The sequence below is a fragment of the Mustela erminea genome, chromosome 7, assembly GCF_009829155.1.
Source record: "Mustela erminea isolate mMusErm1 chromosome 7, mMusErm1.Pri, whole genome shotgun sequence".
In the NCBI taxonomy this organism is placed as follows: domain Eukaryota; kingdom Metazoa; phylum Chordata; class Mammalia; order Carnivora; family Mustelidae; genus Mustela; species Mustela erminea.
The window spans coordinates 49,805,447-49,877,535 of record NC_045620.1 but is presented as its reverse complement, the minus strand read 5'-3'; the positions used below and the strand labels follow the sequence as shown (position 1 = coordinate 49,877,535).

Sequence of the window (72,089 nt, the reverse complement as noted above, 5' to 3'; positions counted from 1 at the left end):
GTGGCTCAGTTGGTTAAGTGTCTGCCTTCAGCTCAGGTCATGATCCCAGAGTCCCGGGATAAAGTAGAGCATAGGCTCCTTGCTCAGCAGGAGCCTGCTTCTCCTTCTGCCTGCTGATTCCCCTGTTTGCACTCTCTTCTCCTCTCTCTCTCTCTCAAATAAATAAAATTGTTAAAAAAAATAAAATAAAATATATTAAAAAAGGAAAGAACAGAGACTAAATGATGTTCAAGTATGGAAGGAGTTCTTAAATAAAACACAGAAAAGCACAAATGGCACAATGAAAAATTAACGAACCCACTATATTAAAACAGGCTGTTGTTGTTTTTTACAATAAATGAACACAAATAGTGAAAAAAAACAAGCCCCAGACTGAGAAAATATTTGCAACATATATAACTAACAAAAGAATTAGTATCAAGAACATATAAAGAAGAAATAAAAATCAATAACCCAACAGAAAAATGGGCAATTCACAAAACAGGAAACCCAGTGGCCATTTAATATATGAAAATATTTTTAATCTTACTACTACTAAGAAAAACAAGATTAAAGCAATGAGATATAACTTCACATTTATCAAATTGACTAAATTTTTTAAAGATTTTATTTATTTATTTTAGAGAGAGAGAGAGAGAATGAAAGTGAGGGAGGGAGAAAAAAACCTCAAGCGGACTCCACACTGAATGGACAGCGCAGTGCAGGCTCTATCTTACAACCCTGAGATCATGACCTGAGCTGAAATCAAGAGTCAGATGCTCAACCAATTGAGCCACCCAGGCACCCTTAAATTAACTAATCTTTAAAGTCTGAAAATACCTATTGTTGACCGGATGTGATACAACAGGAATTCCCACTTAATGTTGATGGAACTGTAACAACCACTTTGGAACACAATTTAGTACTGTCTAGTAAAGTCAAAGATGTACCTTGTCCAACACCTAGCATTTCTGCCTCTGTGTATGTATCTTAGAGAAACTCTCTAACATGCATACATCCAAGTGAGACATAAAAAACGTTAATTTCAGCATTCTTTTAAAGACAAAATAAGAGGAGCTCAGTTATATTTACGTTTTAATAGGATATATTTTGATATATTCATAAAATGTGACACTGTGCAGCAGCTAAAAACCAGACTAAATCTACCTACTTGTAGAAACATGGATAAATCTCAAAAATACAATGTTGGCAAAAAAAGAAAGGTACAAAGCCCTAGAGCAGCATGATACATATAAAGTCCAAAAAATATGCAAAATATGACATATTCATTATAGACACAATTTATGGTAATATATGCTTTAATGAATGGTGAAACATTCAGTTTGTATTTGTATAAAAAGTATAAAAACATGCACATAATAAAAGCAATGAAACAAAATAGTGGTTTTCTATGAAAAAAGGACAGACAAAAATGAAATCAGAGTTTTGTTAAATTTTTTCTTAAAAAAATCTAAAATGAATATGGCGTTAGAGGGTGGTGGAAAGAAAAAGAGAAAAGACGAAGGAGACAGAAGGGACAGAAAGCAGGAAGGAAAGTAAGAGGAGAAAACAGAGAGAAAGAGGAAGGCAGGAATAGAGGAGGGAAGAAAAAAGAATTCTCTAAAGAGTTTGAAACTCAAGACCAAATAACTGAGATTCTGTCTTTCAAGGTCAAGTCTATAAATTAAAATCCAGATTAAAGGAGAAATTTCCAGACTTTCTGAAACACTTACATAATGAAGAAATGGGGGTAAGGTTTGATATAATAAAACTCATGAATTAGTTTTAATTAGAGGAAGGTCAATTTGAATTAAACAAATTCAGAAATTTTGAGTATATAAAGGCACACCATTCTAAAACATTCTGTGCTTACAGTTATGCAAATTGACCATAAGGAACACTTTACCTTTATGTATGCGGCAGATACAGATCTTGAAATATGAAGCAGTTTGGTCCCTCTCCTTTCTTAATTGTACCCAAGGGCAATTTTCCTTCCTTCCGTCCAGAAACAAAAATTCGAAGGAGTCTATGAGCTAAATTCAGGATTTTTAAAAATCTGCATGTGTGTACTTCTTGTGTGTGTGTGTGTGTGTGTGTGTGTGTGTGTGTGTTTATACTTCTTTTTAATATGCTGATCTGTAAAACATCTTTTTTTTTTTAAGATTTTATTTGTTTATTTGACAGAGATCACAAGTAGGCAGAAAGGCAGGTAAAGAGAAAGAGGGAAGCAGGCTCCCTCCTGAGCAGAGAGCCTAACTCGGAACTCGATCCCAGGACCCTGAGATCATGACCTGAGCTGAAGGTAGAGGCTTAACCCACTGAGCAACCCAGGAGCCCTAAAATATTTTATTTTTTACCAAAATGATCTCATAACCTACATATCCCCTTGAAAGCTAATTTTTCCAGTTCATATTCATCATCTTTATTTCAGAAACTGCTCCTCTCACCTAATACTAGAATTCAGATTCTCCTCAAGGACCTAAATATACCTTTTAAGATTGTTTTGCACAAATCACAGCCAATCCAAGCCTATACATTGCACCTATTTTATTCTTTATGTCTCTTTTCATTTAGGACAGATCCTTTATTGTAACAATCCTGAACTGTTATTTTATAGGATATACCACATTCTAAATTTGTCCAGCTTCTTCATGATGAATTTTTTTATTAATGTTTTATTTTTTATAAACATACAATATATTTTTATCCCCAGGGGTATAGGTCTGTGAATCGCCAGGTTTACACACTTCACAAGCACTCACTATAGCACATACCCTCCCCAATGTCCATTTTAACTTGTTCCTTTACTTCATAAACTAAGAGCTACATCTAATGGCTCTATGGATTCAAGTTAAGCATATCTGGCTAGATAATGTATAAGTAATGTTACCAACGTCATTTTGCAACACCCAAGGAAACACAGAACCAGTGGTTGGCCCACCATCAATGATACTAAGCTTCACCACTGAATTAGAGGGGTGACAGTTTGATTTCTCTATTTAGTAGTTAATGTTTTTCCCTTTGCAACTTGAAACTAATTTGTGTAGTGTTGCTTTGGCATTGTACAAGAGTTTCATTCACCATCAAACATTCACTTGATGGTTTTGACATCACTGGATAAGCCTGAATTCACAATTTCATTATATCACTGGTCTATAAAGCAAGGAATAAAACAAGCACAAAAAGCAAAAATCCCTGCTTTCATGGACATTACTATCTGGTAGGAGAGAGAGAGACAATAAACATAAAAAATTAGAAAAATACTGTATGAAGCATGTCATGTGGTGCAAAGCACTATGGAAATAAGGCTGGAAAGGGATGGGGAAATGAGGATGTGAGAGAGGACTGTGGGGTTGTTATATTCAATAGGATGGTCAGGGAAGTCATCACAAGGTATCTGTGACTCTTGTTCAGGGACAGTGGACACCTAGGAGAAAGAATCACTCCAGGCCAGTGCGAAGGCCCCAGGCTGGGAGTTTGCTGGTATGTTTAAGGGACAGCTAGGAGACCAAGGTGGTTGAAGGAGAGATAGAAAGACAAAAAAAAAAAAAAAAAGAAGTGGCCAATGGGTACACAAGAGAGTGTGCAGATCATGGAAGCCTTGTGGGCCAATGAAAGCGCTTTGGCTTTTACTCCAACATAGGCTGGAAGCAGAGGAACAACTTGACTATCTTATACATTATGGGAATTTCATGGGCTCCTGTGTTCAAAATAAGCTATGGATAGACTTCTGGTCCCAGGATTAGCATGTAAACAAGTTATCACTCCTATCCTTAACATAAGAAAGAAGTGAAGCAAACTGAAAATCAATCATTTTCCTGGACTTGTCAGAGAACTGAGGTTACAAGGCAAAGGGCCACCCTGAAATGTGGAGACACAGGAGAATACAGAGATCACAGCTAAGGTCTACTTGCCTGGAGCAGAAGCTCTAAAGCCATAAGCTGGTAAGAACACCTGAATGGTAATTTTGACAAATTGACAGAAACAGAATGTAGACTAGTATGGCTGTGAATAACTCTGGTGACTTATGGAGACTCTTAGACTTTCTTGACTTTACCCTCCAAGATCCTCCAGATTCTCACAAGAAAGAACCAAGAAAGATCCCCTCATGGCTCTGGGGATTTGAAATACTCCCCAAAGATTCTCCATAACAAAGACCCACTCTCCAGTGAAAAAAACTTCACCAGAGCCTTGCCTCACCAAGGTCAGAAATTCATAACTGCACAGAAGACAGTATGGGAGAGGCAGGAGAGGAAATTAGGAAGTTCCTGTAATATCTGTGGGAGGCAAAGATGCAGAGTTGGCTTCTTCCCATGAAGAGTCTAGAAAAGACTGAGCCTGGAGGAAAGGGAGAAAGAAAGTCAAATAGTGAGTTTATTAAAAGGAGAACAGTTTGTAGTCACAGACAGGGAAAGGAGAAGGTAAACCATTTCTCTCAAATTACAGAATGAAAGGGTCCCTCTCCGAGCCAGCCATACTGTCCACCATTCTACAGCCAATTTATTAGTCACCTATAGGCAAGCTAGGTAGAATAGGAAGAGAACCTGTGGAGAATTTATCCTTGTGCCAACCTTTCACCACAGTTTTTGCAAGCATCCCTTGTCCAGTGGGCTGTATGATTCTGGAAACAGGCACTATCAGCACTCTTCAAGATAGCTACATGGTCTCAAGATCACAGGATCACCTGGAAATCACCCTTCTCTTTCCTTCAAGTCCCCATTAGACCATGACAAATCTCTTGGCATATTTTTTTTCCATGGCTACACCTCATGTAGTTGTGGTCAATGTTTCAGACCACAAATATGCCAATCAGGTTCATCCAAACAGTAATGGGTACTACCAGGCCCTGAGGTCTACTGATCTTTATCTACTGATCTTTACCCTGTAGTTCCTCAAGCATTTCCACGGAAGTACCTTAAAATACTGTAAAATTTATGTTTTAACCTTTTAACCTTAGGTGGTCTTCTTGGTTTTTGTTTTTGTCTTTGTTTTTGTATTCCAGCAGATCCAGCATCAGCGCTTGTTTCTTCTCAAAATATTCAACACTATTTGTCAGAGCACAGCCTAAATGACAGCACTCACATCACAGTATGTAGAATATTCTCTTTTATGAAAAGATCCTCCCAGACTAGGTATCTCTGGTTTCACTGCCATTTCTGTGGGAGCAGCTGGAGATTGATGTGGTGCCAAGCTCAAGGTCGTCTCCAAATCACAGCAGGTAAGACACATGAGGACTCCCACTTTTAGTAACTCCTGTGATGGCCTATTTCTATGTCTGCATTCTGAATTTCACAGATAACATGACTGAGATTTGGGAGGTCACTATGAATGGATGGGCGGACAGATGGATGGATATCAGAAAGCAGTGTTAAACACAGTTCTCAGGATGCTTCCTTCCAGGCAAAAGACAGCCTATTTTCCACTTCTTATATTTTTAGTAGTGAAATTTTGGAGGTATATGGGGCTAAGAGAAACATAAGGAAGATGAACTCATAAGAGATTGTTGACCCTCTTATCTGATGGTCTCTGTGACCTAACATACTCAGTTTAGAAAGAATCCAGGGTAAGCTGATGATCTGCCCTGATGCTGAATTTTCTCATCAGTAAATATCTAGACAAGTTATGATATCATTTCTCTAGCTTTAGAAGTAGATATCTGGCCACCCAGCTGATTCTAATATCTTACTAAATAAAAGAGAGAAATCAACTTCAACAGTTAAAAAAATAGAGAACAATTACTGAGCTTACCACATGTTGTGTATAAAATACTGAAAATGATACAGGTAGGGGATTATTTTTTTATAATCAAAGACTCCTTATACTTGATATCATAATCTACTGAACTTTATGTTTTGACTGTGACATCTTATTTCTAAAATAGATTAGGTAAATAATATGCAAAGCTAGAAAGAAAAAGGAAATCGATAAACCCCAAGGTCCTATGGGAAGGAATCAGAACTTTCTCCACAAATGCGATGAGTTAACATCTATACATGCGTAGAAAACAACTATCCAAACATTACAAAGCCAAAAGTCACTTGTCCCATGCTGCGTGTGGCCAAAAGCCATACTATTTTATTTTAACACAATAAAGACTATACCAAACATCCCTGGAGTCTGGACTAGAGTACATAAGAACTGAACTATTTTGACAAAATACAAGCTGAGCAGTCATATTCTTTTCTGCAATTTTTCACATCACTCACCCCAATATAATGCAAAGTGCCTTTAGAATAATACAGATATCTCAGCTCCAAGTTGTATGGAAAGGATGTCCTAGTCGCATGACCTAGAACAAAAAGTCTCCTGAACAATGCGGTCTGCAACTTCCTCAACTGAAAAATTGAATCCTAGTGCATTTCTTGCAATGTTATTGTGAAAGTTATAAATAATATGGGCAAAATGTCTGATTTTGAATACCTACTGCTATTCTTAGGCTGTGATCTTTCATTCGGTAAATCTGACCAACCATACTTACATCTTTTTGGCTACATGTAACTCCATGTCCCTCCCACCCCCCACAACATACAAAATGAAAATTTCAGTAGTAATTTTCAGATTGCATTTACACATAGAAAGCTGGCTACTTCATATATACTTAATTGCAATCCAAGAGAAGTGTGCTCTTCATGATGGGGCAGAAACAGAGATGGGACCTTCTGATCCTCTTTCCAAAAATGGCTCCCTGCTCAGCTATAAGGAGCATGGTTCACCAAGGCCCCCAGCTGTTAGTCCTTCAGGATCTGCATCAGCTTTCCAGTGAAGGTCACACCATTTGTGGGGTGGCCTCGGGCCAATGAGTGAGCCAGACAGTGGTAGCCAAAAACATGTTCCCGTCACAGCAGCCTCCAGTCAATGCCTGAACAAAAGCATAAATACAAGGGTTTGGCCACCCAACATGGCATCCCTCCAATGGGCAAGCTGTGCTCCTGAGCTCCCACTACGCAGGCAGATGCTTGGCCAGGTGGGCATGCCAGACTGACAGTTCCCCCTGCCTGGTCCTGCTCCCTCCCATTCCCATTCACAGGCTTACTCCCCAGTAAATATCTTGCACTTTTAACTGCCTTGCCATCTGCTTCCAAAGAAACCAAACTGTGACACATAGCAAATGCATAAGAGACCCATGTTACTAGATAATAGTAACAACCACCACCGCAACATATCCCAATAGAAGAATCAGTGACAATAGAGAAGTTCTTTGTTACTTTCTCTAAAACCAAACACCCCAGATAGGGGTCTACTCTGCACCTTTTTGTCCCCCAGCTTTACAGAGATATAATGGACATGTAACATGTGGAAGTTTAAGGTGCACAACCTACTGATTTGACATACTGACATAGGGCAAAATCTCCATCCTGTGATATAATTACCACTTCTCTTTTGTGGTGAGAACATTCAGGATCTACTCTTAGCAACTTTGAAGGATATAACACAGTATTGCTGACTGTAATCACTATGCGGCGCACTCCATCTTCAGATCTTATTCATGGTATAGCTGGAAGTTTGTATGCTTTGACTGACATCTCCCCAATTTCCCCTTCCCCAGACCCTGGCAACCAAAACTCTATTATAAATTAACAGTCCATACCTTCAGTCTTACCTCTGAGTGTTAAGCCAATGCTAGCATATGTGCATATTTTTCTCTCTTTGGTCCAGTATGAATTTGCTTGCTGCAACCTAGGCTGTCTTCTCCATGTATTTACTGTGAAGATGAAGAAAAAAGCACCTACAGTGTGATTTCAAAACATGTAAGCTGTGCTTTCACTATTGATCAAGATTCTCAACCTCTTTAGACGTCCCTCTGAAGTCTTGCTTTCCAAGCTATTCATCATTTTTATTGCTTTTCTCTGGATGTTATCCAAACTTTCCACCCTGCCACTGTCTTCTGATGAAGAGTTTCAAACTCAATACAGGTCTCTAGTAAGCAGCTGGCTGTATCACAGGGAGATAGAGAAGTTCAACAGCCAGACCATCAAGGAAAGGGATTACTATGAAAACCAGCCACACAAACTTTCTAGCTATGCTTATTTTTATTATTTGGTAACCACACAATTGAAATATTTTATTCATTTCTATCCCATCTCAGTCTACAGAGCATTTTGGATGGTCTTACTTAAAGTGCACCAAGGGTCAGCAATATACAAGGAATGGCCCCAGCAGAAACACAAAACTTCATGTTTGCAATCAGTTCTATAATAAACTTTTAAGATTCTAATCATTTGAGAGAGAAAGAGAGAGAGAGCATGAGCAAGGGGAGGGGAAAGCAGAGGGAGAGGGAGAAGCAGAAGCAGACTCCTCACTGAGCAGGGAGCCCGATGCAGAACTCGATCCCAGGACCTTGAGATCATGACCTGAGCCAAAGGCAGATACTTAACCAACTGAACCCCCCAGGCACCACCCATAATAAACATTTTTAAAATTTACAAGAACGGTGCTTATACCTACACACATACCTAAAAGTGATGGTGAAGAACACAATGAAGGGCAACATTCTGCTAGGTTCCTCCTAATCCTTTAAAACAGGAGCTACCAGCTCTGCTTGTAGTCTGTGTTTTCTGTAAACTGGCTTTTTTGGCCTGCAGAATCTGACATGACCTGCTTTCCCAGCATATTCTCCAAAAATCCTTTTATCCACTCTAAGTTCCAGTTAGACTGAACTATACGCCATTTCTCTCCAAACATTGCTGCTTTCCTTAGTCCTCTGCTCTATGTTCATTTCCTATGAGCTCAAGTGTATCCCCTCCCTATTCAAAATAGGTTAAGCCATCCAAAGCCCAGTTTGAAAATCTCCTTTGCCTGGAAGCTCTTTCTGATGCCATGGTCACACCTTCTCCCTTCTCTGAATTCCCAGAGCACTCTGTTGCACCATCCCTTTCTACACTATACTATCTGACATGTGTACATGTCCTACATCAAGTTTCTGTGGCCAGGAAAAGTGTCTTGTTTCTCTTTGTGCTTGTGACAGCTTTGCGCCAAATATCCACCCACAAAATCACTGAATTGGCCACAAATATATGCGAGGCACGGAAGTAGGTACTGGAAACCTAATCCAATAAAATTCCCTGAGTACCTATCCTTAAGGAAGGAACTTCATCTAAACAGAAGAACTACCAAACATGCAATGACCAAATTTCCACAGCAGGCAGAGGGCTCCTGTGCTGGTGTAGAAAACATGGGAAGGGCTCCTAACCTAGACTTCAGAATAAGGGAACTCTGATGAAGACTAATATGCAAGCATTCAGCCAAGATAAGAGGCTGGGTGGTGGTGATGGCCATAGGTAGAGAAATAGGTCATGAAAACACCAGGAGATAGACAGCTTCGAAGTATTGTGAAAGAGGTATGAGGATAGGTGAGGTAGCATCTAAACTCAGAGGTGAGGATGACAAGAAAGCAGAAGCCAGGTCATGGCAGCTCTTTTACATGTGAAGAGTCCAGACTTAGCCTAAGAACAATGGCAAGCCCCTGCAAGGTAACCATAATCTGTATTTTCAAACAATCCCTCTGGCTTTAGCGCACAGACTAGGTTTCAAGAGAGCAGAACAGGGAACTGAGAGGCCAATTAGTCTGCTTGCAGTAATTCAAGCAACTCTCAGTAAGTGCTATGATAAGAGGCTTATACCCATATCTTTAAATAACCATCATTTGCCAAATTCCAATTCCAATGTGTATGTACCAGCTCTCACCCTCTCTGTGAAGAAAATTTAAGTGAAACTGGCAGAAAATATGAAACTCTCCATATGATCAAGGGGCCTCTGACTGTCCTGTGCCAGCTTACCTTGTCCAACATCTGGATTTTTAATACACCTCTTAATACTTAAGCATTTTCACCATATTTATCATGGAGAAATTCACTGAGTTTCCAAGCACTGCTGTAATTCACAGTTCATATGCTCAATCAATCAATATTGCAAGCATTTTTACTGTTGTAACACAAACAATTACAATACTTAGTTGATAAGCAGTGAGGACAGACAGTGAATATGAACAAGAAAACGCACTTCTGAGGAATGACGCCACATTTTCATTACATTTCTTTGACCATGCACAAAATCAGCAGGCTCGTGTGCTTGCCTTTGTTTAAAGCTGAGTTGGAGATGAGAAACAGTCTAAATCCCACTATACTGGGAGTGTATCTTTTTGGTCAGGATATAGCATGGAACTCCCTGTGCAATATAAATCTGTGTCTGAATGGCAGAAAAGGGGATATGGGGAAATATACCATGTGGTATTTCCTTCATGGTCATAATATATATCTCCTCTACCATCACTACCAGGTCATTGAGAGGTTAAGTGCTCTCTTCACTGTAGATAACTCAAGGTTATAGTAAGGAACTGGGGGTTAACTTAATGGCTGCCATGACAACTAACTAATACCAAAAAAAAAAAAAAAACCATAAAAAAAGCATTTTGGAACCGGTAATCCTTTTTGATAAATGTCCTCTGTTATCTGATTGACTCAAACTTAAATGATTTAACTCATTCAGTTTGTCCTGAACTATGTGCCAAGAAACTGCATTACTCATGTCAATGTCCTTCTTAACGAAGCTATTATCATTTAGTTCTGTTCAGCCTTAATAGATGACGTGAGTATTTGCCTGTACTTCTTTTAAAAACATCTAGACCACATTATTATGGCACTGTTCTATGAAAAATATTTAGGCATGATTTGCCTTCCTATATGTCTACATTCTGTAGATCATCTTGACGACATGAGTTACCATGACCAGGGCCTCCAGTTAGGCATGTCTCCCTCTAAGGCTCTGAACTCTCATGAAGAGGTAATAGTTTACCCTCTTTTCATAGGTTTTGTTCAGCTTAGTGACAGAGGAAAAAGCTATACATAGTTATAGACAAGATTAAATTGTAAACCCTAGCTACATGTCAGGGAAAATAACCTTGAATTCTTTGTTCCTCAGGAGAAGACTGAAGGCTTTGCCGTCCATCTACTCCTTTAGCTATTCAAAATCTTTACTGGATTAATCCTGATAAACAAATTATGTAATTGAATGGTGACATATTGCTTTCCTAGTTAAAGTGCTTTTTTTCTGATGTGCTTTAGCAATCTCTCATCAGCATATGCTGAGGGAACAAAGGAACTATACGAAAGTGAGCCCTATAAAACTCGGGACCACATTTCCTTTAAGGATGCCATCAAATACATTGTTTCTAATGTTACACAGTGACCTCTTTAAGGAGACCCATAGGATATATTTCTCATAGGTCTTAGTGCTGGAAAGAGCTGTGTTTCCCCCAGGCAGTTAAGTTCATTTTCCTTGTATTGGCATAGTGAATCAGGGACCTGGTAACATTCTGGCCTATGAATTCCCAGAGCACTCTGGGAAGTTCACAGATTCACATTAAATTGCTCTGTGCATTTTTTTTTCTTATTACAAAAGGAAAACATAAATATTGAAGTTGAAAACTCTGATTTAAAAAAAGAACGTAAAAATTATTTGTACTCTCACTGCTCCACGATGATCATTATTAATGATTTGTGACATTTCTTCAAGTTTCACTTCCATGCAAACATCCTTTATTCTTTTTTTAACAAAAATGGAATCATTCCACATACAATTTTGTAACTTCTCTTTTCACTTAGCATATTATGAAGAACATTTACATATCATTAAATGTTCTTATTCAACATTTGCAATGGTCATATTGAGGATAAACATTCCATAGTAGTATCAGAACCTATGCAACCACTCCTTTGTAATTGAGTATTTATGCTCTTTCCGTGTTAATGTTATAAATACGCTCTGAAGGAATTCTTCATAACAGTATCTTTACAATAATCTTTTATTATTTGCTTATGGATGAATTTCTAAAAGTAAACATGATTGGGTAAAAATTATGCAATATTATAAGATTATTACTAGGAATTAAGAACTTGCTCTTCAGAAAGACTGCCAGTTTTTGATCCGACCAAGTGTCTTATTAAATGACCTCCTGTCAGCTACAGATACTTGTCTGTATTGTCTGACATGCGTGCACATACCACGTACACCACACATTTGCAGAAACAAATTATCTGTGTCTATTGCTGGGCTCATCTGAACGGATACCGTGGCTTCCGGGATTCTCGCCCACCTCCTACCACTCCCTCTGTGCTCCCCGCTTCTCCGACAGTCACCAGGTTAGCTCCTGGAGCGCTCCTGCCTCAAGCCAGGTAGTTCTGAGGCCCGCAGGCATTTCCCACCGCCCACCCCGCCCCCGCCCCCATCAGGCCACCTTGGCTGCCCACAGGCGACTCAGGAGCGGCCACCTGGCTACAAGCGGTTCCGCCGCGAAACACCCGGTGGGCACACAGCGCCCTTCTCTCCCCACTCCCATTCCCCTACCCATCTTCGTCCCCCACCCCACACCGAAGGGACAAAACGTTCATCGATCAGAGACCCCTCTGAAGAGGTAAAGTTAAACCAGGGTCACAGAGTGCGCTGGTGGTGCGCTGTTGGGTGCTTGAGACATGCCACGCAGCAGCCGCCCCCCGCCCCAACCCCGTGCTGCTGGAAACCTGCCCCAAGCACCGCACGGTCCCATGACACTCTTACCCGAAGTGTGCCAGACTCCACTCTATTCTTTGTGTGTCAGTTTCAAAATTGGCCGTCTAATTCTCAAACACTGTGGGGACATAATTCTGAACAAACAAAATGGACAGAGAAAGGAAAGAGGGCAAGGAGGTTATCTAAAATCCACGTCACCGCATAACACCCTCTGAAAATCGCTTCCTCACTCCCCAATTAAAACAAAACAAAACAAAACAAAACAAAACTAACTAACAAACAAAAAAAAAAAACCCTCACACACGCCAGACACGCCCTGGATTTCTGAAACCCTAGACTCAGTTTTTAACTTTTATACTCCAGTTTATACATTTTTTTAAATTTTTAAATTAGTGTTTTTATTTTCATTGGGTAAATACCCAGTAGCAGAATCACTGGATCATATGGTAACTCTATTTTTAATATCTTGATGAACTTCCATACTTCTTTCTACAGTGGCTGTACCAATTAACATTTTCCACAAGTGTTTAATGGTTCCTTTTGATCCACATATTTACACATTTTTCTACTATGGATTGTACTTTTGTTGACCTAAAGAATTTTTGCCTAACCCAAGATCACAAAAATCTATGTTTTCTTCTAGAAATTCTATAGCTAAAATGTATCACATTTAGGTCCTTGATTCGTTTTGAGGTTAATTTCAGATTTGTCCACTGGACTGGTGCTCCTGAGGATTTACGGTAGATACTGCAGTGCCGGAAAGGTCCGTGTTCCTGCTTCCCTGGCAACTTTCCGCACACCTTGCACACCAGCACACACCAAAGGCTGTTTCTCCGTGTTTCTGTCCCTTTCCTGGTGTGGTATACTGCCTTTGCTTATTAGTTGGCTTGAGGTATGATTCAGAGAGAGCTTTTTAAAAATTAAAACCAAGGTGGAATCCATTTTATAATGTTAAACTTAGATTAGAATGATCTTTTTGAACTAGTGACCTTAAAAAGATATATAAAAAACTTGTTACTTTGTCAAGAGAAATTATCAAGCATTGCAGTTCTCACAATTGAAAATGAGATAAGTAAGGAAGATTTCAAAAATGTTGTTGAATTTGTTCCATTAAAGCCAGGAAAGTAAAATTATAATGCATTCTGTGTTACAAACAAAATATTTAAGCACACGGTGAGTTTTAATACTTTTTGATGGCTCGATATTGAGATTTTTTTTTCAATATTTTTTCAACACTTAAATGTTCTAGAAAAAAAAGTTAACTATTCCGAATCCAGAAAAACATATCTAGAGTGGTACACATTTTTTTTCTACCTTAGGCTCCAATAACCAGTACCTGCTGAACACTGGCACTTATTTAAAACTTTAATAATGTTCATCATGGATTTATTTTGCATTAATTTTGGCTTTTAGAAGCTATTGTATTAAAATGTTACTTATTTTTAATTACTGAGTTTTTTGTGCCTCCTTAAATCTTGTGCAGCCCCCTCACTCTTCTTTTCCTAGACCCAGCCCTCCTCAAAATATATTCAAAGAATATTTATAGAATACAATAAAAGCCCACAGAAGTTTGAAGTTCATGGAATCAGTCCAACTAATTGATTGTAGTTTGTAGAATCTAGTCCAACTAGATTTCATTTGCTCATTTATTCATTTTCTCTTCACATGAATCAATACATACAGTGGCAGCCAGTAGGGTTGAAGAGGCACCTGAAAGAGGTAGGGGTGGATATAACCATAGTGTGGGTGGGGCATTTACAAGTCCAAGCAGGGGTGATACATAAAGAGAAACTTTTTGAAGTTAAAATGAAAAAGGAGGGGCGCCTGGGTGGCTCAGTGGGTTAAGCCTCTGCTTTCGGCTCAGGTCATGATCCCAGGGTCCTGGGATCGAGCCCCACATCGGGCTCTCTGCTCAGCAGGGAGCCTGCTTCCTCCTCTCTCTCTGCCTCTCTGCCTACTTGTGATCTCTGTCTGTCAAGTAAATAAATAAAATCTTTAAAAAAAAAAAAAGAAAGAAAAAGGAAAGGAAAAAGGAAAAGGAAAAGGATTTCATAGTGGTTGTTAGAGTAGCAGTATCTTGGTGAACTTAGGGCCTTAAGAAATATCTAAAGTGGCCATGCAAAGTTCTCAGGTATTGATCAGTGATTTTCATGTTGAAACACTATGCTATGTGCTCTACTACACAAATTTTCTTTTTAGTGTTGTTCTTATTTAAAAAGAGTGCCTCAGTGGGCACCTGGGTAGCTCAGTCAGTTAAGTGCCCAACTCTTGATCTAAGCTCAGGTCTTCTTCTCAGGATTGTGAAATGAGGCCCTGAGTTGGGCTCTGTGCTCAGAATGGGGCCTCCTAAAAATCAAAGAGAAGCAAAAAAAGAACTAAAAAAAAATTAAAGTGTGTCTTAGAAAATAGCTGCTGTCATATCTTGTGGGGAAAATGTACTTTTCATGTACCAGACACTATTCACTTGTATACATGAATTCATTTAAACTTCCTTAACAATCCACTAGGGTAGGCACTGTTAGTATCTCATTTTACAGATGAGAAGGCTCTGGCATGGTGATTTTAAGGAACTGGCTCAGGTTATACGGTAAGTCCAGAACCTAGATTTGGACCCTAGCAGTCTGACTTCTGACTCTGGCTTGTAACTGCCAAGCTGTGCTACTTTACACATACAGGAGTATCTGAATGCAACAAGATGGGATAGATCAAATATGTGTGTATTCATTTTCCATTGATGCTCTAACAAATTATCAGGTTAATTTTAAAGAGAAAAGTCACAGACTATGGGTAGATATGGATCAGACATTCTGTATGTCTGTTTGTTAAGTCTATCCTTTCTGGGAGTATTCTCTCTCTGTGTGTGTAGAAATGAGTGGATATAGGCAACTGTGGGTAAGCCAAATGTTCAAAGTAAAAGTGTGGACCTATTCTAAGAAGAGGAAGGGCTGATAAGCCCCAGTGGTCATGCACGATGATGACCAGGAGAAGGTGTTTCCAAGAACATGTTGCAATGATGATGGATTTGCAAGATGTCCAGGAAGAGAGCTGTGTGTGCAGACACACACTCTCTTGAGGAGTGGAGAGTCTGTTGACCTGCCAACCACCTGAGGTCCTCATGGGCACACTGGAGCCAATATTAAACTGAGGCACACCAGACTCTGCCCAGGAATGGATGAACATGGAGACAAGAGACAAGGACACAGATTAAGGAGAGGTATGGGACAAAATAGCCCCATGAGCACAGGCACTTGAACTCTAGCCATGAGAGAGCTTTAGCCCAGTGAGTGCTGGCTCTAGACCAAAAGTTAATTGATACGCTTTGGTGAGAGGAGAAGGAGAGGGAGGAGGGCACTTGAACTTCTCTTACTCAATCAAAAGCCACTCGTTCTTTAGTGTTATCAGGTAGTCTTAACAATGGTGAGTTTCCACTAAGCCCCAGTATTCTAAATGGCACAGCAGTTACAAAATTGTATGCATTTGACTAACATGCATGCATGTATCTACCTCAGGATGACCTATAAGAATTTGCTGAAACTGGCTCTGTTTTTTGGTGAAACATCTCTTTGAAATACAGTGGTGGGGGAAAACATGGTTTGATGTCCAAATTTTAATTATTGCCTCAAACTTGTCAGCAGGAGATCTAAGTAGTTTGTTTGTTTGTTTGTTTGTTTGTTTTTCCTCAGAAAAATTTGGAAGGGAGGGTCCTCTTGCCTAACTTCCAGTCCACTTTTCTTTTTAAAGATTGCTTCCTTCTTTCAGGTTAAGATCCCATTGAGAGCCTACATCTGATATTTAGGTGGGTTTTGCCAAGCCATCTCCATACTGAGACCTGATCACATTTACGGAATGATAGGTAATATGTTTCCATCCTCATGAGAGAGACTGTACTCATTGAAGTGGGCTGTAGCACAGAGTTTTTGCAGTTTACTGGTGTACTTCTGAGTAACCTTTGATTCCATCTCCTTGATGGTGACCAAAGATGCTGCTAGAGGACTGAAACTTTAAATGTGATTGTCAGCACAGGGAAAGAAACATGTTTTGAGTATTTGCAGAATGTTTATGTCAAAATGTTTTGGGAGCAGTAGTTTCATTTTTAACTTCAGAGATCAGATCATTTATTTTATGCATGAGGAGATATTTACACCTAAGCTTCTGTGGGCATTTATGTTACTTTAATAGCAATCATTTTGACTCTTTTAAGAGTTTTAAAGAGGTTCATACTTAAAGTACTTTTATCTTAAAGATATCTGTCTTTCCCATGACATTGTTTTGTTTCTGAAGGTCAGTTTTATTTTTCAAAAATTATATCTTTTTCATAAGTACATATTTTCATTTGTTATTTTGTTTTTTTAGAATGTATTATTTCTTTCAGGAGTACAAGGTCTGTGATTCATCAGTCTTAAATAATTCACAGCACTCACCATGGCACATACCCTTTCCAATGTCCATCACTCAGTCACCCCATCCCTCCCATTGCCCTCCCTCCCAGCAACCCTCAGTTTGTTTCCTAAGATTAAGAGTCCCTTATGGTTTGTCTCCCTCTCTGGTTTAAAATTGTTTCCTTTTTCCCTCCCTTCCCCTATGATCCTCTGTCTTGTTTCTTAAATTGCTCATATAAGTGAGATGATGATTTTCTTTTTCTGATTGACATATTTCATGTAGCATAACACCCTCAAGTTCCAAATACATTGCTGCAATGTTTTTTTGGGGGGGGGCAGTTGATAGCTGCACAGTATTCAATTAGCATATATACCACATCGTTATCCATTCATCTGTTGATGCTCATCTAGGCTCCATTGATACTTTGACTACTGTGGACATTTCTGTTATGATCATTCGGTTCACATGCCCCTTGGGATCACTACATTTGTATATTTGAGGTAAAAACCAGTAGTACATTGCTGGTTCACTATTTTCAACTGTTTGAGGAAATTCCACATTATTCTTCAGAGTGCTGTACCAGTTTACATTCCAGGCAACAGAGCCAGATGGTTCCCCTGGCTCCTCAATTTCACCAACATCTCTCAATTCCTAACTTCCACCCTCCCCTCTGCTCTCCTCCCAGTTTCTCTCCAGCCACACTAGATGCCTTTTTCATCCCCTATGGCCAAACCAGCTTCTGGTACTGAGGCTCTGCAGCAGAGGTCCCTTCTTCCTGACACAATGCACCCAGATTGTGGAGGAATAGCTCTTTTTTTTTTTTTTTTTTCATTCTGTCTTCAGCGAGGCCTTTCAGGCCTTCCTATCCAATGACTTTGCAGCCTTCCTTTGGAGCACATTTTGTTTGTCACATGAAACACTTGCTCTTTTATTTTGCATGGCATTGTTTCCTGCGTTGATCCATCTCTAGACTGTGGACTCTTAAAGGGGAGGAGCCATAGGTATCTCCAGTGCCATGCATGGGACCACCAAGTTAACTGGCCACAGGGGAGTGCTTTAGGGTAGAGTTAGTGAATGAATAATTGAGATGGTCTTGGAGCCCACCTTCCCTATTAAGCACCTGGACTGTGGGGACAAGTGCTACTCCAAGTTTCAAGCTGTTTCTGAACAGGGGGACAATCACAATGGTCTCAGCCTGACTCTTCCTGCTCCAGTTCCTCCAGCAGTACTGCCTAGGTACTGAGGACGGGGTGTGCCCTGCATCCTGTTCTCCAGCTGTCCTGAGACAGCCCAGGCCCAGCAGAAAGTCCAGGAAAGATATGCTGTTTTCCTTTGTTTGTTTTGTTTTGTTTTGTTTTGTTTTGGCAAGGGGATCCTCAAGTCACTGGCTTTCCAGAGTCACAGGAGCAAAGGAGTACAATCTCCAGGCTCCAAGGGCAGAGGAACAGACATCAGAAACCTCCCTTTCCTCCTTTTCTGTGCACTCTCTCAGTGTGCTCTTTACAGCATCCTCACCTCAGCCAGAAGAGTGCTTCTGCACCGACCCCTATATGTGCCTGGGACAACCCTCAAGGTCTCATGGAGACTAGTCTTGTCACTAGGCTCCAAACACAGTGTTTGGAGTGCTCTTGCAATTTCCCAGAGGACATAAACACATGAGGAACGGGTAGGATAAAAGGTCCTCAACATGACTAACCATCAGGAAAATGCAACCAAGAGCATAATGAGCTATCCCATCACATCAACTGGAAAAGCTATCCTAAGAAAGGCAAGAGGTAACAAAGGCCGGATATGGAGAAAAGGGAACCCTTAGACACCAGTGGTGGGAATGCACATTGGGAAAGTCACTATGCAAAACAGTATGAAGATTCCTGGAAAAAGATAAAAATAGATCTACCATAGGATCTCACAGTTCCATGTCTGGGAACATACCCATAGAAAACCAGGGAATATGAAAACAAAGAACTCCAGGAACCCACCTCCATGTTCAAGAAGCATTATTTTCAAGATCCAAGACACCAAAAACATCAGTGCCCTTTAGTGATGACTGGATAAAGAAGTGTTTACCTATATATTGGGATAGGAATCAGCCATAAGGAAAGGAAACCCTGCTATGTGTGACAATAGTAATTTACTACTCAAGCATTATGCCAAGTGAGATGAGTGAAGCAGAGGAAAGTAAATACTATCTATATGCAGGTATAGAGATAGAGATAGATACTACATAGATAGACACTAGATACATGAATAGGTAGATATTTTTCCCTTCTATTCAGAATCAGAAACAAAGAAAAGGAGAAAAACTAACTAGAAAAAGACATCAGCTTAAAGGAACCAAAAGCAGAGGTTGGAGGATGGAGCAAGGATTGAGTGAATCGTGAAAAGGTACAAACTTCCAGTTTTAAGATAAATAAGTAATATTTATAACATGATGACTACACTTCATAATGCTCTATGGTGTATTTCACAGGTGTTAAGAGTTCTTGAGAGTTCTTAACTTCCTTAATTTGAGAGTTCTCATCACACAAAGAAACTTCCCTTTTTTCTTTCTTTTCTTTTTGTACCTCTGAGAGATGATGACAGTGAACTAAACTTATTCTGGTAATCATTTTAGGTCCTGTGAAAGTGAAATCATTATGTTGTATATCCGAAATGTACACAGTTCTCTATATCAATTATATCAATAAAACTGGGGCCAGAAATATTTTACTATTCATAATGGACCTCAGGAAAGTTGACTTGGTAAACGAGTGACACGTAAACAAAACTGAAAACAGCAGAACCTTAAGTCAGTAGATTATGATAGGCATAAAACCATCCAAGCCACCTGCATGAATAATGGATTCTAAGTTGAAAAAACAGTAAATTAAAACTCAAGTAGATGAAGTAAAATGTTCAATTTGGGTTGCGTTTCAAAAAATTTTCAAGGAAAATATATCTTAATAAATTAACTCTAAAAATTACCTTCTCAAATAACATTTTCCTGTTTGGGACAATTCTGATTTTAAACCTTGAAGTAGGCACAGAAGGACAACATTTTGTTTGCTCCAAGTTATCTCAAGGAAAATGGCTGGAGTAAAATGCCTGAGATAGAGCCTACCTGGAAGGATATAAACGGCAGATGAAATGGTCCTGTGTTCATTTCTCCATCTTTGCAGCCTTTCAGTGTAATTTATTTTTAGGTCATGCAGTCCATGAAGTTCTAAATGTTTTAAATACATTATTATCTTTGTAAACCCCCCTGTAACCCATCTTCCCATTTCACTACATCTTGTAAAACTAAAACTCTCTAGCATGAGTGAAAATCTTCCCATGAGCACCACGTTCCAGCCCATGGCAAACACCATTCTACTTTCTGTCCTTAGGGATCTACTTTAGGTAGGTCCTAAGAGTGGAGTCAAATTTGGTATTTTTATGAATACTCATTTCACTTATCATATATCCTCAATGTTTGTCCATGTTGTGGTACATGTCAATGTTTTTTTCTTCTTTACAGAAGGAATACTATCCCAACATGTGTATATGCAACATCTGTTCTTCCCTGGACGGACACTTGGATTGCGTTCGTGGGTTAGCTTTTATGAATAATACTGCCATGAAAAGGTGTGTTCAGGTATGTCTTCAAGACTATGTTGCCCATTTGGATGTCTACTCCAGAAGTGGAATTACTAGAATAATTCTAATACTGATTTTTTTGAAGAACTGCTGTACTGGTTTCACAATGATGCCGTTAAACATTCCTATCACACACAATGAACAACATTCCATTGTCTCTCTTCTTTGCCAATACTTGATATTTTCTTTTCTTCTAAGTCTTTTTTTTTTCTTTTTCTGGGGCAAGTCTTCCTCAGGGATATGAAGTGATACCTTATTCCTTCTTATAATCTGTATTTCTTGAAAAATTAGTGAAGGGAAGTATCTTTTCAAATTTCTTTCCATGTGCATAGCTTTGAGGTTATGTCTCTTCCCCATGTGTACATTCACACATCACATTTAGTTTGTCTTTTGTTGTTGAGTTTCTGGGATCTCTAGATATGGCAGATATTGAGCCCCTGTATTTGTTTACAAATACATTCTCCCATCTTGAAGACTGTGCTTTCCCTTGATAATGTCTTTAAAGTCACAAAGATTTTAAGTATTCTGAATGTCCAGTGTGTGAATTTATTTTTCTTTTCCATCCTGTGCCTTGCAGGTTCTATCCATTAAATCATTGTCAAATCCTGTTTTGTGAAGCTGATGACGATGATTATTGCTGAGCTCCAACTTCAGAGATGAAAGAGGTTTACGGGCCTATACTGGGATTCTAACTAATGCAATGGCATGGTGATAGGAATAGGTATGGTGGGCCAGCAGGAGACGTGTACTCAAAATGGTACCCTGCCCATTTTGGGTACCACCTATGTGGATGATGGGAGCAGTGAGATATATGACTGGACATGTCCCCAAGCTCAGCTCTTCTTCAAAGTGAGCCTTTTTTTGTACTCTGCTCCACTAATGTTTGAAGAGTATCTTAATCAAATGAGGGACATAGTCTTCCACGACAAAGGGTGATGAAAGTGGTGTGCTGACACCTGTCTCCAAAGAACTTCTAATCCCTCTATCATGGTGAGCCACTGTCTGGAGTCAATTGCCAAGAAGGTTAGAATGACTCAAGGACACTGGGATCAAACCCAAAGTGGGACCAATCTAAAATTGCCATGCTGAGCTGAATTCACATAGGAACTTTGTATACTTCTTGTGTTTTCCCAGCTCATGGTCACTTAGTTCTGCAGGTTCTTCTATGGGAGAGAGGGGAGAGCCCTGTTTGCTGGTGAGCTGGAGAGCTATGGTACCTCCATGAGTGAGATGGAGACCCTGACTATAGTTATCCCACAAGTGAACAAAAGGGATTGATGTCATGAATGATAAAAGCATCAGCTGCCAGTGTCCATGCCACCTGCCTGGAAAACGTGTAGCGAGGCCCTTATAGATGATGGAGGGTGCACAGTCCTGTGTAGTAACTCCTGTGGCAAGTACGGATGTTACCTGCTTGAGGTGACTCAGCTTGGGGGAAAAAAAAAAGTGTTTGCTACCCTATCAAGAGTGTTGCAAATTGACTAGAAAGGCAAGAAGACAGGAACTGGTGAAAGTATGTTTGAAAATCTCTTTAGAGCTGAAATAAAAATGGCACTGTGCCCTGAGAATTGCATCATGTACAGGCTATCTCATTTCATTGCTTGAGGGAAGAAAAGAAATCATTCTGTGTTTTCCACATTGAAAAAAGGCTGCGAATGGATGGTAGCGCTCTAGGCAGTAATTCTCTTCTGCCGCCTAGAGCAGTATGATGTTCCATGAGGACTTGGTATTGCTGGGCCGAGAAAGAAGCACGGATGCAGACAGAGCCTGAGTGGCAGAGTTGCAGGGCCAGGTGAGGGCTGAGCAGCGGGACAGGGGACCGGTCCTGGGTCTTGGCACACACGCCCACCCTCCTGCCTGCAAATTCATCCAGTCCCAATCTGTTCTCAGAGGCAAGTAGAATTAGTCCCTCTTCCAGGAAGTCCTTCTTGATGCCTTTCCTGGATCCCTACTGACTGACTAGATGGGTCTTCCACTCCTTTCTTAGCAACCTATCCCAGGAAATGTGAGAAGGAGGAGAGGGGTTGGAACCAAGGAATATTCTTCCCAGGGACATCTCTGATACCCACTGCCTCCCCTTCCCTATAGGAAGTTCCACATATGCTCACTTTATTCTTTTTGTGCTGGCTGATTTCATTCTCCTGAAAAGTAGACAACCAATGTGCCCCATAAAGAGCCCCTGGTCAGTCCTAGCACCTTACACCCACCCTTCCTTAGGCTGTACATAGGCCAGGACACAGGAGGGACACTCAGACACAGACAATGGGACTGGTGTCAAGGTCAGGCCCTGGGGTCAAGAGAAAGATAGACATGGGGCAGATGAATTGGCTCCAGGTTGGCACCCTGCTGCACAACTCTCTCTAATGACAGACGTTTTTAAAGATAGAAAAGCAGTTTCTTAGGATCATGAAAGCAACTCAGCTGGGCCTCCCATAGCATATCTTGGCCACCTTGATCCAGTATTCCACCACCATGGCCCTGTCCCAGGCTGTCATGCTTGGGTTGCCAAGACACATGGTAATGACGCAGCTGGCCACAGCAACTGGGTGATGAGGGCCCATGCTGTGGGTGCCAGAGCCCATGCCCATACTTATTCCTCTTGGACCAAAAGGAGCCCAGGTATTGATGGGACAGCACCCTCTTGAACAGCTTGAACAGCTGAGAACAGAGGGAGGATGTTTACCCAAACACTGTTCACACATGCAAGATTCATGTCCTAGGTAGGGGTCACAAGTCAGAGCTGGAGAGCAGGAAGCTGTGAATGTGGCCTGAGACTGGTTGGAGAGCCTGGATTTCATTCCATTCTTTTTCACTGAGGGAACCCAGGGGCAAATAGAGGCAAGGGAAGGATCATCCCAGCATATCACCCCAGCTCCAGGGGACAGTTCCAGGTGGTGTTCCCAAGGGGGCATCTTCTCCTCCAAATGTTCTTCCCTGTGGTCCCTCTCTCCTTTCAGATGCCCATTCTCACATGATTGCTGAAACCATCCATTTGTCTGTCTACCCTGTCCTTAAGGACACATCAGATGCCTAGTCCAGGCTGAGGGTGCTCAGGCTCCAAGGCAGGTGGGTGGGCCACTCATGGACTTGGCTGCACACAAGGAGCTGTCATCCTCCACCCGAGGGACCAGAGCCTGCCCCTTTATGTTCTATCACTTCTGGTGCATTTCATACATGTGGCAACTCTGCCTCAGTCCTTATCAGTGCACTTTACAGTGGCTAACTGAACATAAAAACAAAAACAACAAAACTCTCTTCAGTTTCATGAACTCACAATACACACAGACACATAGACACACAGACAGACAGACAGACACACACACACACACACACACACACTAACCTGCTGATAGACTTTGTTCACAAAGTTGACATAAGTCAACTTATGAGCACACATTGCTGTGCTCTTCTTCAATGCTACAAAGGCTGGGGTTGCTGAGTCTTTGGTCGCAGAAGGTGGTGGAATGGTTTTTGTCCTGTACTGAGGGACCACTGCCATCCAGTTCCCATACCCTCTCTTGGTATGTGCCACCACTAACAGTCTGGAAGAAAGGCATACCACTTCTGAGTGGGCCTCTTTGGCACTCAAGAACAACACCTGGTGAAATGGATGACTTGATTTATTTTTAAAAACTCTGGTTCCCATCAACTTGAAGGCAAGCTAAACACCAGCACTGCTCAAAGCATAAGGGGCTCCAGGACCTGTACTTACCAATTCCCCAATTCACCTTCTCCAACTCATTTATTTTAACAGGACAGAACTATATTATTGCACGGAGGGAGGCTGTGAAATTTTCTCAACCAAAACCTTTAACTTATACCTACAAAATCATAGAACAGATTGTGTCAAAGAATTTATACTATGATCACCTTTGGTTTCTAAATTCAGCACTCATTCTGTGGTCACAGAGATCTGAAAGTTCAGTGGTTTTTTGCAGCCACAATATTGGAAAGCATTATTTGTTCATGGACTAAGTGACATATGATGGAGGAGTGTCAAAATCATTAAAGGGTATTTCATGAGAAGAATCTTGATCTGAGCTTTATATTCAGAATCTCAGATTGAACGTAACTGAAATATTTATAAAACTTTAATTATTTAGAAGGCTTTTAGGCACAAAGAAATAAAATAATTAGTAGTGTCATACTTTAAGATGAGCTGTCCTATAGAAATTATTTTATCCTATTTATGCATCAACTATTTTCCACAGAAAAATAAAATTTTACTCATTTTTAGTGATATACGAGTGTATATATAATAACTGATATGGAGATGTACATGTGCACCTACATATATATTCTTTAATCTATAAAGTGTGGAGGTTGGATTAAGTCTAAAGTCTCTCGTACAGCTTGATAACCTGTGACTCTTTGATCAATAACTTCCATTTTCCCACAGGTCAGAGAAACGGGAAAAAATGCACATATGAACATATGTAGCACGTTAAAAAATGATCACAAATCCTATGACTCCCCATTCCCTTTGATTCACATGGGCTATGTGACTGTGTTAAACAGTGAAAGAAACGTGTCAGTTTCAGGCCCAAGTCCAAAAGGAACCCCTCTCTTGGAACATTTGCTATTGGAGCTCTGAGTGGACAGGAAAGAAGTCCAACAACCTTGTTACAAAGACTGCACGGAAGTGGAGGGCCATCTGAGCCTCATCTCCCAACTGTACCCATCAAAGTGACAGGCATGTGCATAAAGTCATCCTGAATCCTCTAGACCAAGCAGCCACCTGCTGAAGGCCACCACCCACTGACCTCAGTTAATGCCATATTAAGCATAAAAATTGCCCCATGAGATCCTGCCCTAATTTCTGACCCCCAAAACATATGTAATATGACAAAAGGGTTGTTTTAAGCCCCCAAATTTTGAAGTCATTACATAACTAATTGGGTAACATGGCAAATACGTATCCAAAATAATGTAAATCAAGGAATATGTTTAAAGGCACCAGGTTATCTTAAAAAGTTCTCTGAACACACAGAAAAACAGAAAGAGACCCATAACTACAGAGAACAAATTGATCGTTTCCAAAGAGGAGGCAGCGGGTGGACAGGCAAAATGCGTGAAATACAGTGGGAGATAACAGGCTTCCAGTTACAAAATTAATAAGTTGCAGGACGAAAGGCACAGCATAGGGAATATGGTTGGTGGTACAGTACGGCGAGCGCAGCATAACATACAGACTTGTCAAATCTTGTTGTTTTATATCTGAAACTAATGCAACATTGTGGGTCAGCTATACTTCATTTAAAAAATCAAAGGAAGTTTAAAAAAATTAAAAGTGAGCTCTGTTATCCAAATAGGACATATGAGATGGATTTCCCATCATACCATAAATTGAAAACGACTTCTCTTGATAGAACAATGCTTTCCTTAGTCTTAGTCCCTACTCCCTCCACAAAAAAAAAAAAAAAAACTACTTTCGAAAAACATCTTGGTATTTTGAAAATTATAACTGCAGTGAGTGATGAGAGTGAAAACAAACTGATAATCCACGTTTCCTCATCTTATCCCTTTTATGAAGATGAACAGTAAAATCATATGTAAGAATTAACCAGAGAGAGGTCCATTTTCCACTCACTATAATCAAGCTGGAATTCTCAACTATTATTTAGTATTAGTTGATTCCGGTGGCAAATGCAAATATGGTTTCACTTCTTGGGCACATGAGGAAGATTTGGTCGGTGAAACAGACATACCAGGTTGGCCCAGGCCTGCACTTCCAGGGTTCAGAAAATTGCAAGATACTACCTGACACTTAAAACTTCCCATCAACAACTACCGCTGCCCCCCAACATCTTGTTTCTTCCCACAGACAGCTCATACTGAGACCTGTCCACTGTCAGGGTCAAGCTAAAGGGGGATGCCCACAAACTAGGTGGGAAATGAGAGGATCCAACTGCAGCTCTGTGGGGATGCCTAAGGCCACTGAATGCCCCATCATGATTCTCCAGCACAGATGGGGGCAGCCTGCACCACGTGGGTAGAGCTCTAGGACACAGAAAGTACTGGAGTGGCAGTCAACCAACAAATGTGTTTGTGTAATATATAAACCCCCATAGGGTTGTCAATTTGTGGGATTCACTTTTTCTAACTGTTCACCCCATGACATACAATTTCAGGAAACCCAGAGCCCATGGATTATTGTTAAGGGCACATTCGGACTCAATCAAAGTGTAACTAAGCGTAATCATACACATAAATACAAATATCATTAAAAAAATCAATACCACCTCAAACTTTCTTTTTCATTCCCAAATGAGCTTTTATGGGTTTTAATATCAATTAATGTGCTTATAGAACTGGTAAAAAAACAGTCACTGATGAAATTTTAAAATTACCACTCTGCTTTCCCTAATTTCTGTTGATGTACTTTTATCTCACACAAAAATGAGTTACTAAGGAATAAATCATACTTCACTGAACACGTTTCAGCTGAAATGATGCACCAAGATGTACAGCTTTGGTCAGGCTTATACTGCTGTTGTCAACATACTATATAGGGTGTAAGAGCTACTGTCTTTTCCTTCTCCCATGAATATTAGTCCTAACAGACTCTTCACGTGGCAAGAAAACTTAGTCTAGAAGGTACACTAATTCCTCTCCTCCCTGGTGAAAAACACTGTTAGAGGTATTAGTTTTCGATAGAGAAGCAAGTTCACTTTGGAAAAAAGCACACACACACACACAAAACCCTCAAACATGACCTTTAATACAGTGATAAGGGTGAAAGTGTAACCTTCATTTGGAAACAGCACTCAAAATACTGTTTTGAAGGGCCTTTACAACAGCGGTATACTCTTTGAAAAGATTTTTCAGATCAACTGATCGAATCATATTTAATTTACCTAGGGACAATTAGATAAAATTTAAAATTCCAAACAAAAACTTTTAGGACACAAATAAAATTATATGTGCTTTTATTCCCGCAAATATCTCCAAAATCTAATATTCAATGGTTTAAATTGATGCATTTCTCATTCGCAATGCAGATGCATGTGAGATGAGGTGTGAGGCATAAAAGGGAGTACAGGAGGCAACTGATCAGCTGAATAGCGACTGCCCCAAAGATGACCATACCCTGAGCCCAAGAAGCTCTGAGTACTTTGCCTTACCTGGCAAATGGGATTTAGCAAGCATGATTAAATTAAGGTGTGAGGGGGGAGAGATTATCCTGGATTACCTCGGTGGTCCCAATGTAATCATGAGAATCCATAAGGAGACAGGAGGATCAGAATCAGAAGGCAATGTGAAGTTGGAAACAGAGGGATAAAAGGTGGTGCAATGAAGGGCCACAAATCAGGGAATGCAGGCAGCTTTAGAAGCAGGACAACGCAAGAAAGTGGATTCTCCTCTAGAGCCTCCAGAAGGAACACAGGCTGTTAACACCCTGATTTTACCACACTGAGACTGATTTTTGAACTTCTGACCTCCAGAACTGCAAGATAACCGATTTGTGTTGTTTCAAGCCACTGAGAATTTGTCATTTGCTACAGTGGCACTAAAAAACTACTAGAAGAACTCACTGAGACATATTGAGTCTGTACAATGGCAGGGACCATTTCTAGGTAGGACTGTCTTCAGGGTGTGGTAGTACTGGGTCTGGTGAGTTGACTGCCAGCATCCTTCCTCCCTCCCCCTTCCTGAACCCCAGTGCACTGTGTGCCTCCTCCACTGCAGCCCAGGTGACTCACAGGAAGCTGGCCCCATCCACACTACAGGGAAGGGTTCTGTCATGGAAGCCAGTCATGTTCCTCCTGGGCCATTCACACAGCCAGCTGCACGACAGTCAGTGCCTTGTTACTGTTCTAGGAGAGACAGTAACCTAGGTTGTCCCCCACACACAAACGGGAAGGGCTTTACAGAAATATCTGGGTTGTCTCTGAATGTGAACAAGGAAAGCAGTGCCCCCACTGCGGGCAGCCATCACACAGTCAGCAGGGGGTGGAAGACAAACTGGCCAGAGGGAAAGGGCAGAGTAGGGAAAAATGGAGAAAATCATGGAGACAGCGTGAATAAAACACATTCTCTGCAAGCCCTGCCATGAGCTGCTTCTTCATGAGATTGAAGTTTTGTTGTTGTTGTTGTTGTTGTTGTTTTTTGTTTTTGTTTTTGTTTTTTTTAATCTTTAAGACAGTTTGAGTTAGGATGAGACAACCATCCAAACTGATTCAGGACGTCAGACTTTACGGAAACTAAGAAAGCCAGATAATAAAAGTAGATGACTCACATGTGTGAAAAGTTTCCTTTCCAACTAAGGGCGGGGGGAAAACTAGAACCTTGAATTTGTGGTTATTCCGCTATTCTTGCTATTTTTCATCACTCAAATGTATTTTTCAAGAATGAGGAACTTATTCTCAATGAATACAGTGATGGTTCCCTGAAAATTTGTAACCAAGTAGGGAACAGAGTCTCTAAACAGATTGTTTTGAATTGACTTAACAATCACACAAGATAGACTGTAAAATTTATCAAAGAGTGGGGCTGAGTTTCTTATATATGATTTCATGCAAATTTTTGTCTACCTGATGATTTTTACTTTTTGTCTACAGGGTGAGTGAATAAAGGTGTCTCAACATGGTCCAGAACTAATGGTGTTCCCTGGCTCACTATGAAATCCAGGGTCATTTCTGTTTCCTTTTCCATGAACTTCTCCTTCCTCTCATTTGGTCTGTTTTTCAGTCGGACTGTTTGTCTTCTTCTCAATTTGTAGGCACGTCAGAGACATGAACTCCTTGAACAGCTGATGTTACAGATGCTTTTCACAGCCTGTTGCCCACATTCAGCTTTACTCTTTTTTGATATACAAATCTTTTTCAAATTTTTAAAATAAAGTGGCATGTCATTTCTTCTATGGTCTGTGGGTCTTATCTCTACCTAAGGTAGTCTACCACTTCCCAAATTTTTACATGCCCCTAGATTGTCTCCAAATTCTTTATCATTTTGTTTGTAGAGTTAGAACTTAAACCAATTTACAAGGTTAATCAATCTGACATCTGCTTACATATGTGATAGGAAGCAAGAGTTCTAAGAAAGAGAGTTCTTTCAGCTCTGAGGGATAGAGCTTAAAGTCAATATTCAATGATACTCTGTCTCATTTTCTAGAAGGAACTGGTGGTTTCTGTTTGGAACTCTGACAATTTTTTCTTAGTCCCTGAAAGTCAAATAGGTTTATGTCTGTTTTGGTTTGAGTCTGTTCAGCTAATTCTCCCTGGGACTTGAAGGCTTTATGAACTGAAGGCATGACTGTTTTTCAGCTCAAGTAAATGCTGCATTAGTTCAGTTATAACTTCTGTTTTTTTCCTCCTCCTTTTGTCCTCAGGGTACTTGCAAGGTAGATTTGGACCTGACCTCAGATCTTACTTATTCGTTTCTCATTTCCATCTCTTTGAAATTTTCCTCAGTGTTCTGGGATATTCCTTTGGAAAATCAATTTTGTGGGGCACCTGGGTGGCTCAGTGGGTTAAGCCACTGCCTTCAGCTCAGGTCATGATCTCAGGGTCCTGGGATCGAGTCCTGCATTGGGCTCACTGCTCGGTGGAGAGCCTGCTTCCTCCTCTCTCTCTCTGCTTGCCTTTCTGCCTACTTGGGATCTCTCTCTGCCAAATAAATAAAATCTTTAAAAAATCAATTTTGTTCTCAGCAATGATCATTACTGTTTACAGGGTTCCTATTACATGTTACAACTAGTGAATTTAAGTTTCAAATCTTTCTTGTATTTTTATGTTTTAAAAGATTTATAAAATTTATTTGACACAGAGAGACAGAGAGAAAGTGAGCACAGACAGGAAGAGTGGCAGAGGGAAAAGGAGAGGGAGAAGCAGACTCCCCACTTAGCAGGGACTCCCCACCCCCCACCACAGGGTTTGATCTCTGGCAGACATTTAACCAACTGAGCCATCCACGCACCCCAAAGCTCCCTTTCAAAATCTTCAGTAAGTATTTTGCTGCTCTTTACTGTAACTGTATCCCCCTCAGACTTCTTGACAGTAAGTTTCTCTAGCTCTGTAGTCAGTTCTTCATCAATGAGGACACGTGCTCTGGACTTCAGTTTGGTGCTCCTCCACCAAGATGCTACCTGCCACTCAGGTGTGTGAACTCTTGCAGCTCAGGCCTAGTCACACTTTTGGGAACTCTGGGGCATCAGCGAACCTGCTCTAAGGGGACCATGCTTTGTGCATAAAAGCAGGCCCCTGCCATGAAGCAGCCCTTCTCAAACCTCCCCAAGTTGTCCTTCCCTACACAGCACAAAGTCTCTAAGCAACTCAACCTGATGGGAAAGCCCATTTCTCTATGACCAAGGGCCACAAGAGAGGGAAGGTATACCATGGGCCCCACACAGAAAGAGGTCTTCACTGAAAGCCTTCGAAAGAGAGTCTGCCTTTTCTTCCAGGCATTCCATCATGGCACCTCAAAATCCTGAGATGCTCTTCCACTGCTCCCCCTGAGATGCCAAAAGGCACTTGGCAGTCGAATAGGTCCTTCCCACAGCCCACCTACATGATTCTTGAGGGCCTGCCTGGTGCTGGGGATGGGTGAAGGCAACACAGGCCCCTGGTCTTGTGCTCTGATGTCACTGGCTCTTGAGCAAAGGAAGGAAAATGAGAGGGTCCAGGAGACTGCACACAACACCATGTTCTCAGAACATGTCCCTGGCCCCCAAGATCACCTTGTCATGGCAATGTCAGCAGAGCATGGCAAGTGCTACCTCAGAAGTCCCTCTGACACCTCAGCAACAGAGAGAGAGCCCACCCATAAACATAATCCCTAGAACCAGCATCCTTTAGGAACCAAAACCCCTATGAGTCAATTACTTTGGTATGTGTTAGTGTATTTTTACCTATGTAAAATATAAGAAAAAGAGAAATGACATACCTGTATGATTTGGGGCAGTACAGCAACTCGATTTTGAGTGTTTGGGATTATAGCTAGATACTTTTTTTCCCAAAAAGAAATTTATAATCCATTTAATAAAAACAATGTGAATTGCCATGTATGGAATTTTTATACTATAAATGTTTTCATTGTCTTGAGTGGTAGTAATGTACATACACTGGCGCTGGTCTCAAATGGGGGATGTCTGGAAGGAAACAGAATACATGATTAGGGGAGTGAGTGCAACCCACCACCCTAAACAATTCAATTTCTCACAAACATATACCTCAGCTATATATTTGATTGGATGAATATCAACTAAAACTTTAAAATTAAAGTACCAGAAATTATTAGGGATGACATTTTTTGGTAGACTTGTTTCTGATTCTGCCTTGTGACCTGACAAAGGTGGGATGGTGGCTCCTGTTACTGCTTGCTTATTACAGCTATGGCATACAGCGGTGGAAGTACTAAGTACTAAGCCACTAAAAAATTTGAGAAAGGATAAGCAATTCTAATAGTAAGGATATTTTCACATACATTATAACTAATTTAATATTTTAGGACTGAAACAAATCTAGAAGAATGTACAGACATTCTTCATCATTTCAGGTACTTTAACATCCAATACTACCCTAATCAAATCCATGGGACTTTAGTTTTATATAGCCTTTTCCTTGTAGATGAATCTGAAGAATAGAATCAGTATAAACTACTTTATGTCTGAAAGAATTCATCTTTGAGTATCAGACTTGACCAGCTCCACAGAATTAATAACAAGTCCCTTTCTTGGTGCAGCCACATTGGGAAACAGTGTGGAAATTCCTCAAAAAAATTAAAATGGAGCTGCCCTATGACCCTGCAACTGCACTCGGTATATACCAAGAAGATACAGATGTAGTGAAAAGAAGGGCACATCTGAACACCAATGTTCATAGCAGCAATGGCCAAAGTCACTAAAGTGTGGAAAGAACCAAGATGCCCTTCAATGGATGAATGGATAAAGATGTGGTCCATATACAATATGGATTATTATGCCTCCATCAGAAAGAATGAATACCCAACTTTTATATCAACATGAACTGGACTGGAAGAGATTATGCTGAGTGAAATAAGTCACCAGAGTCAACTATCATATGGTTTCTTACTTCTGGAGCATAAGGAGTAACACAGAGGACATTGGGAGATGGAGGGGAGAAGTGAGTTGAGGGAAATTGGTGGGGGAGACAAACCATGAGAGACTGTGGACTCTGAGAAGCAAACTGAGGGCTTTAGAAGGGAGGCAGGTAGGGGGTTGGGTGAGCCTGGTGATGGGTATTATGGAGGGCACGTATTGCATGAAGCACTGGGTGTGGTGCATAAACAATGAATTCTGGAACACTGAAAAGAAATAGAATAATAAAAAAAAGTCCCTTTCTCCTTCTTTAAATTTCATAATCAATACAAAAAGTTACATGGTATTGGACTTGAGCTACTACTTGCTGTATGTCCAGCTCTCTTACTGACTTTCTTTTTTTTTTTATTTTCAGCGTAACAGTATTCATTGTTTTTGTACCACACCCAGTGCTCCATGCAATCCGTGCCCTCTATAATACCCACCACCTGGTACCCCGACCTCCCACTTTTATATACCTGGAGGCACTTGCATGAGGCAGACAAGTTCTCAATAAAGAACTTTAATTTCAATATATTAAAGTATACTATGTTTTCCACAGTGAATATAGACTATTTATCAAATCAGAAACAAGTTCTGAAAAAAATACCCATATACAGATAGCTAACAAATACACAGCCCGGTACCTCTAAAGGTTAGTACTTCTACATATTTCAAAAGGCATCAAGTTTCTGCTGTTTTCCCCTGATCCAAGCATGCACATTTGTGTGTATGTAAGTAAACACCCAAAGACAACTGAATTAGTAGTCCACATTCACCACATGGATTAATGCCTGTTGTGATCTCTTTCCCTCCCAAATTGTTTCTGATTATTCACTTTAACTAATTTTGCCTGCTTTCCAATAATAGGGAGAAGAAAATTTGCTTCCCCACCCCAGCACCAATCAAAGGGATACTTCTGTCCTGTGAGCCTTCATTTTTCATAGGGGAAAACAAACAAACAAACAAACATCCAAAAAACCCTGAGCAGTGAAACTAGAAATTCCCTCATGTTTCCTTCCTTTCTGGAGCTTACTGCCCTTAGGTTGCACAGTTGCCCAAATATTGGCCCCTCCATAAGAAGCTGTAAGTAGCACCTAGTGGATGAAAGATCCAGGATATAAGGAAGGGCTACTCTGGGCAGTTGCATGGCCTGGGATGGTCTGCCTCACCACTGGGCAAGGTCTGGGGTCTGGGGTCACCATACCTCAACACCGTTAAGAGAAGACTTCAACAAGAATGTTTATTTCACCATCTTTGCCTGAGAAAATAAACACTGCCTTCAATAAACAGTTTCAATAAAAAATTAAAATTTTAAAACTTAATTTTAAATATAATTATACCAAGAAGAATCATGACACATGTTGAATTATTTTAGGAGCCACAGTATTCCTGAGGTACAAATAAATAGTTTGTACAAATAGGTAAAATCATTTATTAGGAAACTTTAAACCTCTTACAATAAAGTTACCATTAAAAATAAGAATAAAGTGACTATTTTGCTTAAAAATAAACAAAGGTCACTTTGAAAGAGAATGGCAGCTTCCCTGTGGACATCCTCTATACCCAGCCCAATCAGTACTTACCAAGTACAAGTTTGTAGATTTTGCTAACATGGTAAATGATGGAAATAAATGAGGAAGACAATATTTTCAAAACAGTGTAAAAAGAACTTTAAAACAAGTATCTTGATTCTCCTTATTCTTCCACTCTAATTTGTAGCCTTTGGATAACATGTGGGAAAGAACATATATACATTTAAATTTTAACTTAAATGTCTACTGAAATAAAATGCTATCTTATTAAAATTCCTATCCGAAATTTAAAAAAAAAGTCATGGTGACAAATAATGTTGACAATCATGTAATGTAATCCTATTTAAAACTCAAATTATGCTAAGAATGAGTATTTCAAAACTAAATGGTTCACTTTGTTAAAATATTCTTACTGAGTATTAAAAAAAATGACCCAATGGTATCATGTTTTTAAACTCATTCTACTCATCATGCCTGTATTTTATCCCACCAGTTCTCTCTAATGACTTAGCATTCTTTCTTGTCTGCTCTCCTCTCTCATTTCCTTTCACCAGCACCAAAAACACAAAGACTCCAAAGTCCTGAGAGCAGACTGGAGTATCCCTTTGTCTTCTAGAAGCTGTGCATTTTGACCCTACTGGTCCATTCCACCTGCCCAATAGGCAAGATTGCCCAATAGGACAGTGCAGTCAGGAAGGGAGGCAAGGACAGAATCTTGAGGGATAGCAGAGAGAAAGAATCACCTTAAGAAAACTGGCAAGAATTCCTATCTTACACTGAGGTCTTTCATCCATTTTGAGTTTAATATTTTGTTCTAATAACACAACTCTGGGTGGGCTCCCAGATGGCTCCTCAGTGGGGACACATCACCAGGAAGACCACACCATGATTAGAATTTAGAATCTTCGGCACCCCCACCCCAACCCCTACATTCCCCCAGAGAGGGGAGGGGGCTAAAAGCAGAGCACATCTATGTAAGGAAGCCTCCATAAAAATCCTCATAGCAGGGACGCCTGGGTGGCTCAGTTGGTTAAGCAGCTGCCTTCGGCTCAGGTCATGATCCCAGCGTCCTGGGATCAAGTCCCACATCGGGCTCCTTGCTCAGCAGGGAGCCTGCTTCTCCCTCTGCCTCTGCCTGTGCTCGCTCTCTCCCCCTCTCTCTCTCTGATAAATAAATAAAATCTTAAAAAAAAAATTCCTCAAAGCAGGGGTTTCAGGAAACTTCCAGGTAAGTAAACATATCCAGGTACCAGGAGGGGGATGAAACCCAGCTCCACAGGAATAGACATTCCTGTGCTTGGGACCCTCCCAGACTGTGCCCTTTGTGTCTCTGCATCTGACTGTTCATCTGTATCCTTTATCATATCTTTCATTATTTGTAAATGAAAACAAATGTTTCCCAGAGTTCTGCGAGCCACTCAGTTGAACCGGACGAGGAGTTGAAGGAACCTCTGATTTGTAGCCAAGTTGTAGAGAAGTTGTGGGTAACCCGGGCCCCTCCTACTTGTGACTGGCACCTGAATGTGATGGAACAGTCTCACGGGACTGAGCCCTTAACCTGTGGGATCAGATGCCATATCAAGGCAGACAGTGTCAAAGCTGAGTGAAACTACAGGACACCCAGCTGGTGTTGCAGAGTTGCCTGGTGAGGGAAAAATCCACAGCCTCAGCCACAGTGTTAGAAGTGAAGTGTTCTGTGTGAATATGGTAAGATGAAAGCAGATGGGAGAACTGAAATGTTTCCTTGACATACACTCTCACACAAAATATTATGTATGCCAGGTCTTTGCTGATGTGATATAGCACATATTCAAGTTCTAGTGAAATATCATAAAGAGTCAACTCAAAAAACAAACAAACAAACAAACAAGCAAACATACAAAATATGGATGAGCTGGGAGAAAATAAGCAATGTTTCCTCCTTCCTATCAAGAGAAAGACCATTCCTGAATTATCCAGATTTTGCTTTTATCTGAATAACCATACAGTTCAATAGTACTTGAAGGAAAAAGCATGTTTGGTCCTCAGCGATCCTTTCCCCTGATATGGCCGGCAAGAGTGGAGTGATTCTTGTGGATATATCTTTGCTCCAGAGTGGGGAAAAAAAGGAGTTCTTTCACCAACGTTCAAAGGGTTTTTAAAAAATGGCCTTCATTAAAATACATCTGCCCCTCCTTTGGAACCTGCTCACACTACACTCCAGGCCAGCGAGCATCAAGGGGCTGGAAATACGGTACAAAGTCCCATGAAGCCACCTCTCCCTCTAAACTATTCTTCTCTCTGCCAAATTCTGCTTCGGTCAGCCTAAGGATCAAATACCTGTCTTTGGGCAATAAAGTGATGTGCATTAATCAATCATTGGCCCTAACTGGCAAGTTCCTTAAAAACTCATGGGACACAGATGGTTGCCATGACTTTCCCAGGAAGCAGCTACTGTCTTTCCATGAACGCGGCATGAATGAGCAGATGAATGTCCACTCGTGAAACAATCCTGCTGAGGACAATAAACAGTAGTTTTGGATGGCAGATTTAAATTTCATTCACAGCCAAGAAAACACTCCAGATACATGATGTGTCTCCACTTCCTGCTGTTTCCAACATCTGAGTCCTCCCTTCCATTCCTGTTTCCACCACTTCAGTAAATGTCTCCCGTCCTCATTGCATATAAAAAAGGCTCTGATTCTTTCTATTCTAATGTCTGTAAGACATTACTGTGAACAAGAGCAGGGGATAATTCCTCCTCCAAACCCATCTACGAAATAAAGGGTTCTATTCAGGATCATGACAAGCTGAGGAATCCCTCAAGAGAACTTCCAGAGTCATTTCAACCTGTAAGGCTGGATAAAATGTTCCTCACCATCCACCACAACAGGGCTAGGACTGATGAGTGTCTCCACCATGCAGGTCCCTCTGGATGACATGATCGCTGGGAAACCAGGCACGAGGCAAGCAAAATTCAGCACCTGCTCTTCTGCAAAGTTTGTCTGAAGTGCTTGAAGCCACAGAAGAAACAGATTGACTCCTTCAGATCTTACCTAAAAACAAAATTAAAGGTGACAAAATTAAACACATGTTTATGCAGAGATGCACTGCAATGCAGATTCAGTTCTGAGAAAGAAAAACTAGAAGTTCAAGGTACCGTTAAACTCCTGCACCAAGTTCTTAGTGACAAGAAAGCAGGCGTGTTGCAAGAAGCCCAAGGGTGAAGAGTTGGGGTCTGGAGCCACAGTGCCTGGTTCCAATGCAGGCTCTGCTTTTTGCTTTTTGCTAGCTTAGCTGCGGCCAGTGGAGAACCACCAAACTTCTCCCTTTGCATCAGTCTCTACCTCTGAAAAATAAGGATGATAAAAGAATTTACCACAAAGTGCTGGCACAGGGATAAGTGACTTACAACAGTGCCTGTATCATCAACTGTCATTTAATCACAAAAATAATGCAAAGACAATCGTCCTCCAAATTTACAGTGTGCTTTGAATAGGGTTTTTTCTATAATATGCATATGTATCATGGAAAGTTCTTGAAAAATCTCAGAGCTAAATAAGACCTTAAAGACCTGGCTCAGTTATTTGACCTTGAAGCCCATTCATCAGGCATTTCTACACCAGCCCTCCTTTTTTTTTGCCTGTGCAGGTAGCTACCTCGAGGGCTGCCGCCAAATCATCACTTCCACAAAGAACCATTCAGAAATTTCTGGAACTCATATCATTGCTGGACTTCTGGCATAAGTCCATTGTTCCTGGTGGATGCTTCCAGTAGTAGGAAATGGAACATGCTCAATGAGGGCAGGGGGTTGTGTTTGACTTGCCCACTGCCATATCTCCAGCACCTAGAAAGGTGCCTGAAACACATAGCTGGCATCCAGTAAATGTGTGCAATAAATGAGTGAACTAGACAAGAATAGATATGCACTGGTAGATGTGGCCTGTGGAGTACAGCTTCAAAAGCAGGAGAGTATTGAAACTCCTACATGGTAGGTTGCATGGCACTGAGTTAAAGAAAATGGATGGTAGGTTGCATGGCACTGAGTTAAAGAAAATGGGTCCTACAATCAGACCAAAGGTTAAACCTCGAAAGCTGTGCGATCTTGGACAAGTCACCTACAAGAACAAAGACCCCTGTCTTCTATTGATAACAGCTGGGAAGAGAGAATCCATTTCAGAAGGAAAGGGGACACAGGACGGCTGTGTACGACACTTATATTGTGGTCAAGATGGCAGTGTAAATTCACTTCATGGGGTCCCACACCATCATCCCCCACTACCATTTGAAATACATGGTAATGATAGGTGAAATATATATATATATATTTTTTTTCAGTGTAAAAGTATTCGTTGTTTTTGCACCACACCCAGTGCTCCATGCAATCCGTGCCCTCTCTAATACCCACCACCTAGTTCCCCCAACCTCCCACCCCCTACCCCTTCAAAACCCTCAGATTATTTTTCAGAGTCCATAGTCTGTCATGGTTCACCTCCCCTTCCAGTTTCCCTCAACTCCCTTCTCTCCATCTCCCCTTGTCCACCATGCTATTTGTAATGCTCCACAAATAAGTGAAACCATATGATAATTGACTCTCTCTGCTTGACTTATTTCACTCAGCATAATCTCTTCCTGGAAGAGATTATATATATATTTTTAAAAGATTTATTTACTTACTTACTTATTTGACAGAGAGAGATCACAAGTAGGCAGAGAGGCAGAGAGAGAGAGAGAGAGAGGAGGAGGAAGAGGGCTCCCTGCTGATGCAGGACTCAATCCAAGGACCCTGAGATCATAACCTGAGCTGAAGAGACAGGCTTAACCCACCCACTTAGCCACCCAGGTGCCCCTAGATTAAACACATATATTTTTTAAAGATTTTATTTATTTATTTGGCAGACAGAGATCACAAATAGGCAGAGAGGCAGGCAGAGAGAGAGGAAGGGAAGCAGGCTCCCTGCTGAGCAGAGAGCCTGATGTGGGGCTCAATCCCAGGACCCTGGGATCATGCCTTTGAGCCGAGCCGAAGGCAGAGGCTTTAACCCACTGAGCCATCCAGGCACCCCTAGATTAAATATATATTTTTTTAAGAGAAGAGAAAAGTTAGCAAGTGAACCTCGGTAAAAAACAAAACAAAACAAACAAAACCCAAAACTGACAAACATCTCCATGAAGCAGCAACCGCAGAAATTCTCAGTGATGGGGCGCCTGGGTGGCTCAGTGGGTTAAGCCACTGCCTTCAGCTCAGGTCATGATCTCAGGGTCCTGGGATCGAGTCCCGCATCGGGCTCTCTGCTCGGCGGGGAGCCTGCTTCCTCCTCTCTCTCTGCCTGCTTGTCATCTCTCTCTGTCAAATAAATAAATAAAATTTAAAAAAATTTAAAAAAAAAAAAAGAAATTCTCAGTGATGCACAGAGTGTAGCGACAGGAAAAGATGTCTGGAGGCTGACTTCAAGGAGGACAAGTCGCTCCCACTGGAGATGAAGGCAGACAGAAAGGCCTGCTCGTTTGCTGCCTGAAGCCACAACTTCAACTGGGCTGGCGGAATTGACTGCACACCACTTGCTTCACCAGAACACTGTGAGGTTTCCAGTAGCTCATTACATCTAAACACTACTGCCTCCTTTAACAAGGTTTCCCTTCCGGATTGCCCCTGACTTACAGGGATAGGCAGTAGGTGTCCCTACACGTGCTCCTTCCAAATTCTCTCCTCTCTCTGCTTTCTTCTGATCCACTTTTTATTTATGGGCTAACTTTACAGGATATCCCTTCTGTGATTAAACAGGTCTTAATAATTCTACCTTTTGTAAAGGAAGCCTTCCCCAATTATTTAGATGTTGATAAATATTTACCTCTGAATCTCCATAAATCATCACTTTATATGGCATCAACATGTAGAAAATAAGAATGAAGTTACCCAATTTTCAGAATGAACCATACAAATTACAACCTAACATCTAAAGCCAGAGACAGAAAGAGAACATCTGCATAAACTAAAGTAATGCGGGTTCCTTATTCATTCATATTTATTATGCAAAATGGAAGTTTTAGGAAGATTAGAATAATGCATACTTGTTCTATGATATAGGCAACTAATCCTCTGTAGATGGTAATGTATCCATAACTCCATCTCCAATCTAGAATTTCTGAACACGAGGGGAGGGTATTAAAATCTCCTCTGTGGGAGGTAGAGCATTACAGTGTCTGGCTCTGGCCTTCCTGCTGCAGGATGAGACTTGCAATTAGTGATGGCAAATGGAATTCACAAAACATTTCTGGGCTTTAGAGGACATCGGAAAACTAACAAAGGACTTAGAAAACGGTAGGAAAGAAAGCAGGAAGAGGGAGGTGGCAGAAACAAGTGAGCCAAAACCTGATCTGTAAGCAACAAGCTCAAGAGAAACAAATCAGGGTGCCAGAGAACAAATGCCATTTTCACTGCAGGATCTCTACAGGCCTGTGCCCTCCAGACCCCGTTCCCACCACATGGTAAGTTGGGGGAACTGAACCTGAGATTTCCTTAATAAACCAGGACCCTCAAATGGGACCAAAGTGATCCCAACCAAGAACACTCCCAGCCTCCTGGCAAAGGAAAGACAAACCCTCCAGGAAAAAACAAACAAACAAAAAAACCACCAAAAAACAGAATTAAAAGAGATTACATCTATGTTCCAATAAATCTGGTCTCAAAATCCCTTCACAGAGCATGCAAGAAATGAGGCCACTGTGAGAGACAGAAGACTGAGGGAAAATGAAGACTTCAGACACTGGAATGATCAGATACAGAACAGAAAATATTACATGTTAATTGTTTAAGAACACAAAGGAGGTTTAAAAATGAAGAAGGATCAAGAGCCTATCAAAAGCATGGGGCGCCTGGGTGGCTCAGTGGGTTAAGCTGCTGCTTTCGGCTCAGGTCATGATCTCAGAGTCCTGGGATCGAGTCCCGCATCGGGCTCTCTGCTCAGCAGGGAGCCTGCTTCCCTCTCTCTCTCTCTCTGGCTGCCTCTCCGTCTACTTGTGATTTCTCTCTGTCAAATTAATAAATAAAATCTTAAAAATATATAAATAAATTTAAAAAAAAAAAGAGCCTATCAAAAGCAACAGGCCAAGTGTGAACATGGAACTGAAGGAAGTTAAACAGGGACCAAAAATCACTGAGACGTAAAACACAACAGAAAACACACCAGAATGGTGGGGCAGTAGATGAGCCCCGAATGAAGGACTTCACAACACTGCACCAAGAAGTGAAGACATTCCCCAGAATGCAACACAAGGAGGCAGGAGAAGAGGATGAACGCCAGCTGGAGAGACACGAACAACAGACGGGAGGTTTAAATAAGAATCCTGGGAAGTACAGCAGAAGGACAGAGTCAACATTTCAGAAGAAAACAGCTGAGGATATTACAGAAATGATAAATCCAGAAATACAGGAAATGCACAGATACCAAGCAAGATGAGAAATCTTCAATTAAACATTTTGTGGTAAAGCTATAGAACACCAAAAACTAAGAAAAGGTTTTAAGGAAAGCCAGAGAGAAAAGGCATTTAAAGGAATGAACAGGGTGGAAACAGGGTTGAAAGCTGCTACAGTGGTAAGGAGATGCTAGTAAAATGGTACCTGTAAAGGGTGACAGGAGTATTTTTACTGCCACTACTGCTAATACTGTGTCTAATGCACATAACAACTGAAGACTGCGAAGGTTAAGCTGGAGCAGAAAAAACTTAAACAAATTATGACCCTCAAAAGAAGGATCATTTCGGGGCGCCTGGGTGGCTCAGTGGGTTAAGCCTCTGCCCTCAGCTCAAGTCATGATACCAGGGTCCTGGGATCGAGCCCCGCATCGGGCTTTCTGCTCTGCAGGGAGCCTGCTTCCTCCTCTCTCTGCCTGCCTCTCTGCCTACTTGTGATCTCTGTCTGTCAAATAAATAAATAAAATATTAAAAAAAAAAGAAGGATCATGCCAATGAATTTCACAACTCTGGTGATCACTTTAAAAGCATCTCCTCTTTTTATCATAGCATTTGTATCATGTCCAGGATGAGACAGCACACATGATAGAATATTTTAAAACAACAGTCCATTTTGCTCAAACTCCATGTTGAAAGCAAACGACTCTGTCAAACACTTTGAAGAAGGTAAAAGTAGTGGAACCATGTTTTGTCAAGAAAGCCCAGGGAGAAAAGCAGGTAGTAAAACCAAGTAGCAGTACGGAGGAAGGGCAGCCTCAGGAAGAAAATGAACACCGTTTTCTTCTGCTTTGTTCTCTTTTTTGTTTTCTTGTTGTTGGTATCTTTTTTTTTTTTTTTTCGGTCTTTCCCAGAAATCACTTCATATATATACATTTCTCTGTTCAACTTCAGTGAAAGTTGGGAGGAAAAGGTGCCAGAACTTTTGAATGGTTGTCTTCAGCTGAGTGCTTATTTTCTTCCTTCAGTTTCTCTGGGGTTTCCCACTATTCTTCAATAAACATGTGTTGCTTTCTGGCAGGGTAAAGCCAAATGCATTTTTAAAAGAAGTAATGGCAGGTCATCCGTCCATCCAGATCAGGAGAGAGCCCATACCAGGGAAGGCAGAGAGGGTAGTAGACTCCCCTCTGTGAGTTCCTGCCCTCTTGGTCTTTCCTCAGCCCTTGCTCTCTGCTCTGTCTCTCCAGTCACACCCCAAACCCAGAGCAACAAAAGGACTGTTCAAAACTTAAACCCTGTGAGAAGGGCCACGCAGAGGCAAGGAGAGCCCTGTAAGACTCTGAGCCATGTGGTCTGTATCTGAGACTGCACATCTCCTTGAGCCACGTTCCATTCCCTCCATGCCTAATGTTGGCCTCGCGTTCTACAGAAGCAGTCAGGGCATCCATACACTCCTCTCTGTGTGCTTTTCTGTATACCTGATCCCATCTCAACCCACAACACCCAGCACCATGCACCATCTGTCATCTCCCTTCAGTCAACCTGCAAATAGGTAAACACAGCCTGTAAAACCCACCCTTGTCCAAGCTATGTCTGGAGTTATGATCGTCTGTGTCTTTACCATCAAACTTTCTAAAAGGCTATTCTTGTGTGTGACCTCCATGGTCTCACGCCCAGTCACTCTATCTCTCTGTCTGGCTTAGGACTCCACTACTCACCTCCCATTTTCTTTCAGTACTCAGTGACAACCTCCTCGATCTACCCCCACCCCCTAATCAAGCTGCTTTGCAACTTTTCACATCATCGAACATTGCTGACATTTCATTCCTTGAAATCTCTCTTCTCTAGACATCTGTGCAAAAATGCCTTCCTGGCATCAAAGCCACGTCCCTCCCCTTCCATCCACTACTCCTTTATTCTTCCCCTTTATCTGCCCAAGAAAAGAAGGAATTACCCTAAATCCTTAACTGTCACTCTCTCTACAAGGAATATATCCCTTGGCAACAGCATGATTGCATCTCTCTTCCCCCAAGCACCCATCCCTACATTTTGACTATCCAACCAGAACCTACACCTGCGGGTCCCACAGACACCTCAACTCAGATTGCCTAAAGCTGCACTCCTCCTCTTACCTCCTGGACCCTGGCTCCCTTCCTGAGTTGCCACGACTGTTGTGGCAGTTGACACATCAGACTCAACATTCTGAAAGCACAGAGGCACCCCTAAGCCTACTGCATGCATTTTTTTTTTCCATAGCCAAGATATGGAAGCAGCCCAAGTGTCCGGCAACAGAAGACGAAGTGGTACATACACACAATGGTATATTACTCAGCCATCCAAAAAGGATGAGATCCTGATATTTACAACAGTATGGATGTACCTAGAGGGTATTGTGCTAAGCAAAATAAGTCAGACAGAGAAAAACAAATACTGTATCTCCAGGGATGAATCCTTGAAAAATGCCCTACATATTCAAGTTTTAATGCAGGACCAGAAGCAACACTTTTTAGTATATATCACCACGATATAAAATAAAATCTTTAAAACAAAAAGGGAAATAATAGGACAACAGCAATTAGGGTAAAAAGACTTAACAATTGTCTTGCTCATCATCACCAGCACCACACCAGTTACACGTCTGACCCCCAGGCCAGCATAACAGGTGTGAGGACAGGTCCAGGCAGAAAAAGTGTTACTTGTCACATTTTTTGAAAAATGATAAACAGAAGGGATGCCTGGGTGACTAGGCTGGTTGAGTGGCCAACTCTTGATCTCAGCTCGGGTCTTGATCTCACGGTGGTGAGTTTGAGTTCCACACTGGGCTCTGCACTGGGTGTGGAGCCTGTGTTAAACTAAACTAAACTAAACTAAACTAAACTAGCACCTCTGTCAAAAGTACGTGAATTCACAACTTACATGTAAGTCAAGTTCTACTTGTTCTAAGACAGCATGAAAACCAAGATGTCGTTATCAAGACAGGAAGCAAGATAAATTGTGTATTCCATGTGCTGTGAGATGACTCCAACTGCATCCAAGTCAGCCATGGCCCTCCACACATCTGCAAGAGAGGGTATATTATCCCCATTAGCACAGAGGAAACCAAGGCTCAGAGAGGTTAAAAAAAAAAAAGAGTCCAAGATCATAGCATCATTTAGCAGCATAGCCAGAATGTATAGGAATTACCTCAAAATAGGCCACACTAGTGGAAGAATACCTTAGTGTGGAGTTATGAAAACCCAGGTAGAATGCTGCCTCAGAAAGGCAGATAATCAATAAAGGAAAAATAAAGAGGCACCTAGGTGGCTCATGTCGGTTAAGCATCTGCATTGGGCTCAGGTCATAATCCTGGGATCTTGCCCTATGTCAGACTTCCTGCTCAGCAGGGAGTCTGCTTCTCCCTCTGCCTCTGCTCCCCATTCATTCTCATAAACAAACAAATCAATAAAATCTTACCCAAAAAAAGAAAAAATAAAGATTATAAGCTTACAATAAAGATATGAATGATGAGTCAAAGCTTTCAGTGACACACCCACACCTGCCTACAGTTCTCTGGCTAAAACATGGGTGGAATTGATGGGGTTAGAAGAACAGGAGGCACATAGGCCCGGACAGCACAGCCCCAGCAGATGCAGAATCCTGGTGTAGGTTTAGCTAGCTTTCATTGTCCTTTAAAATGTCAAAGCTAAAGAACTCTGGTAGGGTTATTGAAGTCTGATCCTGGGGGATGCCTGGTTGGCTCAGTCTGTTAGGCAGCAGCCTAACATGACTCAGGTCATGATCACAGGGTCCTGGGATCAAGTCCGGCATCAGACTCCTTACCCAACCAGAAGCCTGCCTCTCCCTCTGCCTGTTGCTCCCCCTGCTTGTGCTCTCTCACTGACAAATAAATAATCTTTAAAAAGAAAGAAGAAAGAAAAAAAGAAAAGAAAAATAAAATCTGATCCACAGTATAGAACAACACAAAGGATGGTACTTTCTTGGGCTGATTTCTGATTGTTTGATTTTAAGTAGGCTCCACAGCCAGCACGGACACTAGTGCAGGGTTTGATCTCAGGACCCTAAGACCATGAACTGAGCCAAAGGCAGACAATCGATTAAGCCACCCAGGCACCCCACTTTCTTGGGTTCTAATGGGACTTTTCCTAGGTTCTAATCCTAGCTGTACTGGCTGCCAGGGGGAATGAAGTCCAGCACCACAAGAAAAGCATCCCAAGGCAGCAGTCCTCTGCAGAAGATTTGCTGGTGGCTGCCATCATCAAAGAGTCAGTGGGTGAAGTTGTTGAAGCACAGTGGGAACAATGATAGCCACTGCCTTTTGGGTGTCACTGAATCATCCTACTCATCTTCAGGAAGCCTGGCCCTTCTCCAGTCAACGCAGCAAAAGCAAACTTGTTAGAAGAACAGGGGAGGGGGTCATCTCCCTCCCTCCCAGAAACTGAAGCAACCAGCCAAACAGTGCAGCACTGGAGTAAAAATAAAAATATGAAGGAATGTGGCGGCACCTGGGTAGCTCAGTCTGTTAAGCATCTGCCTTTGGGTCAGGTCCTGATCTCAGAGACCTGGGATCTGAGACCCACATCAGGCTCCCTGCTCAGTGAGGAGTCTCCCTTTCCTTCTCCCTCTGCCCCTGCTCCTAGCTCATTCTCTCTCTCTCTCTCTCTCTCTCAAATAAATAAAATCTTTAAAATAAGAAATTTAAAAATGAAGGAATGAATCAAAATGCAGAATTCAGAAACAGAACTACAGATATAAAAACTACATATAAAAACCTGAAATATGACCCGGTGAGTGAGGAAGGATTATTAAATCATGATACTGTATGAATTGATTGCCAATTTTTTCTTAGAACATAGAGCACACTGCACTACACGAAAACAAAAACACAAAATTAGGACTGAATACAAAAACAAAATTATCAGTGTTATTCCATCAAGTGTTTCTCTAACCTACTGATCAAAACCTCAGTTCATCCTCCAAAGAATCTGGGCACCACCTCAGCACACACGAACACATTTTCAGGCCACAGTTCACACTGCTCCAGTCCCCACTCTAAGTCCTGAGCCATGGGCTCCTCCAGGCAAAGCCACCACCAACTATGTCAGGGCCCCTGCCCTAGAAATCCCCAAACCCAACCACTTCACAACAGGGAGACTCAGGGAGATTCAAATGGGCAGAAACGTGGGACTTTGACTTTTTTTTTTTAATTAAAAGAAAAATATAGCAAGAAACATTTCTAGCACAAAGTGAAGAGCTAATCTCTCACAATGTCGAGAGTATTAGAATTATCAATACACCATCAATAGTTTGATAGGTCAAACAGGCCAAAAGCTGGAAACACAAGAGGAAATGCTCACAGCAAACAGACCTGAAAGCCAGGGCCTGGACCGGCTGACATGGCTCTGCCGCTTACCACAGCGAGAAAGTGTAACTTTCCTGGGCCTCAACTTCCCTCCTGGCCAGCAGGAAAGTGGCAACACCACAAAACTCATGTCTGGTCGGGGATTACGTGAAAGGAGAATGCTCGGTGACAGCCCCGCCACACCGCCCGTCCAGCCACAGTCTGTGCCCAGTGCATGGGAATTTCCTCTACTGCAGCCACATGAAGAGCTGAAGGATCTGCACAAGATGCCTGTTTATTTACCAGTCACAAAACCACGTTCTGCCATAAACAGAGAGGGCAAGAGACCCCAAGAGATGGGAATATCCCTCACCCTTGCCTGGACCAGGCTTTCAAGACAAGTTGGAAAGCCCACAGCAGCTCTGCCACTGACTCTGAATGAGCCTTTGGAAGACAACACCATCCCAAACAACAGTTTAATTTACTTCTCTTTAAAAAGCAGTGAGACAAGGTCTTGGCCACATCTTCATAAATTAACAGCTTAGGAGGCTAAACCCCAATGATTTAGTTATGTCCCCAGCAGGCAAACCTCCACTCGTGGGCAGCTTCAGGGAGAAAGGGTGCCTCCCCATCCAAGAGGACACCCTCTGACATTCACCTGCCTGAAGATGCTTCCTACCCATGGGCATTTACTCCCTGGAACCCTCCCCATCTAAGTTCCCCTCTGGATGCTGCATGAGGCAACTTCCTCACACCCCCATCACCACTGGCGACACCGCAGCTACCCCCGAGCCTTCAAGCAGGGTGCACCTGTGTTTGCTGCCAAGCGTCCCATCAGCCCAGCTCCATCACTGATTTCTGTACCCATAATTAATTAACTTATGCATGTATGTATTTATTTATTTTTACAGATTCATTTATTTTAGGGAGAGAGAGACAGAGACAGAGATACAGAGAGAGCACTCACACACAAATACAGGGAGATAGAACCTCCAGCAGATTCTACACTGAGAGCAGAGCACACCTCAGGGCTCAATCCCACCACCCTGAGATCATGACCTTAGCTGAAACCAAGAGTTGGATGCTTCAAAGTCAGCCACGGCCTCATAAGCCATCTGTCACACAGCCAAAGCTTCCAGAGGGTAGGACCAGGTCTGCAACACCAGTGATGCCAGAGTATCACCATAAAACTACAATCTAGTGAGTACCAGGCTCTGCTCTAAGCTCCTAATATGGCCTTCTATTTTGTACCCCTCACAGACCTACATGCTAGGTATTATCCCCAGTGCACAGAGGAGGACACTGAGGTCCATGGCTTACCCAAGCGATCTACTTTTATGTGGCAGCAGCAGGGGCCTGAACCCAAGTCTGTGACTCCAAGGCCCCTCCGTCAACTCTGCTACTCATGCAGCCCCAACACAGTCATCAAATACCTCCCTAAACCCTCATCCCTCCTGTGAAAAAGCATGGTCTTCTGCCATTTCCCAGATGGGAAGAAAGCCGGCTTGAGCCAGATATAGTGACCTGCCCATGATGGTACAGGCGATGTCCCCCCGGTTCTCCCTCCAACACCCATGTCATTCTGCACGAGGCCCCATGGGGTCCTTCATGCTTCCAGTGGAAAACTCTGGTGAGACCACCAGTCTCCTGGCAGGCCTTCATCTTGACCCTGGAGGACAGGACCAGTTAGGAGAAACCGGCTAGTTAAGCCTCTGAAATGGGGTCCTACCACCCAGGAAAACCCCCTTATCTCCAGGGCATCAGCCCGTGTGAATTAGCTGGCTTTGTAGAGGGCTCCACAAGCACCAGCCTTGCTGAGTCACTTTCTCTAAGGTGGTGGCTGAGACAAAAGGACCCAGGAAAGAAAGGCATAGGCTGTTGTGGAACTCCAGTGCCTTGGCATCAACAATTAATGTGAGCATCTGCCTCTGCTCACCAGATCTGCATTTTATGTGGGGCACACTGTTCAAAGTTTACACCCCCCATCTCTGTAACCTTCACGACAACCCCTGGAGCTCCCTGCACTATCATTACCACCTCACAGACAAGGAGACAAGGCATGAGGGGTGTGTAGAATGATGCAGCTCTGTGCTGGGGCCAACCTGGGGAGGACTCCCACAGGCTTGCTCTTCCCACTGCTGCAGAAGCAGCTGAAAACAACGAGTTTTTCAGTTTGCATTATGTAGAGTGGAAAAGTCAACCATAAAGGTCATTCAATTTTTAAATGGGTTATTCCTCAGGATAAAAACAGTTCCAAAAAATAATTTCTGAGAAGTTCAACATATTCCTCCTTCCAGGTGCCTGGAATGTGGTGGAATGTTGTTAAAATAAGTTCTTGCCCATCAGCATGCCAGACAGAAACCTGGAAGTAAGCTGTTGCAGGTCCCCAAAGGCTCCGTCACAACCCTAAGGAGAAGACATATAACTTTCACTGTCCCAAAGTGATTATGTTTAAAAAAAAAAAAAACAGGCACAGGTGGAACATTTTAAATTACAGACTTTCAATGCAGGGGCAGTGGGGACGGGGGAGTGTCCCCCCACTACCCCCAAATGTTTCAGCTATATATAGTGACTTACCAAAGTGACTCATCACAAGTACCTACAAGGCGACTGACAGGCAACTGACCGATGAGGAAGGTATTCGGACTGCTTAACAAAACCAACACAACTTAGAATCTACATTATTAAGAAGAGAAAACCATTTATTAAACACTCGCCAGGCACCAAACCCGCTAGGCACTGTCACACGCTCTACTCATCACAAGGCTGCCAAACTCAGTGCAGAAACTGAGGCTGAGTAAGTCACCTAAGGTCATGCAGCACCAGAAACTGGATTCCAACCAGGTCTGACATCAAAGCCCACCCCAGCTTGCTGCAATGCTTCAGAACCTAAGCTTTGTGATGATCAATAAACTACATGCTTAACAATGTTTACACATCTCTGTTAGAATTCAGGGAAAGGTTTTTAAAAATGACATACACAAGGGGAAAAAATAATGCAGGTTCTGGAGGCAGGCTGCCCAGGGTTCAAATCTTGGCTCCTCCACTTGCAAGCTGTGTGACCTTGGACTCCTTTAGCTCCCCTGTGCCCATATTTCCATGCATTAAAATGATAGCCATAACAGACCCTATCTCCTCAGGCAAATAAAGCATTTTGGTGTTGTTGTTGTTGTTGTTGTTGTTGTTGTTGTTTTAAGATTTTATTATTTATTTGACAGAGAGTCAGGGAGAGAGAGAACACACACACACAGGGAGTGTGAAAGGAAGAAGCAGGCTTCCCACTGAGCAGGAAGCCTGGTGAGGATTAGATCCCAGCACCCTGGGAGCATAACCTCAGCTGAACAACTGAGCCACCCAGGTGCCCACAAATAAAACACTGAGAATCATTCCTGGCATGAGTTAAACCTCAGAAGGTGTGGGCTGGTGTTACTTCTTGCTGGGCACTAGATAGGGTCAGCAGCCTCAGGCCCACTGTTTTAGCAACTCATTTGCATAAACAAAGCCCAGGCTCAGCCACTTTGTGCTCACCCTATGGTTTCTTCCTGTCACTAACATCTCTCCTCACTCCTGCTCTGTGGCACTAAGCTCTGGGCCTCAACTTCCCATCTGTCAAATGAGGTGAGGAGCCCAGCTGATCTATCTGAGGTCCTTCCAGCTGGGCAACCTAGGATTCTTGGTAACTCAGGGCCCAGAAATTTCAGAACCATCCTAACACAAACATTACCAGATGACACCCACTCATTTTCCTCAAATCTTCTCTTCCGTATTATGTATAAATGCTTATTTTCATGGAAAATCTTCTCCAAGATCCCAGAGCTCCACGAGCACCCAGAATAGGCTGGGCAGGCATCCCCAGTGCTGAGGCTGGGGACATGATGGTCAGAAGCTCTGACCCCCAGGGGAGACGGATTCCAAATCAAGCTGCTCTGATAAGCAGATCCTCCCTGTTAGAGAGGATTTCAACAGAGCACAGTTAAGAGGAAGTGCAGGCAAGAAACTCAGAACTTGGCCCACTGGACAGAGGGCAGTAGGACAGTGGGCCGGAGGGGTGACAGAGGGATGGAGAGGAACGGCACGATCAACAGAGGCCAGCCAAGGCAGCACTGATGCTCAATGTGAGAGGGTGGGCTGGGGACACACTGTGAAAATGGCTTCACAGGCAGGAAGCAAGCCCAGCTCAGCACAAAGCAAAGTCCTGAGCAGGAACCTTCTGGGACCAGGTTGGACACTAAGGTGAGCTGAAATGGCTGCGGGACCCAGTGCAGTCTGAATCTCACCCATGCCTCTCACAGGCTGTGTGACCCCGGACCAGTTATGCTACATCCTTTAATGTTTCCTAAAGGGTATATTCACTCCATAACCCTGAGCCATGTTCTCATTTCGGTGAGTGTGGGAGGCCGCAATAAGGCTTGAGACTAGAACCAAACCAGACCCTGACTTGTGCCTCCTTTAAAGTCCAAATAACCTAACAAAAGGTTTAGGACGGGAAAAGTTGAGTAGCACTGGGAAAGGGTCTGTGCTATGTGTTGTGCGCTCGCCTATGTGACTTCCCACATGCTTGCTAAACAAATGAGAACAATTCGGTTGGGCTAAAAAGTTCATTGCTGGTCCTTGCTGCCTTAGTGCAGCCCAAGGGAGCGGTTTGCTATATTTGTACTGGCATCAGCCATTTGGCGTCATGAGGAACCGTAGTTGCTTAACTAAACACAGATGTAATGTCACTATATATATGGCCTTAATGCTTTGAATAAACTTAGCACTGTTGGACATCCTCCTCAGTGCTCCTCCTGCCCCCCATCTCTGCTTCTCGAGTTCTTTTCTTCATCCTCTTACCCTCATGTTCCTGGTTGATTTGTTGCGCCGGCCACGACAGGTGAGGGATCTGATGGTGCCCACAATCTACAGAGATCCAATATATACAACTAGGACAGCCTGGAGGGGGGTGGGCAACCCAGGCTGGACAGGGAGTTAAGAAGGAGTCAGGAAGGGCGCCTGGGTGGCTCAGTGGGTTAAGCCGCTGCCTTCGGCTCAGGTCATGATCTCAGGGTCCTGGGATCGAGTCCCGCATCGGGCTCTCTGCTCAGCAGGGAGCCTGCTTCCTCCTCTCTCTCTCTCTGCCTGCCTCTCTGCCTACTTGTGATCTCTCTCTGTCAAATAAATAAAATAAAATAAAAAATCTTAAAAAAAAAAAAAAGGAGTCAGGAAGAAGTCATTCCCACACTTGAGGCATGGGTTGGTACTGACCAGAGACACTGGGCAAGAGACGGTGTCCTAGGACTGCTGTAAGACTAGCCTGGTCCAGGCAGAGCACCTAACAGTGTGTAGATGTAACCCATCTGCAAAAGGGGGGCGGGGGGTGGTGGTTGCAGCTGGTTGAGCCTCTGACTCTTCGTTCTGGCACAGGTCATGATCTCAGGGTCCTGGGATCAAGTCCCACCTGACTCCACACTTAGTGGGGAGTCTGCTTGAGATTCTCGGTCCCTCTGCCTGGCCCATTCACCTGTGCCTGCATGCGTTCTGTGGTGCGCTCTTTATCTCTCTCTCTCTCTCAAATAAATAAATCTAAAAAAAAAAAAAAAAAAGGAAGTCAGGAAGGATCAGGAGACCTGCTGTTAAGGTCCCAAAGACTCCACCCTCCTCAACTAGCCTCAGAAAATAATGTAAGTGGGTGCCCAGGAGCCTCCTGGACACAAAACTTTCCAAAGCAAAGCTTTCAATTTCTTACTGGAGAAAAAGGTGCTGTGCAAACTCAAGACAAAAAAGCCGGCCAGGGTGGGGTGGGGGGTGAAGGTGGGTTTGGACGGGGTTGGCCCTGTAGGGCTCTGGCCACTAAATGCCCACTGCCCAAGCCAGGAGCCTGGAGTCTGTGCAGACAGTCCTTCTGCTTCTTGAGGCTTCCACATCAAGGCCTTGCCCTGAAGTTTCCTCCTGGCCTCTCCTTACCCAGGGAGGCCACCTGTGAGCACCCCCCACACACACACACACCCCAGCTTCTGCCCCTCCATCCAGCTAGAGGGAAGGATCCCCAAGCCTGCTCTCTCTGGTCTCTCCTGCACAGAGAGGAGTTTGTGGCCCCGGAAAGGAGGGTCCCTGAGGATATCTGAGTCCCTGGCCCGAAGACAACTGGCTTGAGAATGTGGGGTTTCTGCGCTCTACGCACAGCAGTTCCTAGAGGAAACAGGGTAGGGAGCTCCAAGGTGGAGGGGAGTCCTGGAAGCCTGGGATCGCAGATGCCAGTGGCCCCCTAGTGGAAGGGTTTCAGTGACTCCAGAGGTGAGAGGGGCCAGGGGTCAGGCCTGGAGGTGGACAAGGACCTGTGGGGTAGGGGGCAGGAGATGGAAGTGATCCCAGGGTGGTCGCAGCCCCAAAGTGGAGGTGTGGGGGTGGGGGTGGGGGGAAGGGGTCCATGGTCCAGAAAGGAATGGTATTCTGGGGTTCCTGGGTAAAAGGCACTTGAGGTGGAGGGGGCCCAGTGGGGCCCAGGCTGCGCGGGCAGAGCCAGCTCCTCTCGGGCTGGGGAGCCCGGTGATTCTGAGGGACAAAATTTTCCATCAAGTTCTGAAAAAGAAGCCTGTCAGCACAGGCGTCTCTCCGGGGGTCAGACGAGCCCAGTGGTGCTGGGCCCCTTGATGTCAGTAGGGCCCCACGGGTTCCCTGGATACCGAGAAGTGGAGCGAGGGCTGTGGGGAAAGGGCTGTGGGGCATAGGAGCACCAGGCCGCCAGGAACCTGTGCGCCAGGTCCCCCTCCCGCTCCCGCAGACGAAGCAGCAGGTGGCAGCGGGCAGGAGGGCCCCAGCCTCCCTCTCTCCCTAGCGCCCCTACCCCTCCCCAGCCCCTCAGTACCTGAGTCAGCAGGGCTGCGATGCAATCCCCTGCGCCCTGCGGGGCCAGCCCAGAACCCCTGCCTCCCTGGGAGGCGCTACTTGCGCAGCCAGTTCGCTGGGCCCGCAGAAGGCGGTGGGCGGGGCAGGCAGGTGCGCGCGCCCTGCGGCGGGTGCGGGGCGGCAAACAGCGGCGCGAGCCTCCGCAGGCCCGTGGGCCCTCGCCCAGCCTCCTGTTCTGTCCTGTCTGGTGAGGGGGCTGGCCGCGCGCCCCCTGCCGGCTCCCGCCGCTCTTCTGCCCGTCTGACTCCAGGACCCCAGTCCCCCGCCCAGTCCCCGCCTCCCTGCCACTGCTTGAGCTCCACGCTCGCCCCGCTGCCGCTCCTGGGCGGCTCGCCCGCCAGCCCCAGCCCCGGTGTGGAGTGGCCCGCCCTTTTCTCTCCCCAGGGCACAGTGGAGCCGCGAGGGAAGGCCTGAGGGGATCTTCCGTCTGCCCAGCCCCAGTGGATACCGTCGAGGGGCCTCTCTACCTGGTGGGCTCCACCCATGGCCATCTTGGAACCCCCGAACCCCCTTCAGAGACCAGGCGAAGCCCTCCTTGGGGAATCCAGGCTCCTGGGGCCAAAGCGAGTTGATCTTGTGTACTGCTGTGTTTGTTCCCTGGCCTGGCATGGATTGACAGTCGCTGAATTGATCTATTCTGGGGTCAAGGGCAGATGAAAGAGTTCAGGGCTGGGACCCCCGGACCTGGGGTCCACACAAGGCTTGGAGCCCTCTTGGCTATCCCTGGCAGAATGACCAAAGAGGAACCGTCAGAAACATGGATCTGCCTTGAACTGGCAGAGCATTCAGGGACAGGAAGGGGAATGTCTCCTTCGCAGAGTATCTGGAAGCCTGCAGTGGAAGATGGATTTGTCTGAGCCATGGTCATTAGTATTGGGCCAAGGAACCCCTGGCTTGCTTCTCCTACCTGCATCCTAGGTCTAAAAACTCTCACAGGGTGCCTGGGTGGCTCCCTCAGTACAGCATCTGTCCAGGGGCCTGGGATCCAGCACTGCATCTGGCTCCCTGCTCAGTGCAGAGCCTGCTTCTCCTTCATCCTCTCCCTCTACTTGTGCTGTCAAATAAAATTTTTAAAAAAGTTAAAAGGAAAAAAAATGAAAAGAAAACTCATAGCACCTGCTAATTATGATGGCAGGAGGGGTGAGAAATTCTAAAAAACAAACAAACAAACAAACAATCTCTTAAGAGACTATATTAACACTTCTTACAGTGCTTGGTGCATAATACATAATACATAAGCATTTTTACAAATGCTTACATTTCTGGGTGGTTTTAAGGAAAAATGCTGAGTTTCCTTCAAACCCCAATATACCTTCCCCTGCTTATTTTAAGACAACACCTACAGAAGAGTACATACTGCCTCAGGCCTGACTTAATTAGCTGTGTAATAAATAGAATTAATAAATCCACCTTTATGGTGTTCCTGGCAACTCTCCCAAGTCCTCTCCAGCCCTCATACTGAGTCTTAGGGTTTTGAAACCCCACAATGACTAGCGACCATTGTTCTGAATCCAGACGCAAAACAAAACAAAAGATAAAAACATTATGGCCCACAGATTTACATGACACCCTCTATCTGCCTTTTCCTCACCCTCTCCCCTGTCCTGCCACCCACCCACAGCTCCCTGCCCCAGCCCAGAGCCCTTTCCCAGGGCCCATCAGTCACTTACACCCTCAGTGAGCCTAAGAATTAAAAATACAAGGAGTGAGATAAGCTATGTGGGCACTTGCACTCCCCTCATCTGTGAGAACCTTGGTGCCTCCCAGCACCCCTCCGTAATAATGAGTCAACTATGTTAGGGGTGGCCCGTGCCAATCCCAGCTCTGCTGCTCACTGCTGACTGCCTTGGCAAAGCCGTCCAGTTCCCCCATGCAGACTGAACCCCGAGACCCCCAGAATGATTCTCACCCCAGTTTTTCCTTTGAGGGATGCAAAGCTGTTGCTGGAGGAAGACAAGCATGTGCATTCAGCTCCCTCGGCTCAGTTCCAGGCGCAGGACTGGCTGACCCATCCTTGATGGTGTGCAGAAGCCTTTCCCCGTCTACCAGGCACATAGTACCTCCACCTCCCAGGCTGTGTGAGGATTGGAGACTGAGTAAGTGGCAGTGATGGCTAACTGTAAAGAATTGTCTGGTATTGTCTGTTTGGGATCTGTTTGGGGAGTTCTTGGTACCTCCCCAGCAATATGGTGTAGAGAAAGTGTGTTGGCCAGTCTTCCAATCTGAGGGGAGATGTGGGCCTCCTCTGAGAGCCCACAGAGGGACTTCACGCCTGACCTCTGAGCCTCCCAGTCCTTACTAAGTAGTAGCAGGTGCCTGATACCTGTGGAAACCACTCCTATGCCAGCCCTATGCTGAGCCCTGGACACACCAGAGTGACAGACAGCCCATAATCCCTGCCCTTGCAGATCCCCAGTCTTGAGGGGCAGATAGACCTGTCACCTCACCAATCCAGCCCCATCTTCTTGCAAGGAAAATGATTCAATGACCAGATGCAGACCTCAGGAGGGTCATAAGCACAGCGTCAGGATTCTTACAGATCCTCCAGCCCATCCCTGGGTGGTAGGCGGGGTGAACTGAGATCCAAAGGGCAGGGGGATAGGAGGTGGGCACAGGATGAGGCCAGAGGCCTCTTTGCTCTGAAAAACCCTTTTGCGTCTCTTCTTATGAGATATGGGGATCTAGTCTCCCAAATACACATTTTGTCCCTGGTTTCCCCACCCAGTACCTCCAAATGGGAGCTCCATAAATATCTGTTGAATGGATGAATGAATGTTGTTCATAGCTGCTCCTGTACTGGAGCCATCCCAGGTGCCCTGTGCCATCCTGGCTGTTTCACCCCATTATCACAGCTGAGCCCCACAACCTGCCGAACTTGCACAGTGACTTCAATTTTGCAGGTAAGGAGACAGGTGCTGGGTGGTGAGGCTCCCTTGTCCAGGGCTCACAGCATGTTTTCCACTGTCTGGAAGCCCATGACCAATTGCCACCCTCCCTCCCATCCTCCTTGTCTCCAGCCTCTGTTTGAGCCACCAGAGCCAGACCATCCCCCTGGGGCAGAGGCAGATTGCACAGTCTCCATTTATTTACAAAGAGCTTCCCATCAGCTCAAATGTTTTCTGAAATCCACCAGAAACCTCATTCTTTCTGCCTTTAGTCCTTGGAGGGGTACCTCCTTCACCACAGACATGGGAGTGTTTACTTTTTGGAAACAATGCCTGGAATTTGGGGTTTTCTTGCTGCTCCTGGAAATTGAGCAATAATCTAAAAGTAACAAATAAAAAAATAAAAACAGAGCAGGGGGAGTGTGGGAGACCTGGGGGTCAGGCTTCCCACAACTTCAGCCCAGAGAAGACAGCAAAAAACACAGAGATGGAACCAGCAGAAAAGCTATCACAAGCCTCTGCACTTGGCTGCAAGAAGTGGCCCTCAGACCCTCACACCAGAGCCATCAACTGACATTTTCCTCCCAGGTTTAGCAGGTGCACTTACTGGTTTCCTACCTGCACTAGGTTAAACTCGATGAATGCAGGGAGGCAGATGTTCTAATAGCAAAGCACTAGGTTAAACTCAATGAATGCAGGGAGGCAGATGTTCTAGTAGCAACAATATCATCCACAAGAGGTGGTGTGGCTCCAGAAGAGAAGGAAGGAAAAGAAAAATGTGTGACATGCAGGATCTCTTCAGTCTGTTCGTAGAAAGGAGCTATCCTTAGACAGTTACCCCCACATTCAGGCAAACACTAGTGCAAAAAAGATGTTCACCAGGGTTATTTGCAATAGTGAAATGGACATCATGTAGATATCTGATCACAGGGGAGATTAAACAGAGAGACTCATACACAGCCATTAAAAAACATTTATTGGAGCACAGAAGAAATGTTTAAATCACAAGAATAATACTGAATTTTAAATAAATTATAAGCAAAGGAAATGGAATATGCATCATTCACAGGCATGAAGAGGAAGAAACACTGATATGAGTCTTGGAGCACACTCAGCGGTCTTCTGTCCCTATCTGTTTTGAAACTTAAGAGTTCCCCAGGACAAGTATATGCTCTGTTTTTAAACATGAGCTAGGATATTCACTGGAGGGTAATGAGAAGACTTTGAGAAGCACACTAAAGCATTGGATGAGGGCTCCATACCCGGAGCTCTCCTTACCAAAGCCTTTAAACAAAGCAAGTCCCATTCCATGCTCGTGCTCCGAGTGATTAGGGATCCCTGCACAGCCAGGCAGTAAAACAGAGCCCTGGGACTGTGGTCTGTGTGGCCTACCCTCTGCCACAGCATCTCTAGCAGCCCTAGTGACCCTGTGACGTTCTATCGTTGCCCCATTTCACAGGGAACACTAGAACCCAGGTGGATCTGGCCCAGAATCAAAGCACTCATTCCCAGAGCATCCCAAGTAACTGGCTGGGGGAAAAATGAGTTACAATGAAACCAACAGACCCTCAGCATTAGGGAATGCATGACCTTGCTGGGGCAGGGGGAAAACCAGGGGGATCCTCTGTGGCCTCTGGCTTCCTAAATCTTCAGAGGGGCCAGAGGCCTGGAAGGCTCTAGGTGTGAAGGAAACAGAGTGCCTGGGGGCGGGGCTCCACTGTACACCCCAAAGAAAATTTCCAAATAGGCTTGTTTTTAAAGGCGTCATCCCATTGGCTCTTGCTGTCACCCTCAGAAAGCAAGCCTGTCTTAGAAGCTGCGAGTCAGGTCCCACATGGGAGATGCACAAGGAGGGTGCAGAGGATGGAGGGGAGCGGGGGGCCAGCTCCTTCCCACACATGATGATCCTCTGCGGGGCACCCCTCCTGGCCACATGTGAGGCTCTGTCACTGGGCCTGAGGTCTCTGCAGGTTCACAGAACTAGCTGAGGTTTTCCTCACAAATGAACCTTGGCCCCTGTCCTGCCCTCTAACCGGAATTCCCAGACTCCCTTCTTGCTCGAATCCATGGTCCCTCTAGCCAGTCGCTCCCAATATTACTCCAGGGGCTGCTAGACCCACACCATCCCCACCCCATTTATGCTCCCTATTATGATCCTGGGCCACCCTCCCAGATACTCCTTTGCCTTGTAGGGTTTCTGTACAAGGGACCCAAGTCTTTGGGTCACAGCAGGCAGCCCGGGACCCACACTAGACCCACCATGGATGTGTTCAAGTCCTTCATCCTGGCACCTATTGCAGAGGAGACTGAGGCTCTGACAGAGGGACCTTCCAGCAAAAGGTCCCACAGCAGCTAAGCACAGAGGCATGATTTGAACCCAGGCCCTCCAGGTCCAGAGCCCTGTTCCGGGCCGCGGTACGGTATGGTGGATTCACCTCCTGTCCCTTGTGGTGGGGTTGCAGGGGAATGAAGGCCCTGCACACAAGATTCACCACCCCCTCAAGCCTTAGTTTGTTCATCTGTAAAATGGAGATGCCAATGGATCGAGATCCACATCCTTGGGCTCATGGGAGGACTTGGGGTGATGCAGTCCCTGGAGAGAGGGGGAATGGAGTGGGATCTGGGAAGAGCAGGTGGGGGTGTGCATGTAGGAGGGGTTATCCACAGCATCATTCAGAGGGCACATGGACTTCCCCCAGAATATGGAGGAAGCAGAGGCCACCCAGCCTGCCTCAGCTCTCTGACAGGACCCCAAGTGGATGTCTGAGCCAAAAACATAGAAGAAGCACAAGCGACCTCCTTCAGCCCCTCCTGGGCTTCCACAGGCAGTCCATGTAGAGTGTGGAAAGATGCCCAAGACACCTGAGTGATGATGGGGGTGGTGTATTGACACTCTTAGTGGGAGGCCCCAGATCTGAGGGGGTGGGAAGGCCCCCCTGTCTCCCCCCACATCTACCTGGCCCCGGGGAGTGAAGCTCAGCAAGGTGCAGCTGATTCTCGAATCCCTATGCAACCTTGGAGACCATCGCTGGTGTTTGGACATAGACGGTGCCCCTGTTCACCCCCACACCTCGCCGTTCCCAGCTACCTCCAGGATGAACATTTCCCAAGAGATATTCAAGGGCCCTCACAAACTCAACCCTCTCATCTCCCTATTACCATCTCTTCCCAAATGAGGGTGCCCACCCCAGCAATACCCACCTGGATGCTGCCGTTCAGACTCTGACAAACTAACCAGATTCTGGGGTGGTCTGACAAGGTGACTTGGGTGGCCACTACAGAGGGAATAAGCACCAACCCACCACGCTATTCATGTAGTCCCACTGTTCCTGCTCAGCCTGGTGGTTGGCCTCTCTTTGCGGGTTGTACAGAGGAGGAGACTGAAGCTTGAGAGGATGAGTGGCTTGCAGAAGGCCACATGACAGAAACCATGACTACTGAAGCCAGGCAGTCTGGCCCCCACCCTTGGCTCCTCCAGCTGCCCCAACAGCCGCCCTCCATAGGCCTGGGAGGTGGAGGCGCCCCACTGCACACTCCATCCTGTCTTCCAGGCCCCAGGAGGCTGTGCCTGGACAGTGGCTTGCCCCAGATTTCTAGGATCTGTAGCCAGACTGGAAAGCCAGACACTGCTCTGGAGAATACCACACTGTTGCCAGCAGCCATCTGCAGTGATGGGTGGAGATGGAGGCTTGGAGGTCTCTCCGGGATGAAATGCTTATTCGTTCTGCAGGAAGGGCCATGCCCCTCGAGTGTGTGGAATGGATGGTTGGTGGTCATGCCTCCCTCCTCCCCTTGCCCTGCCCCAAGACGCCACGTGACCTTGGCAAGGCTGCCAGCTGGTCAGGGCCGAGCGGGGCCTCACCTATTGCACTCTGGCCCCCCAGCCTACAGTTTTCCCATGGCACCCCAAGTTGGGTGGGTCTGAGGGGCCGCCAGGCAGGGAAATTCTGGGGTTTAGACAAGGAAGAGCCTTTGGATGAAGAGGGATGCCTGGACTTGGAGGCGTCCACACACCTTCCTTCAGACCCCTGGATAATGCATGGCATAGGCAGAGATGGAAGAGAACATCGTGAGAGGTTTCTGACCAGAGGACCAGGGCTGTGGGAGGTTTACTGTATACAGAAAAATAAAACTTACTGCCAGCATCAGGGTTCAGGCCTAGCGCATAGTAGGATCTGGATACTATCTGTTGAATGAATGAATGTGTCCTTCAGCCTTACTTATGACTACTTATCTTCCTAATTATCAGCTTTGTGCCAACAGGAAGACACCCCAGCCCCCAAAAGACCTCAATGTGAATCAACATTTCCACTGTGAGGATTCAGTGAGGTCAAGGCACAGCAGATGGGTAGGCAGTGAGGCTCCCCTGCTCACCAGCCTTGTCCAGATGAAGCCTGGGGGAAGCATGAGTGAGTTGGTGACCCAGGTTCAGCATGAGGAAGTCACCCAGAGGTCCAGGTCTCTAACTTCCTTCCCTGCCCAGGAAGGGCAAGTGCAGATGGGGGGTGGGGGAGGTGAGGAGGGAGGAGCCCAAGACAACCCAACTCCATGGAAACAGGCTCCCAATGCATCCTGGCTGGGCCCTTATATCGTGGGGGAGCTGCAAGGCAAATGCAAATCCCAAGGGTGGGGCCAGGTGCAGGTGTTGGGGAGGGACCAGAGGCAGGAGTGTGGTGCAGGGTGAAGCTAAGGGCCAGGTCTGACCCTGTTGAGATCTGCCATCTGGGTGTCATATATATCTCTGAGAAATTCCCAGTCTGTGGTCACTGGGCCACAGAGAGGCCTGAGGCCTGAGAGTTTAGGCATGACAGGCGCCCTAGCAGAAGAGCCACTGGTTGGGCTGTCCGTTACTGCTGCCTTGCATCTTGTGGTTTGTGGGAGAATGCCATGGGCATGTTTGACATTTGTGACCAAAAGGAACTGGGGCCCCAGACCAGTGAGAGGAGCTAGAGTCAAGCCCAGTGGGGGGCCAGGACTTAGTCAAGGCCATCAATGATCCCTGGGAGGCTGAGGTTTAGGGTACTCAGGCTGGGGTTCCTTGAAGGCTCCATCCTCCTCAGCAAAAGGAGAAGGTGCCATGAAGCCATCCCCAGGTTGGGGGAGGTCTGTCCCAGCATGCCAGACCCACAGTTAAGGAGAGTTCCTGTGGGAGCTCTTCCCTCTGTCCTGGGGTCTGTAGAAGGGAGTAGAAGCCACAGGGGTGGCAAGATGAGGCCCAGACCAAGGAGTGTGGAAAGAGAGATGATAAGGAGAAGGCCAGAACTCAGGCTAGACACAACGGGCTGCACTGGGTCCTGCCAAGGAAGGTGGTTTTCCCCTGAATCTTTCTCCCCCTGAAATCAACAGGCCAAGCCTCATCAGCATAGGTGAAAGCCCAATCAGCCCATGCTTTGGACAGTTCTCAGGACCAGGGCTGATGATCTTGAGCAGACTTGGAGATTCTCAGCCTCTCTTTCCTCCTCTCGACAGTAGGGATCTTTCCTCATGACTCCAAGGCACATGTCTCTTCACACAGGTTATGAAGAGACAGATATGCTATCGTTGTCCAGCTAACAGAACATGTTGAAGTCACCAGTACTTTTAAGCCTACATGGTCCTTTGGAAACCTACAATCGGTTGGTTTTAGGTTTTCAGCCTAGAACCTTTTTTCTGGGTGGGCACTCAAGTCCCTCATCATCTTGCACAAGTTCCCAAAGGGATGGGAGGATGCAGTCTGAGCTCCAGACCCTGCTCTTCCTGGTGGTTCATGGCATTGAAGCTGACTATATAGCCCCCAAAACACACCCCCTTGTCTACCTGGTGGAAAAGAAATAATTCTGGTCTCTGGATGAGGCCTGCACAATGCTGGCGCTCAGAGAAGGCACAGTGCAAAATTGCGTACGTTCCCTGCTCCTATCCTTCCCGGGTAGGAGCTTCTCAAACATCGCAACAATGTGATCCATCTACCAGATGGTCACGTAGGCCGAGCAGGTCCAGGATCAGCAGTTCAATAGGTGAGTGCTCACTCCATACACAGCACAAGGGGGAGCTTTCTGTCTACTAGTTGTATGTCTTAGGCATGTTAAAGCACCTCTCTGAACCTCTCTTTCCTCTACTGAAAAGTGGGGGTGCTAAGAAGATGAACCTCATAGGGCGACTGTGGGAAGTCATGGGAGAAAACATGGCATGTGCTTCTCTGGGGCCCGGCTCTGTAGAAAGAGCTGCTGGACATGCTGGGCATCTTCCCTCTGAACAATTCTCTCTCTCCAGGGAAGATGCATTCAGGCTCAACCCTCACAAGTCTGTGGCCCTTCTGGGTATGAAAAGGAAATGGAAATCTGGCAGGTTTTCTATTTGCAAAGGATTTCTGAGATTCCTTCTAGTTTGTCCTGGTTGTGGTCCTTTAAGTGTCCAGTTCAGGGGAGACTGGGAGCAGGCAGAGCAGCCCAAGGGCCACTCAGGATTTGCAAAGTCTTCTTTGGGTGACTGCATTCAATCATGGGTCTTAAACACCTAGGAATACAGACACTCTCTAGTCACCAAAAGCAGTGTATGGGTAAAGTAGACACAATGTCTAGGTCTAAATTATGTCCGAGGGTCAGATAGGCACTGTCCACATCCAAAGAATGCAGGTCTAGAGTTCATCATATGGGCCATCTCTGCGGCCTACTCATGTGATAAATGGATCCACCTCTATTGGAACCATGAGGATGCACTGTAAGATCAGGAAGAACACAATAGGTCTTTAGATCCCAAAGGAGGGCCTGCTGCCTCCACAGAGCAGTGTGGGATATGACAAGGGTTGTTGCTGGGGAGGAACGTCCCGAACCATGGATCTCCCAGAACTCTTGATTTCCATGGGAGAGCTTAATGGGGCGGCTTCCTGTGAAGAAGCCAATGAATCCAAGAGAGCTGAGGATGGGCTGCCAAGCTCCCTGGGAAGCAGAGCCCACTGTGGGCTGAATTGGTGCCTTTAACACCCATCTCTTGGGTGGCTCATTCTTGTTCTACCTGCCCCTTTGGATGTCTGCCTCCAATGACCACAGCAAGTGGTGCCAAGGAGAAACGGTGTGGGGACCAGACCACTTACCAACTGGCCTCCAATATATCCTTGATACTAGTCTGCATGGAGGATGCATGACTGAGGGGGAAAAAGATCTGCCTATGGGGGGTCACTCATCCATCCTGGTCAGCTGTCAGCAAGGACAGCTCCAGAGGGATTGGAAGAGGGCTGGGGTCATTCTGTGGGGCTCAGACAGAAAGAATGGTTTTGTGGGTGTAGTGTGGGGAAGGAAAAGCCAGGTCTCTGACTCTGCTCCACATATGACTCTCCCTAGCACTCTGTGTCCCATTATGGGAACCTGGACTAAGAAGACACTGCAGGGTATTAGGCAGTCCAGGCACAGTGCCCACGTCCAGGTCAAGGGGCCTATGTGTACCTCAAGTGGCATGACTGGGACCTGAACACCCATACCCCCACTCTGTTGAGGCAGCATGAAATTCTGCAGCTCAAAGAGGCTGAGGTGGAGGGTAAGGGGCATTGCAAACAGAGAAGGCCATATGGGATGGGGTTCATGCACTGGGTATTCCTTGAGAGGCCATGGGATCTGTCCTGTTTAGGGAAAGGCACATGGAAGGTCAGTGATATCGCTGAAAATTTCCCTTTCTCCTGCCTCAGTGTCAGCTCTGTGACTCATTTAAGCAGCTGAGCCAGCCAAAGGGCATCCCATTAAACGAGAGGAATTCCAGGCTCTGCATATGCCCTCACCTTCAGGGTCATTATCAGCCTCCCATTCCTCAGCTGTTCCAGAACTGGGACAGGGGCTCCCATGTCCTGTATGGATGACGGGTCTAACCCCAGCAGCAAGGCCATCAGTTTGCATGGAAATTTTCACTCCAGCTATCCCAGTTGCCATGAGCCCACGGCAATACCAGAGGTTTCCAGCCAAAACAAGAATGAGCTGAAAGAGAAGAAGCCTGACCTCCAGGAATTCCATCCCAAACTGGTGGCAGAACAACTGTACTACATGTATACAGTAAGCATCTGGGCCTTCAGGGTCGAAGGGCAGGTCAAAAATTTTTACTACTCTCAGCTGAACTGTGCCTCCCTTTCCCCGATGTGGACTCCTAGAATATGGGGACAATTCTCACCTGCGGCCCTAACCAACCGTTGAAACCCATCATGGTTTATAGACCTGAGCTTTCACTGTCCAGCTGCGGACTGTGGAGACAGACACTGAGAAGGACTGAGGGAGAGGTACCACACAGATGCAATGAGTCAGAAGCGAGAGACCATAAATGGGAAGGCTCTGGTCCCTCGGGGGGAGGAGGGCAGCTCCCTGTGTGCAGTCCCGTCCATGGGTCGCCCACCCATCTGCCTGGGAGCCTGAGCACCATCAACCTGGCTTAGGCATCTGATGTGTCCTGAAGGACAGGCTAGACACGGAAAGCCATGCTTTCAGCCACCAGGTAACAATGGGCACCTGAAAGGAGACAGGGACCGCAGGGATGAGCATTTGGAGGAGGAGATGCCCCCTTGGGAGCACCACCTGGAGCGGCCCCCTGGACATGGAATGATCAGGGTGCACACGCCTTCCTCCCTTCCCTTGCCTCTCTTGGCTCCTGGGGCATCCCGCACTGGCTTCCCTCGGAGAAGAGGGGCATGAAATCCAGGCTCTCTAAGCAGGCTCCGGCCACATTCACAGCCTCCTGAGCTCCAGCTCTGACCTGGGACCCCTCCCGAGGACATGAGTCTTGCATGGGCGAACATGTGTGGGGCTCAACAATCCTCCCCCTGTCCCCTAGGAGCTGTTCAAGAAGGTGGTGCCCCATCAGTGCCTGGGCTCCGTCTGGTCCTGGAGGAACAGGCCTGGCAACGAGCACGTGGCACCCACAGTCCGGGCCACCATCGCCCAGTTCAATGTTGTGGCCAGCTGCATCGTCACCACGTGCCTTGGCGACCCAAGCATGACAGCCCAGGACAGGGCCGTGGTAGTGGGCCACTGGATCCGGGTGGCCAAGTTATGCTGTGGGAGGCCCAGCTCCCTGAGGCTCTCCTGAGCCTCGGGAACTGCTCTTCTGTCTTGCTCCCTTCTCAGGGCTGAAGGCCCTGCTCTTAGACCTGTGGTCCCTAGGCTCTTCCTCCCAGGGGCATTGCCCAACGTTGGGACGCTCAGTTCCTACATGACCCCTCCTTTGCAGTGAGGGAAAATCCTCCCTCTCACCAGCAGTGTTCCTCTTTAGGACTGACCTGTGCCCTTCTGCAGCTCCCTGGACATCAGCTTCATCCATGGGGGAGCCCTAAATCAAGGGGGGCACTAAAGCTCTCGAGCATCTGGGGCTCCTGCTCTCCCACTGACAGCTCCTTCTCTTCCCTCCCCCAGGCCTGTCAGATCCTAGGGAACTACTCCTCCCTGCGTGCCATCCTGGAGGCTCTGCAGAGTGCCTCCATTCACCGCCCGCAGAGGGACAACGTTTCCAGGTGAGGAGGCTTCTCTGCAGGAGGGACCAGGATGGAGGCGGGATCTCCCACAGGCCTGTCCTTTGCCACCCTCAGTCAGCTTGGACCTCCTGGGAGGCAACAAACCCTGACCAAAGGACCTAGGCCCGGGGCTGCTCCTCTTAGCCTTCCTGGCCACCATGCCTCCTGCTTGAAAAATCCAATGTCCTCCATGCCCCACCCTGGCCTCAGCTGAATTCCATATTTCCACGTGGTGACTTGGCAGCCACTGAAGTCTCTGCCCATGGTTCAGCCAGTACCCCACCCAAACCGAGCTGTTCAATTAAGCTGGGAAGGGACGCCCTGGGGGACGCCCAGGAGAACTCCCTCCCATGTACTACGAAGACCCCAGTGCTCAGAGCAGCACAGAGCAAACCCTCAGCCAGCCCCGTGGACATGTGGGGGTTCTCCAAGAAAAGGGACTCGCACTCTACCCTGCCACGTTAGGCCTCCCCTGAGCCTAACTTCTTTCCCTCTCTTCAGGAAGAGCTTCTGAACATTCCAAAAGCTCTGCAGAGAAGACAACCCCCAGGGCAGGGAACTACTCATCAAGGTAGCACAGGAGGTGCAGGGCTCGAAGGACAGGAGAGGGGTGTGAGGAGGCATGATCATGTGTGGATGAAGTAGGGAATGGCCTGAAGCATTCCTCGGGGAGCAGAAGCCTTTGGCATGAATGTGCTGACAGCCTGGGCTGAAGATTCCCCCTGGGGCTGGGGCAAGCTGCCCATCCAGACTCCCTAGGCTAGATTTCAGGCCTCTCTGTGTCCATCGAGAAGGTCCACATGGGGGCCCAGAGGAACGCGGACAGCCCAGAGGACAGGCCCCTGCTCACAGATGGGGTGGGGATGGGTTGTGGGCCACAAAAATGATGATTGTAAGAGGATCCTGAGTGCTCAGGAGACCACAGGAGGTAGGTGGAGTTCCCCCTTCTGCCCATGGGAAAACAGGCTCAGGGAGGCCAGGCTCCAAGCTCCAGGTCCCCCATGGACTGAATGGGGGAGCTGAGATTGTTCTAGAAGGACTCGTGGCATGCTTCAGGGGAATGGAGCGTCAGTATCAGCAGACGTAGGTCTGACGTCTAGGGTCTGAAGTCAAAGACGGTGGGCGCAAGGGGACTGAGGCTATTCTGCTCTCAAGGATCTTGTCCTTGGCCCTCTAGAAGCGGCCCTCGAGTAAACTTGCCAGCCTGGTGAGGCAGCTGCAGAGAGCGCAGAAGGGGCTGCTGAAGAAGGTGAGTGTGCCTGAGGGACAGGGCCTCCAAGGCCAGGGGAGAGGGGCTCCTCCCTGAGGGCTAGAAGCGTCCAGATCAGGACGGGTGGGACCTGCAACTCCAGCTCCACCTCCTGCCACCACAGTTGCTCAATGTCTTCTTTCCCGGTGACCAGGAGGAAGTAGTCTAGCAGGCTGGGTCGAGAATGGATTTGGGGCTGGGGAGGGGCCCAGGGCTCCATAGCCTGCGATTTTTTGAATTTCAAAAAGCAGGCCCTGGAGGGCATAAGGAGGAGTCTGATATTCTGGGAGGGTGAGGGGAAAGCGAATGGAGGGGAAGCAACTAAGGGTCCTAGGCCCTTTTCCATGTGGGAAAAGTGGGGTGGGTCAGGACGCTGAAGTCTTTTTGGGAAGGGCCCCTGTGGGCACCAGAGAGCAGGGACTCATACCAAACCTACCCCTCATGACACAGTGTGTCGTCCCATACCTTGGCACTTTCCTCTCTGACCTGGTGGTGTTGGATACAGCAATGGAGGACTACCTGGAGGTGGGTGAGCCTGAGGATTGTGGAGGAGGAACCGGAGTCCTGAGGACAGGGATCAGAGAGTCCCCGGACTGAGCCCTGAGCTCGGAGTCCTTCGGAGACCTCCCTTCCCCACAGCCTCACAGCCGCCCCTGGGAACTGGGGTCTCTTGCCCATCTCAGTGCTGAGGGAAGGGAGTCTGCACCCAGATGGGTGGCCCAAGACTGGGGAAGCACCAGCACATCCTGAAGGTGAAGCTACATGCGCTCTGTATGCGTGGGTCGCAGCCTCTCCCTCAGAGCTTGCCTGTCCGGGACAGTGAAGTCAGGACCCTGCACATCAGCCACACTTCAGGAGCCCAGCAGGCCCTGCCTGCCTGAGGCGTCTGCCGCTCCCTTCAATCACCACAGAGTGTTGTGCTGCAGGGTGCCGACCTGGAGCCCTTTCACCAGCCCCCAGTCTTCCTTCCTCTGGACCCCAGGGCTTGCCCTAACCCCAGTCTCATTGTATGTGTGGCTTGGCGGCCCCCTCCTGGGTCCTGGCCTACGTGCAGCCTCAGAAGGGGTGGGTGTAAGGTGCTAGGCCTGACCAGGGGCCTCTCTCTGAAGGACAATGGTTGTCTGCTTTCCAGGGCAGTGAGATCAACCACCGCAAAAAGAATAAGGTGAGCATACGTAGCCCTGGCTGTAGGGAAGGGCAGGCAGCCCCTATCAGAGATGCCCCTGGGAAGAACATTCCTTGGCTCCATCCACTCCCCTCTATCTCCCATTTCCTGGAACAGGTTGCTAAGAATGAAGGGCAAGACCCATCGAGTCAGTCAGTAGGGATCCAGAAGGGCATCAAGGAGAACTTCCCTTGATGGAGGAGGGGCTAATTCTACTAGCCTCTGAGAACAGTTTGGGACCAGATAAAGTGGCATGCAGGAGGGTGGTCATGTGTGCCAAGACCCAGGACCCGTCCCCTGTCCCGCTGCTCGGCCCTCACCTGGCCCTGTAGCTTCCCCACCCAGGCTCGGGGTGCATCCTGTGCCTCTCTCCCGGCCCAGGAATACCGAGTCCTCACAGACATCATGCTGCTCCAGGCGGCGGCAGAGAATTACTGCCTAGAGCACAGCATCCATTCACGGCCTGGTTCTGGGCTGTGGAGCGGCTCAGCGAGGATGACAGGTGAGGCCCATTCAGGAGCTGGGTGAGGCGACGTCGGGGTGGACTCTTTCTTCTGGCCCCACCAGGGATCCTGCTTCTAGGGCTCCCTGAGCAGCCAGACACCAGCTGTGGGAAAACCCTGGGAGGGACTCCTGAATGCCAGCTGCTACTCAACTCACAGGTGTCCCTCTGTCCTTAGCTACAACCTGTCATGCCAGCTGGAGCTGCGGTCCTAGCTGGCCAGCAGAACACAAGCACCACGATAACTGGCTACAGCCACCATCAGACCTGAACCCGTGCACACTGGCCAAGCCAAGGATTGCCCCTCGGCCCCTGGGCTACTTGTAGTGCACGAGCCCCATCCACTGCTCAATACCCCTTCCTCTCCCCTACAGAATTATTTGTTCTGGAGGGGGCAATATTTAATATAATTAAAGGGTTGTTATTTAACAACAACAACAACAACAAAAAGGAATGAGAACCCTTGGGATTAAAATTTTCTTACCAAAATAATAATAATAATAATAATAATAATAATAATAGAAGGTTTTTATTTTCTCCTCTTCTTGCCCACGTGTGTGTTTGGTTCTTTTATTTCCTACGGTAATGTACAACGTGTACAGACTCTCTTATTCATTCCTGAACCCAGAAATCTTACAGAGTCAGCAGCTATTCAATGGGGCAGAAAGGAGAGGAGCCAGCCCTCCTCAGTACCTACTGGTGGCACCTCCAAATCCTGTTTCCTCAGAGGACAGGTTCATTTCTGTGTCAGGCATCTGGGCAAACAGCAGAGACAGACCTCAGGACCCCTGAGATGGAGACGTTGCAGGTCCTTCCCCAGGAAGGCAACAAACCCTGACCAGGAGAGTCCTTGAGAGTTCCTTCCCCTCCCCAGAACTATGTGCTGCCCAGGAGAGGGGCTGCTTCTCTCCCCTCTAAAGCAAGGAGGACCATGTCTTGCTTCCACCACCAGGAAGAGATCGATCCGCAACAGTCTGGCAGCCACAAAGAGGTGTTTGATTGTCAGGAAGATCAACAGCCAGACAGGGCTTGGTCCACCCCCGCAGGCCTCTCCCCCTCTTCTCCTCCACAGTATAGGGAGGCAGATGGCAGGAAAGGCAGTTTGTTCAATGGAAGCGAAATCCTGAGCTTGAGTCCCTTTCTCCCCTAGTAGCCTGGGCACTCCTAGGCTGCTTCCACTGTGGCCTCTGTGGAAGGCCATTCGAAACACCAGTGCTGGCTTCCCAAGCTCCGGGATACTGGGCAGAAAGCGATGGAACACAAGAGAGTCCCAGGGAAGTGACAACGGGTTTGGTCATGAAAGCTTGAAGCTGTCAAAGACCATCTCTTGCCCTAGGTTCCCTTGGTCAGAAACCTTTCAGCAACCACTCAGAGGAGAGACAGGCAGGTACAGAGCAGGGATGGGGAACCCTGGGAGCCACTGTGGACTGAACCTGGTGGTCTCTTCACCACAATTCACACAGACCAAGATACAGACGCAAGACTTAACATCCGTGGGTGTTTTGTTAACATGGGCTTTGATTCATGTGTGACTTTTCAGAAACAGAAAAGAATAAAGGGAATCAGGAAAGAGAGGCGATCAAAAACACCGGCTCAAATATAGGGAACATACTGGTGGGAACCAGGTGGGCGGATGGGTGGAAGAGGGGGTGGGGATTAAGAAGACACTTATTGTGCTGAGCACTGAGTCACATACAGAACTCCTGAATCCCTACTCTTCAACTGAAACGACGAAAATACTGTACGCCCATTAGACTGTATTTTCAAAATTGTCTTTGAAAGGTGGGTATTAGGAGATCGAAGATGAGATTACGCTCTGAGAGTTTCCCAATCAGGTCTCAGGCTGTACGTGAATGCACATTAAAGATCAATGAAAGAGCGCAAAGACAAAAGTGACGTCTGTTGATATGGAAAGGCCAGTGCCCACCTCTGTGATCACAGAAAAAACACACCTTCCTATGATACTGGCTGTCGTAAAAGCATTTTACCCACATCCCCTTGGAGCTATGCTCCTCTGGTATTTCCATTCTACTTGGTTGTGTGTCTTCATGAAGTAGTTGAAGGACATATTGCTATCCCATGTTTGGTGGACTAAACCAAAGCTGGCTATTTCTAGCCCCTGGAAGATTGGAGCTAGAGGGCCTTCTGGAAAACACTGCACAACTGGATCTCTCATCGTCTTCCAGTGAAGGAAAGGGAGGCCCCACAAGGGCACCAGTGGAACAGGAACACAGAGGAGGTTCTCCTGACACCAGCTTCAGGATCCCAACTCCCTGAGCAAGAATGAAGAACCCCCGTCCCTCCAGACACAATGGACACATCACTGGAATGGGTCATTTCCCAGGAAAAGCGAAATGCGGTCAAACGTGGAAAGGTACACAATAACCTCACTGAAAGAAAGCCCACTGGGATCCCCTGCCCTGGGTATTAAGTTCCACCTATGCGTGAAGCCATTTGATAATCACAGGGGAAGGGAGGGAAAACTGAATGGGAAGCCACCAGAGAGGGAGAAAAATGATGAGAGGCTCTTCCCTAAGAAATAAGCAGAGTGTTGCTGGAGGGGAGGTGGTAGGGTATGGACATTCCAGGCAGGAGATTAAGGAGGGAAGGAGGGCATGCGATGGGATGCACCCTGAGACTGTTACACAACTGATGAATAACTGGGCACTACCTCGGAAGCTAATGACGTACTGTATGGTGGCTTACTGACTTTCCACAAAAACAACAAAATACAATCCAAGGTTCTGTATTTTCTTGATTTTCAGTGTGGAAAATACAGGATGATTTCTTTTCTTCTCTCAAGCAAGGAAATGACGTAGCCTATTCACTAGGAGGCAATTCTCAGGACATTCTACCTTTTTCAGCCCTAAAGAAGTTTTCAAACAGGCTTTCACCAGTTGCAGTCCTCATGACCTTCTAGTCATTTCGGAGCACTGTTGACAGGGGGGCAAACCCTTTTTTCTTTAAGGTGACTCACCCCAATCATGTAATATCCCTGTGTGCCACAGGTGCGCCCCCTCCATCCTTTCCAAGGGCCTCACTACAAGTTTTCCAGAAAGGGGGCATGAATACTAGTGGCTGGAAGGTGGATTCTGGATGACATCCATCCCTTTGTTCACTTGTGGGATGACCAGGGGCAGGGTCTCCATCTCAGTCGTGGACACGC

The 72,089-nt window shown here is 45.4% G+C and overlaps 1 protein-coding gene across 5 annotated transcripts; it reads right to left on the bottom strand.

Annotated features, from left to right (window-relative positions):
- Positions 1-30,318: 30,318 nt before the first annotated feature.
- On the bottom strand, positions 30,319-54,651 carry LOC116595359 (ral GTPase-activating protein subunit alpha-1-like). Of its 5 annotated transcripts, XR_004287636.1 has the most exons (4): positions 54,570-54,651; positions 44,356-44,497; positions 36,908-37,085; positions 30,319-31,567 (listed from the first exon to the last, which is right to left on the bottom strand). XR_004287636.1 is itself a non-coding variant. In XM_032351595.1 (3 exons), the coding sequence occupies exons 1-3, from the start codon at positions 54,573-54,575 to the stop codon at positions 31,509-31,511; spliced, it is 243 nt and encodes an 80-aa protein (XP_032207486.1). In that variant the 5' UTR covers positions 54,576-54,629; the 3' UTR covers positions 30,319-31,508. The 5 variants fall into 5 exon arrangements, 1 of the variants encoding a protein (XP_032207486.1); XR_004287635.1 differs by lacking the exon at positions 54,570-54,651 and having other exon boundaries at positions 44,356-44,679; XR_004287637.1 differs by lacking the exons at positions 44,356-44,497; positions 54,570-54,651 and adding an exon at positions 37,190-37,322.
- Between the last annotated feature and the right edge of the window lie 17,438 nt (positions 54,652-72,089).

Excerpts from the sequence above, each read along its gene's own strand:
- LOC116595359 (XM_032351595.1), bottom strand. Across the intron at positions 31,568-36,907 it reads TAGCCCTGTTGTGGTGGATG|ACATCCCCCATTTGAGACCA; the intron begins GTGAGGAACATT and ends GTTTCCTTCCAG.